The sequence below is a fragment of the Taudactylus pleione genome, unplaced genomic scaffold, assembly GCF_031769625.1.
Source record: "Taudactylus pleione unplaced genomic scaffold, aTauple2 ptg000156l, whole genome shotgun sequence".
Classification (NCBI taxonomy): domain Eukaryota; kingdom Metazoa; phylum Chordata; class Amphibia; order Anura; family Myobatrachidae; genus Taudactylus; species Taudactylus pleione.
The window spans coordinates 17,044,460-17,110,228 of NW_028284558.1; the positions used below are offsets into that span (position 1 = coordinate 17,044,460).

Here is a 65,769-nt window from a genome sequence, read left to right on the forward strand (position 1 = left end):
CTGGCCAGAATTGTCTGTAGTGACAGACAAGCAACACTGGCTCAAATCACATGCACATTCAATGCAGGTACCAGATGCATATCCAGCAGGTCAGTGCAGAGTTCTTTAGCTTCCATGGAATAAGGGAGCAGAAGACACACCAGAGTGCCCCTGTTGACTTTGGACACAGCACCTCACCTGGGCTTGTGACATCGCTGATTGGACCTTAGAGGACTGACAGCATGTGGAGTGTTCCGATGAGTCATGCTTCCAGTTGTTTCGGGCTGGTGGTAGGGTTCAGGTGTGGCACAGACCCCATGAGGCCATACACCCCAGTTGTCAGCAAGACACTGTGCAGGTTGATGGTGGTTCCATAATGGTGTGGGGTGTGTTCACGTGGCATGGGTTGGGTCCGCTGGTCCACCTGAACACTCATTCACCAGTAACCATTATGTTGCACTGCTTGAGGACCATTTGCGGCCTTCATGGACTTCATGTACCCCCACAACGATTGGAATATTCCAGCAAGTAAATGCACCATGTCATTGGTCCCAAGTTGTCCAGAATTGGTTCAAGGAGCATTCTGGAGTGTTCCATTGGATGGTGTAGCCACCACGTTTGCCCAACATGAACCCAATCAAGTATTTATGGGACGTGATGGAGAGATCCATTCGCACCCAAGATCCTGCACCTACAGATATCAGGGAGCTGTGGAAAGCTATCCAGGTGACATGGGTCAACATCTCCAACATTTCACTTGTGGAATCGATAACACAGTTGTTGCACTTTGCTGGGCTAGAGGGGGTCCTACACAATACTAGGCACCTATCCCATGACTTTTGGCACTTTAGTGTATATGGAATATAGAAGAGAGTAAATCTAGGTTTAACTAAGTATGCTACCTGGCTGTGGTTGCTATACTTGAACAACCTTGCACAGATGAGTGCTTATAAGTACTTGATGAATCAGTCCATACACACTAGGATATGTGTTTCTGAAATGGCAGCTAGAAGAACTTGATCAGTCAGCAGAATCTCTGAACACTGGTGGTATGTGGTGAATGAGACTGCATGAAGGAGGCTAGGTATAGCCAGTTGTATCACTAGTAGGTGTGGACGGTGACACCATCTGAGGGGGTAACACCAAAATAGCAGAGCTGCTTTGCTATTTTGGTGTCTTCCCTTCGGATGTTGTCACCGAGCTGCAGCGGTAATGGATGACACGCGCATGTGTCTCATCCACACTGTTCTGTGAAAGACTGGGGTCTTCCCAGCAGCTCCTGGAGCACTGGGCAAGCCCCGAGCGTGACGAGGATGGGGGGGAATATGACATGCAGTGACGCCCCCAAAATGGCACAAATCGGGGCGTGGCCTCACGGGAACAAGGACTTGTCCACTTTTGCGCACGGAGAGCATGTTCTAGGGAATACTAGGGAATACCCCCAGATAATCAGAGAAAAGACAATTATCCAATATATATCCTGGGTGACGGTGTAACATTGTAAATTTAATATATCTAGTCGAACAAACCTGTGGCTCTCCAGCTGTTGTGAAACTACGTCCCAGTATGCCCTGACACAGTTTTGCTATTAGGGAATGCTAAAACTGTGGTAGAGCATGCTGGCATGTGTAGTTTCATAACAGCTGAAGAGCCACTGGTTGGTCAGGCCTGGTGTAGAGTGTCACAGTACTATGCAAATGCACAGCACTTTGCTTCTGATAGTGTTGTGTTACCGCTGTTACCCTGTTGATATAAACCCAGCATCCTGGTTAAGGACTCTGGGCCTAATTCAGACCCGCTCGCGAGTGCTGAGCGCTTGCAAGCGGGTCGATGGTGCCCTAGTGCGTATGCGCACGACTGAGGGAGCTCCGTCGTGCGCATGCGCGAGACCCGAATAGCGACAGACAAGCTGTCGCTATGGGTCTCGCACCAAAGGGGGCGTGCTGTCAATGGTGAGGAAACCCCCCCCTTTTGGTGGACATGCCGGGGGCGTTGCTGCCCAGACGGAGGTGTTCCCATGGGAACGCCTACCGTCTGGGGCCGGCACCACTGACATCACTAGTGATGTCAGTGGGAGTGCTTTTGGCTCTGATAGAGCCAAAAGCACTCCTGGGCTTGCGGCAGCGAGACCCTACCGCAAGGTCTCGTCGCAAGCCCGATGGTCGCGATGGTCTTGACCATCGTGACCATCTTTTTGGCCGCTCGCATAAGCTGTGGGTGGTCACCCACAGCTATGCGAGCGGCCAGGAGGCCGCTCCAATTTTAGGTAGGGGGGCCCTGATTCAGAGCGAGCGCTCTGGTCAGAGCGTCCGGCTCTGAATTAGGCCCTCTCTGTGTGGAATAACAGTAACTTTCACATTCCACCTGACACCTATAGTGACCACCACCCCAATAGGCTATATTACAGGTTGAGTCTCCCATATCCAAATATTCCGAAATACGGAATATTCCGAAATACAGAATTTTTTTGGCATGACTGAAATAATGAAACCTTTAATTGTTGATGGTTCAATGTACACAAACTTTATCTAAGGCACAAATTATTACAAATATTGTATAAAATTGCCTTCAGGCAGTGTGTATAATGTGTATATGAAACATAAATGATTTTAATTTCTGTACACAAACTTTGTTTGAACCACAAAATTATTGAATATATTGTGTAAAATGACCTGCAGGCTGTGTGTATAAGGTGTATATAACACACAAATTCATTCTGTGTGTATATTTGGGTCCCATTCCCATGATATTTCATTATGGTATGCAAATATTCCAAAATACGGAATATTCCGTTATCCAAAATACCCCTGGTCCCAGGCATTTTGGATATGGGAGACTCAACCTGTAATACTATAAATCCCTCAACCGATCCTCTCCCTATCCGCCACATCTCCGAGCTCATCTCCCTCCACACTTTCGTCTGCCCAATTCGCTCCAAAATAGACTGCCACCTTTCCTCTTACCTGATTGCCATCTCCCAGTCCTGTCTCCAAGATTTTGCCCATGCAGCACCTCAACACTGGAACTCTCCCTATCAGACTCTCCACCTCTCATCAAAGCTTCAAACAGACTCTCAAACACACCTTTTTTTATTAAAGCCTTCTAGCTGTCATCCTAACCCACCATTCTGTCTCTCCCCTCTGAGACACCCCTGTCTGCCCTTCCCAATTAGAATGTAAGCAGGGCCTTTTTCCCTCATGTGCTTTTGATTCCCTCATTTATACATCAACTCCTCCTCCCCATTACCTACAGTGGCACCAAACCTTTGGATTTACCCGGTGCTGCATTTGTGGGTATTATGACTGCATGTGCAACAATGGTTATGTACTGTAGCTTGCATCCCGTGTTTTGCAATGTTTCGCATTTTAAGTCTTTTGTACTTTTTTTTAAATATTTGCACTGTTTCTGTTTATGTACATTGTAAGGTGATGCGGACCCTTTGTGGTGCCAGATAAATAAAGGATAATAATAATTTATATACTGTCTGTACTAGTCTGTACTTACTGTATGTATCCTGTACAATGTTATGGAAGCCATGTGGCATCTCATAAATAGAAGATAATAATAAAATACTATTACATGTTTATTTTTGCACTATTGTATTTGGGTATATGTTAAATAAACATTAATCTTTAATATTTACCCCAAAATTTCAAGCTCTCTCTTCTGCACGATTACACTATGCTTTTACTCTTAATATTGGACTATATGGGCCTCCCTGTTTTAAATTCCCCATACAGTTTTAGGACCTCATTCAGTCGGTCGTAAGAGGCCACTTGGTCGTACGCCTAAGAGAATCTGAAAGAAAAACAATCGCACGGCCGGGCGATCGCAACCAAGGTGACACCCATACATGAACAAAGCACCTCGTCTAGCTAGCGAGTGATAGCATTTAGCGATCGAGTCAATCGTTGTCAGTTGCTGTATGTTCATTTTCTTCTTATGGTTGCGGCCGCTTGTGTTGTTTGCAAGTTACACCAAAAATTAAAAAAAAAACCGCATAGAATAAGCCATCCCCATGAAATGTATTTATTCTTATTATTCGCTAATGCTAACGCAACTGAATCAATGACAAGCCAATTAGCAGTGTTATTAGCTTCAACAATAGATTATTAGCTGCTTGCATTGTGTGGCACAAAAATAGAAACATCAAACATAACATCAGTCACATTCGATAGTATCGATTGTACTCTGGGGCTTGAGAGAGCACATACCCAACCTCAAGCTGTACGATCAGCCAGGCCTCGAACCTGCTCGCAGAGTGACGTTTTACTACTTCCGGCCTTCTATGTCGGTCGTAGCAGTAAATTTCTGTACGCCCCTGAAACGCCCTGAAAACGGTGAGGAACGCCTGCGTTTTTAGACAACCACCCCGTCAACACCCACAAACGGCCTTTCATGTCAATCAACTCTCGGAAGCCACTTCCTGCTCATAAGCCGTACTCTCGACAGCATTTTGGATCGCAAGATCTCGTAAGCACATGCGCACAACTAACCGTATGCATGCGTGGTTTGGAAACATCGGATGCATACGACCGAGCGGCCGCTTACGACCGACTCTGAATGAGGTCCTTAATCCATTTCTGTATTCTGGGCAAAATCTTATTAGATTTTATTTTTATATGCTTAACAAAATGGTTTTGGTTCCTCTGTCCTTGAACTCTATAGTCTGTGTTAGCTTCCCATGGTCAATTGTGTTTTCCATTGCTGCCAATGGTCAATTTACTTAGTACTGAGAGGTCATGTAATGCTACTGAAGAATGATAACAATGCAGGGATGGCCATTGGTGGTGTGTCCGTCAATAGTTGCCATCGATGGCTCCAGCGGTGATTGCCATCGGCTGCACAAAAACCATCTGTGGTGAACCATCGATGGTTTGCATCTCTCGATAGCCACCACTGCTGGGGGCACAGCGGGCTGCAGACCAATCAAAAATGGTAGTGGGGCTTAGTAGACACTGGGGGTGGAGCTAAGCTCCGTCCCGTAAAAAAAAGAAATAACCATCAGCTCCCACTTGGCCATCGATGGCAGAGAACCATTAGCTCTCTGCCATCGATGGCAGAACCATTGACCATCAACAGTTATCCACTGATGATTGCTAGCTATCGAACAAAGAGGAATACAAAGGTTCATGCAGTTCTTATAGCATGTTTTAATTTTAAACAAAACAACTTAAGTATGGCAAAACTGCTTTATACAGGGTCTGTAACATTTTACCTCAAGTTTAACATTTCAGTAGCCAAGACATGGAAAGAGAGACAGATAGATAAATGGCTTCATCTGAGAGGACTGCACCAGCTCGGTTTCTGGTCAGTGGTTTGTAGAAGCTCAGAAATGCCACTGTGACAAGGTCACCACACCACAGAAGTGATACAGCCAAATGGAGAAGTGAGAAAAGGTTCCTGGAAAAGGTTGTGCTTTTAAAAAGGTGCCAGCACTTACTCCTGTATATCTTTAGATCATTTCAAGCTCACTGTTGCCTCACGCACAAATGCACACATTTTACATGTTACAGTATAGAAGAGCTGTGCTCACACTCTACAGTTATCATAGCCTTCATTTAAGTCAGGCTCAGACTGGCTTACTGGTGTACTAAGGAAATCCCTGGTAGGCACAAGAGATTAGTATAATTTCCCTGAATTGGTTATAAGGTACAATTATCCCTATGCATGCATTTTCTATAAAGTATTAGTGTATTTCATCAACAAGTAGACTTACTAACTTACTGATTGGGGCTCATTTCCATTTGAGTTTTCCAATTAACTTTAACTTTCCAATTAACTTTCCAATTAAATTTCCAATTAACTTTATGACACACCTCTCAGATGTAGCAGTACACGCCCACTTTACCGTCGCGCTCATATGTGTTGCTTTCACAATCTCCCTGAAATTATTTTTAAAAGTAGGCAAGTATGACCTGCAGCATGGTTGCCTACTCTCCTGGTTCGGCCTGGAACCTCCCGAAAAATCGTGTGGCACTCCCGGCCACTAGCAAGAGAAGGCAACTCTTCTGGATTGGCAGCTTCCCTCCCGCACCTCCCCATAAGCGCACGCAGGGGGGTTTCAGAGTACCCAGAAAACCCCCCCCTGCCTGCTGATCAGTGTCATAGCACCAACGGTTTCAATAAGTGTAGTGTGGACCGCAGTGAGTGCGGCCCACACTACACAGTAACAAACACACCGCCATCTGCGCCATCTGGCGGCAGTGTTTGTTTTAGCAGCCAATGAGAGTCAGACAGACTCTCATTGGCTGCTGCACCCACGGAGGGAGCCAGGCTGGAGCTCACTCATGAGCTCCGCCTTCCGACTCCCTCAGTGGGTGATGGGAGAGACGTCATGACGTCTCTCCCTTAGTGCCGGGGGGGAGGACAGAGGAGCGGACGGTGGCGGGCGCAGGAGCGGGGATTTAGTATATTGTGTGTGTCTTGTTTTATATATGTAAGGGGCACTGCATAGGGTGGGCCGCTACTGGCGCCACTGTATAAGAGGCACTACTGGGAGCACTGCATAGGGGAACCACTACTGGGGGCAATGTATAAGGGGGACCACTACTGGAGGCACTGTATAATGGGCACTACTGGGGGCACTGTATAAGGGGCACTGCCTGCATATGGGGACCACTACTGGGGGCACTGTATAAGGGGCACTACTGGGAGCACTGCATAGAGGGAACCACTACTGGGACACTACTGAGGGCAATGTATAAGGGGCACTACTGGGAGCACTGCATGGGAGGGACCACTACTGGGAGCACTGCATAGGAGGGATCACTACTGGGGCACTGCATAAGGGGCACAACTGAGGGCACTGTATATGGGGCACTACTGGGGACACTGAATATAGGGCACTGCATAAGCGGCTCTACTTGGGGTTCTGTATAAGGGGCACTACTGGGGGCACTGCATAGGAGGGCCACTACTGGGGGCACTATATAAGGGGCACTACTGGGGGGAAGGGGGTCTTTAATAAATCATGCTGGCTGTATTTATTTGCCTGCTGCATTCATGTTTTTTAGTGATAGAGGTGTGTGTATCTGTCTGTGTGTGTGTCTGGGTCAGTCGGTGTGTGTACCTCATCATAGGCTGAGTGGTATATTTTACTGTAGTGGTACTAAATCTTGTGAAAGATCTATCTATCTATCTGTATATATATATATATATATATATATATATATATATTTGTGGCTAGATGTTTTTCATTGGTTCGGTAACCAAGGATTTGGAAACCCCCCCTTTCAAAATCCTGATTTTGGCACTGCCCCTGTCGCACCCACTTATTGTGGGCAGTGGGGTGGATGACGCAATTAGCGCTGAATCGAGTCATCGTTGCTCCGCCCCCTGCATTACAATGCCTTTATTATCGACATTGTAAAGCGGGCACAGGACCGCAATGACGCAGACCGCACACTTACGCCGCCGTCACGCCCCCTGCTGCACCTACCTGGCTGCCAGAAAGTCCGTAAGTATGACCAAAATAAATAAATCTATATCTAAGTCCAAAATAAATCTAAATCTAATCTATAAACCAGATGCAGTGATAGTGGTACTGTATATCCCAACATGCCATGCCAGTGACTATTAGGGTATGCTATAAGATTTGAGTCAAAGATTTTTGTGACACAGACATTTTTACTAGATTTTATTTGTTACTGCCTTACATATACAGGTTGAGTCTCCCATATCCAAATATTCCGAAATACGGAATATTCCGAAATACGGAATATTTTTAGCATGACTGAGAAAGTGAAACCTTTGTTTTCTGATGGTTTAATGTACACAAACTTTGTTTAAAGCACAAATTATTAAAAATAGTGTATAACATAACCTTCAGGCTGTGTTTATAAGGTTTATATGAAACTTAAATGAATTTCATGTATTTACGCACACTTTTTTTGATGCACAAAATTATTAAAAATATAGTATAAAATGACCTTCAGGCTATGTATATAAGATGTATATAACACATAAATGCATTCTGTGTTTAGATGTGGGTCCCATTCCCAAGATATTTCATTATTTTATGCAAATATTCCGTTATCCAAAATACCCCTGGTCCCAAGCATTTTGGATATGGGAGACTCAACCTGTACTGAATATAGTTACTATGAATTGTTTCCACCATGCATCAACATTAATTCTCTAGTATAAAAAAAATATTGTAACAATATCTGTGCCATTATATGGACCCAGCATGACATGACCGGAATATAATCAGATCTTATGATCATCACCTGTCAACAGGTAAATTAATTTAAATTTCAAGCACTATAATATACATTTACATGTAAATAGTATCATAACGTATGTACAGTACATGATATACAAACGAATTGCTCACATATTTATAATACTAATTGTTAAATTATTTAACTTAGGTGCTGATTCAGACAAGTGCAGAAAGGAACTCTGACTTACTGGAAGTGATGTGGTGGTGGCATCACTTACAGAATCGTGGCACAAAATGCCATGCGAATGGCACTCCACGGCGCATGCGCTGGGGTTCACAGTGCAAGGAGGTGAACTTAGTTACCCTCCAAGCAAGTGCAGAGGTCAGCTGCAGCAGGGGGGATTGATCAATGACCCCCCAGACACGTGATCCGCGGATATATCGCAAGCGAATCGGCGGATGTGTGCCCCCGATATGCCTGGCCATTAGCAATATGGATTACAATGCTAATAATGACAGGCACAAAGGCCAGTATACACTTCTAGACTAGGATGTATGTTTACAAAATATTTAAAGTGGCATTAATATTAAGTGCAAATCCCTGTGTCTGTTTGCACTTAGGGCCATATTCAGCACAGAGCGCAAGTCTACAATTGCACGCACACGCTCGCTGCAAAATTATGCAAATGAATGCGATCGCAGCACTATACCAAGACGCCCACTATTGTATAAAGCCGCCCACTTCCCATTACATACTGTATACCCGCAAGTCAGCAAAAACATTGGTAACATCGGACCCATACGTACAGTTGTGGTTGAGCTAACCCTGACTCACAAACTGCAAAACTTCCTGTCGCCATCTAGAGCTTTGGCTGTGTATGCCATCGCAGGGGCTTAATTATGCACGCCCCTGTAACTGCGTTCAAACGCACAGGCACGCCTGCGTTCCTCCGACCACCCCTCCTCTCCCATACATGCCTACTCTCCCGAAATCGGGTGCTGCTTCCGCCCCCCCTTCCTCCCCCGGAAAAGTAGGCAAGCCTCCCGGCCCCTCCAGTCACCCCCACAATTCAACCACAAACACCTGCAGCGGGGGGGGGGGGGGGCTGATGACACTGAGTTGCGTCATCATGACCCCACCCCCTGCTTCACAATGCCGGAAATCTCGGTATTGTGTAGCAGGGGCGGGGCCAAATGCTGCACCCATGTGACCACTCCCCCAGCTCCACCCCTAAATGCAGTGTAATGGCCCCACCCCCTGCTAAGCTGACCTGGCTGCTCCCTCCTGGAGGGAGCAGCCAGTATGTTGGCAAGTATGCCTCTCCACTTCTAAACGGTGCTTCCTGTCAATCACTCTGTGATGGCTCTGCGTAACTGCTGCGTTTGCTTTTGCAGCAGCCGGTTCGCGCACGCACGCTGCATACGTAATGCAAACATCAAGCGGGTGCGTGCGTCCGCAGATCCGCTATCCAAGCTGAATGAAGCTTTTACTACTGCCACTTTAAATACTCTATTTACAGTAATCAAACCCATAGAGAGGCAGTGCTAAGTATGTGACATCTCTGAGTATGGTAAATGTACTTAGATAGGACACAAATCTAATCAGCTTGAGTTTTCACACTCCCCTGAACAATTCAATAAAAAAGAAAAAAAAAAAAAAAGTTTTTGCATTGTACACATCAATGCCTTTGGGACTTGCAGCAGCAGCAGCAGCTCCTAAATAGCTGGAGAGGAGACACACAGCAGCAACAGCAGTCAGGAAGCAAAGCACTAACCACGCATGCGCATGAGATCTCCGCTTTACTCTAGTTCTCCCCTCAGCCCCGGACGCCTGCGCCCGGAAAGCTCGCGAGATCCAGCTCTACTAGTGACGCGAGACTTTTTTTTTTTTTCCCTTCTTCCTCCCGGAGCATGCGTAGTGAGCACAGCGAGTCCCTAAGAGGTGCCGGTACTCAGTTACCGTTGAGTACCGGCAGAATTACTGACAGATTTCTATAAAGTGGCAGAGGAGGCTCCTGGATCCACCATGTGAGAGTATGGGAGGCCCCTGGTGGTGAATCTCTGTCTCCCATGGAACAATGGAGTGACAGCCCCCCTGGCTCTGTTTATAAAAGTGAGAAAAGCCCATATTGACTGTGTTGAGGCTGTTTTTACATAGGGGCCACCATGTCTGGAGGTTCCACGCCGCCCCCCCCTGTAGAGATGTCCTGTGGACCTGTGGCAGAGAGCTGGTGTTATACCCAGGTAAACAAGATCTGTCTTTCCATTCCTAGCACCCCCTCCAGCATCTGTAATGATCATAATGGTGATGGGAGACCTCTACTGTGCATCTTTGCTCTGTCATCCAGGAGTTATGTGCCTGGTGGTGGAACTACAAGTCTCAGCATGCACTGCCAGTCTAGGCGTGTTGGGACTTGTAGTTCAACCATGGGCGAAGAGCTGCGAGTTCACCCAAGCCTGCCCCAAAGTGTATTTTTTTTCTTACTTTATTTATCTATTCATTTGCACAACACTAAAGTTCTGTAAAGTTTGCTGGCCCATTCCTGGAGACCGAATGAGTATTCCCAGCCGTTGCCATTTGGAATTTCCCTTCCGAACTTTAAAGTGCATGAAAAGTTACAGTATTTATATATGATGATGAACTTGTTTTGCGTGTTTAAGATATGTTGCAAACACCTAGAGACACGTGTTGTGTTTCGTGTAAAGTTTGACACTATGCATGGCACACAAAAAAAAAGTGTATATGCCTACGTCCGAATGCAGGTCTGACACGTATGCCAACTTACGCTCGAATAGGCAAAACAATGCACACGGAGTAGAGTATGGTTCTACAATATGATTTGCATTTATAAAAGTAGTATTACATTTATAATTCATATATTTGCTTGTAGTGTTCTACAGTATGTTCCATAAAGAGGATTATGGCCACCCAGCCTGAAGTACAAGGCAACCTATGTTTTGAGGCTTACATTTGGGTTTGGGTGCAATCACATGTCATTACAGTAAGGTATATTACTGACCACAACCCGGGGTAAATGATTGTTTCCTGTGCCAGTGCACCTTTCCTAAAAACACTTTATGGTATGCTCGATACCTTGTGGAATTGTACACATGGGGTAAAACAATCATGTTTAGCCTCTGGTGCTGTTGGCACCATCCACTGTATATTGGACCCATCTATAACGCCTGTCATAAAGATCTATTCTTTTTGTATGTAAAAGTGGTTTGAATACACACTGAAGAACAGGAAGTACCTAAAATAGTACAAGCTGAATTCCAGGTGCATCCTACACTCGGTAAGTCCAGTTAATGTGTTTTCTATACTTGGTAATAGAGTCCTCTGTGTGGACTGAAAGTAAAGAAACCGTTGTGAAAGTGCACAGTGACCTAGGGAGCATTGATTTCTATGGTTACCATGCCTACTATGTTCAGGCTATGGTCCATACCTTACACTATAATGAATTAGGCCTTCTGGTCGTTCTCATAGACAGTATATGCAACAGAGTGAGAGTAACGCAGCATTTATAGGGCCTGATTCAGAGTTGTGCGCTAATGCTCCTGCAGGTGCGACTTATGCAGCTGTGGATGTGCGAAAATATAATGTATTGCAGCGGCCGGGACTTGTACTGAGACGCCCACCTGAGCCATCACAGATGTCCACAACTGCATAAACATGCGCAGCATCGGACGCAGATGAGTTAGTCTATAGTCAATTAGAATGGCTGCCGTACCTGAGTTGCAGGAGCCATGTTTTTTGCGCAAGGGGTTGCAGATGTAGGAAGTGACACCCCAGAAGTGGTCAAGACACGCCTGCATTGTAAAGCTGATGCTCCCTATGAATAAAGACTTGAAGCGCGCGACTACAGTAAAGTACCTTGACTCATGTGCAGTGGCAAAAAATTACTCCAATTGGGAAAAACATCAGTATTGCGTACAACTCTGAATTAGGTCCGTAGTTCCTACAATGTGCAGGCAAACAATGAGCCCTGTGTGTGCTATATACTAAATGACACTATGGGGTGATTCAGTTCAGCAGGAATTGAATAGAGGGAGCTCTCGGAGCGATTCAATTCAGCACGTTGTTTAGTCCGAAACTTCATTTCTTCTCGAGAATCCAACTAAAGTGCCGGCCGCGAGGCTGATTTCTGGCTTAGCGTGGCGCTAACAGCCTCGCGGTCGGCACTTCAGTTGGAGAATGCCGGTTCTCGTGACTTAACAGCCAGGTTAAGTCGCGAGAACCGGCATTCTCCGACTTTACTTCCTAAGCATCGCAGTGAATTGAATATCTTCGGGAGCTCCATAACGGCGCTATCCAACTCTCAGTCTATTGAATCGCCCCCCTATGTTATTTCCTTAAAGCTGCCAAGTAGTTGATTAAAATTAGAATTTTTTTTCTCCCTTTCAAGCTACTTATGGTCCATATACTACTAGCGTTTTTGTTCATTTTATATTTGCGTTTAATGTTCAAAAAAACTGTATAGACTCTAGAAATCATTGTTCCTAATGTTGCCATCCCCATTTGAGTTTTCACATACACTGTGTTGCTGTTGTGATAGTGCCTTCCTGTGAGTTTTCACATACACTGTGTTGCTGTTGTGATAGTGCCTTCCTGTGAGTTTTCACATACACTGTGTTGCTGTTGTGATAGTGCCTTCCTGTGAGTGTTCACATACACTGTGTTGCTGTTGTGATAGTGCCTTCCTGTGAGTTTTTACATACACTGTGTTGCTGTTGTGATAGTGCCTTCCTGTGAGTTTTTACATACACTGTGTTGCTGTTGAGATAGTGCCTTCCTGTGAGTTTTTACATACACTGTGTTGCTGTTATGATAGTGCCTTCCTGTGAGTTTTTACAAATTTCCTTGCATGGAAATCTTACAAATATTAGTAAAACTGCGTATTGTTTTTCAAATGTAGCAGACACATTTTTGCTTTCACATGGGTGTGTTTTGTCCTCTGTTTAAAGCTAAAATAGAAAAAGTCACATACAGTTGTGTCCTCACTCGTCTTTGCTGCAGTCGCATCAAACAGCCCCTCTTGGCGCGCCTGGTCCTGTGAGACTCTGCTAGCTCTGGGCATCATTTTTCTTTTACCAAAAATACGTCTGTCACAATGGGGGGGAACTTAATGCGAATTGAATAGCGCCGGGAGGGAGCTTCCAGAGCTATTGAATTCAGCGCGCTGTTTTGTCGGAGAATGCCGGTTCTCGCGACTTAACATGGGTGTTTAGCCGTGAGAACCGACATTCTCTGACTAAAGTGCTGGGCGCGCGGCTGTTAGCAACGCACTAAGCAGGAAAACAGCTGCGCTTCTGGCACTTTTGTTGGATTTCTCCTCTCATCCCCAGGGTGGTGCGAGAAGAAATCCTTAGTCCACCATAACACTGCGTTGAATTGAATAGATTCGGGAGCTCCCTCTCGCAGCTATTCAACATCCCTTTGATTTGAATTCCCCCCCAATGAGATGCAACTAGCATGCACCAGGAGACTATGCTGATTAATTTGTTATGTGACACTTGTATATATCTGTGTGTAACTGAGTCGCTCTTTTCCACGCCTAATTCCATTTACAGTCTTGGGGTCTATTTACTAAGCTGTGTTAGGAGATAAAGTGAACGGTGATAAGGCACCAGCCAATCAGCTCCTAACTGCCATATCACAGGCTGTGTTTGAAAAATGGCAGTTAGGAGCTGATTGGCTGGTACCTTATCACTGTTCACTTTATCTCCTAACTCAGCTTAGTAAATAGTCACACACAGATTTTTTTGGCAAAAAAAAGATGCCCAATGCTAGTAGAGTTGTGCGGGACCTTACAGCTCACTCACATCAGGCATATAGCGCTGCATGGCGTATTAAGCAGAGATGAAGAAGGACACATCTGTATGCCTGTGAAAAGTCCTTATGATTCAAAGGGCTGTCCAGGTTCAGATGGTTTGTACATGCCATGCTGGAACTATTATTAAACATTTTACTTCAGTACACTGATATTTAAGGGCAGAACAAGCCCAGCATTGAGGCCATTGTTCAGAGGCCTGGGCCTGTGTGGTACGAGGGAAAAGTTGTGATGCCTGCGGGAGCAATGTGCCTTCCAGAAGAGCACATCACGTAGAATTGAATCCCCAACTAAAGATAGGTACACACCGACAGATATATTGCCCGTTCTATTGAACGAGGGATATATCTAAAGTACCCGTCGACCTAGTGTGCACCCAGCTTAAAAAGGCTTATCTGCTTTGGATAGGTTTTTCTTTTTTCTTAAATTTTTGTTTTGTTTTTATTTTTCTGAGGCAAAAGGGTTTAAAACTGGGAACAGCTGAGAATTTGGTCAGGTGAGCACGGGCTAGAGGCATAATGTGGGTGCAATGCAAAGTAATGATCTTCAAAAGACTCAGGAGAGATTGTGGTGATCACTAGTCAGTCAAGAAATGGAACCACAGTAAGTGACTCAAGTGCTCAGTCATTATTCATTGGCCACTTATTACAGTGACATCTTGAGATCCCATAGATTGTCGCTGTAAAATGTCAATTGAACGCATAGCTTGTTGCTACAGATGTGCCCACATACATCTATCCTCCATGCGCTACAAGTCATGCCACACGTAACGCGGGAGCTCAGTGTGACTCAGTAGCGCCGAGCGTATTTTTGTGCATCCTTTTACCTTCAAATGCATCTTACACCGTTGATCATAGAGTTTTAAACACTGAAAAAAGGACAAGAAAATATATCAAATTGGTTGCATTTGTGTGTTTTTAACCAATTTGTCTGAACAACCATTTTTGGCTGTTTTCCAGTGTTTATGAGCAAATGAACGACTGTCATTTGCTCCCATACATTACCAGGTTTTCATTCCAACCAGCCAGATTGGACAGATATCTGACAGAAAATTGTATAGTGGATGCCCAGCTTAAGTCCAAGTGTGCCGTTACTCTCCTAGCAGGCTCCATTTTCTAGTCTGGCAGCACACAAAGTGAGAATTGACAAATTAAGATGACATGAGCTGGAAGATAATTGGTTATTAGTTTGGAGGAAGTGTTTAGAACAATTTTGAACTTCATATTATAAAATGGGAGGATTATTTAATATTGGAGAGTTTGCACATTCATTTCAAGCTTTTTAAATCTATCTGGTGGGCTTAATCAGTCGTCGTTATGAAGGTTAAATATACGGGGCAAATTCAATTTGGAGCTAAAAGTCAGTTGCCGGCCTTTTCGCTGTCATCGGAGGTTTTCCCGTTAAAGTTATCGCGCTCGTCTCCGCTTATCCCCTTATTCAATTCCAAATCGTCGAAAACGGGACCCCGCGAAAAAGAAATTGGCGGAAAGTCCTGTCATTTTTGGGAAATCAGCCTGACACCCCCCAAAAGATGCTCTGATATGGGGGTTCACAATGGGTACCCCCGAATAGCCCTGCAAAAGGTATTTGGGGTCTTTGAATGGTCTTAATAGGTGCTATTTAGCATCTTTGGGACAGTGGTGAAGAATAGTATTTAGCCACTTTTTGGGGTAAAATAAGTAGTCCCATCAAATTTGGGGTACCTGACAATGGGTGCAAGCATATTTTTAAGTGGCTAAAGTGAACTTGTAAAAATCGTGAAATCTCCACCTGCCGCAAGCACCTGCAATCACAAAAACACCTGGAACTTACTTGGGGACCCCCTGAGTCTATTTCGCTAGTTTAAAAGTTTGTCCTCCAACTTTAGTTTTTTCGCCCCCAAAATGAAAGTACCTTTTTTGGGGTATTCTGTGGTACTTTTTAAATTTTTTTTTTTTTTTTGACACAGAATAACTTTGGGTGATTGTCCAAGGGGTGCAGGGTGGTTTTTTGAAGTCTGCATCACAAAACCCCTATTCTGCCCTTTTTTTAAGCCACCTATTCATAGGTGATGCTTTATCGCAGGGTCTGATACATTTACTTTTCGCACCGGCGAAAAGTCGGAAAAATTGAATACGGGGATAAATCAAATCAGCGAAAAAGTTTCGCCTAGAACGGCTTTTCGCTCCAAATTGAATATGGCCCTGAGTGTTTTACATTATTTGGTTTAAAATGAATAATAATGGGTTTGGATTTCAATAGCTTTGAGGGATGTGATATTTAGTGTTCACTCTAGGTCCGGCGGCAAGCAGGGCGCCAGACCTAGAGCGTGGCCAATGAAAAGGGGGCGTGTCTTTATGACTGGTCTCCTTTTTGCCACTATTGGGGGTGTGCCCGGCACTTACGCACATACCGGGCAGCCCCCAAGCGCCGTGCCCGGCATCTGTTCACCGGCGCTGACTGCTGCTCTGCCGTTTTCCCCACCCGTGGGACACTGCAGCCCGTGGGTGGAGGACAGAACCCGCAGGCTGTTTCAGTGGGGCACCCCGCTGAAACAGCCTAGCGGGAACGCTAATATTAATTTGAGGGTGGTTTAATAATTGGAGTGTCCAATATAAATGTATACAGAGAGCAACGTTGTCTGCTATATATTGGAGTGTTATATAAACAACTTTGCCTGATGGTATGACGTCATAGCTGACAAGCACAGAAGAAAGTTAATGTAATCAATAAATGAAAGTTATATGGGGGAGTGAAATGTATACACCAATAAATTAGTCATCTGAAGGTGGAAATCTTTAGTTTACTGAAGAAAATATTGAGAAGCGATTATTTACAAAATGTTGGTTTTACATAACGCAGTTTTTCAGTGGTTTTGGCCACCGATTTTTATATGAAGTGTAATGTCTGTTAAAAAAAAATTGATGCTTTTATATCCCACAGCAAAACTGCATTTAGTAGATAAACCCCTAAGTACCTTTATTGTGTGCAAAGTATTGGGAAACTGGTTGTCATTTAAGGAGCACATTCACTAGGCGACTAGTGAAGGACTGAACAATATCGTTATCGTTCAGTTTATTTAACCTGTGCAGTGCCTTCACTGAACGATATATCGTTTAGTGTAGGCTCCCTCCCTCATCCCTGAACATGGTCAAACTGTCGTTATCGGCAGATCTGCACGACAGATTGATCAGCATGTTCGGGCGATGATTGATGTCGGAAACCACCAGCGGAGGCGCGCATCGCCGGTCGTTTCTGACATTATAGTGCGCGATTAATGAGCGATTGAATAACGATGTCGTAATCGTTCATTAATATCGCCTAGTGGATGTGCCCCTTAACACATTCAAAGCATCTACAGCTCTTACAAAAATTTTTATAAAACTGTATATCTATATGAATCCCTAACATGGGTATGAATTGCATAATTTTCCCAAGTGTTATCTGGTCATTTAACCCAAGTGTTTCATTCTACTGTATTCTCAAGTTAATAGATAATACCATGAAGTTTTAGTGTAAATTTGGAATGAAATAAAATATTAACAGTATATTTTTGTGATCGAATTGCTTATACAAGAATGGCTAAATATATTTTGTTTTTGGCTTGTTTTCTCAGGTCAAAGTAGTGAAATTTTCCTATATGTGGACCATAAATAACTTCAGTTTTTGCCGAGAAGAAATGGGTGAAGTTTTAAAAAGTTCTACTTTTTCATCAGGGCCAAATGATAAAATGAAATGGTAAGTGTCTTTATTTTGTGGCCTGCTACGCTGTTTTCTGATGTTGGTGGAAAGGTAATGTGTCATGCATGCCAAGAAATCTGATTTTATTTATTTATTTATTTTATTGTCCCCTAGGTGCTTGCGAGTTAACCCAAAAGGACTTGACGATGAGAGCAAGGATTATCTATCTTTATATTTACTCCTGGTCAGCTGTCCGAAAAGTGAAGTTCGAGCAAAGTTTAAATTTTCTCTATTAAATGCTAAAAGGGAAGAAACAAAAGCCATGGGTCAGTTATCTATTTTTTTATTATTATTATATTTTACATTATTATATATTTCAAACAAATACTTGGTTTGAACAGAGCCTAAAGGTGCGTAGACATGGTACGATATATATAGGAACGATAACGATATCGTTTAAGCGATAAATTGTTCATTTTTATGTAGCGAACAACCAATGATGCTCCTGCATGGACGTTAACGATATCTACGGTCGTCCGTATATGCAGGCCAGATTTGCCTGTTCAGAGATGTGGCAGGATGACTTTACTCAAAGATGTCTTTCAGTGTGTACACCAAATATCGTTTGTCCTGCACTACAGAAAGTTCAAGGGAAATCGTCCAGCGTTATCGTTCACTGAACAGATCGTACCGTGTGTATACAGCTTTAAGGGTTTAATAGTTTTATTTTTTAACGTTCCCCTCCTCTGGCATTCTCCCAAGGCCCATTGTTTCTAGTGTAGTGGTCCTTGGCTAGAAAGATTCACTGATGTAGGGAGAAGCTGAAAAGATTTTTCACACTAGTAGAAATGACAGCCTCGTCCTGATTGGATGAGTGCTGTGACCTATCAGCTGACTGTTGTTTCTACCAGTTTGTTAATTTTTCTGAGTTCTTTTACGTCTTTTGGGAGAGCCATTAAGCGCCAAAATTTCACTTTCAGATATGAACTCTACAATTTTCAGTGTTAACCTTTAATATTCCATTGCAGATTTACTACCCCACCACACTATTACATGTGACAGGACTCTTCCTGAATAGGAACCCACTAGTGCATTTTTGCACTGCGACTCTGTTTGAGATCACCTCACTACTAACATGACAATCTGGTGTAGAAGGGTGATCGAGGTTGGAGGACGCATTTAATTAGAGAACATGTCACCAGATTCTGTGTTGGCTTTGCTTATTATATAATGCTTTTTGCACTCTGAAGCTAGATTTGGAAAGAACTCCCACGATCCGTCATACAATATATCCTAGGGATCCTGCAGTGTGTACGCCCGATCCTTCTTTCGCTGCGGATTTGTGCAGTGCTTTTATAAATGACTGAAAAATAAAGGGTTATAAATTAGAAAGAAAATGGCGTGGGGTCCCCCCAAAAGCATACCAGCCTTGGAAGCCCGTTCTAGTACTGGAAATTTGGGGGAAAAAACAACGTAGGGTTCCCTTATTTTTCAAGTAACCACTACCGGGCTCAACCAGGGGGTAATGCCATAACCTTGTTCCCCTGCCATCACATTAACCATCTCCAATCTAGTCACTGCAGCCCTGGGATTATTCAGAAAGTGGGGACCTCCCCAAAAAGGGGTCCCCCCTCCCGAGGATATCCCAGGGCCAGGGTTAAACCCCTGGTGGCTGTGGGTGCAGGGTTAATTTGTGATAAATAGTAAAGCAATTGGTCTTATTCATTGCGACTATTGGTACCAGCAAGCCTGCCCTAGCATGGCGGCTCTTGGAGAACCGCAAGTGCTACCATGCCCAAACAGTAATTACCCAGTGGCACCTGTACCCCCACTATAAAGTTGTTGTTTTTTAAAAGACAAGACACACACCAAATATGTTAACCCTTTATTAATCCCTCACTAAACTCACACTACATACATACTATCTCCATGTCGCTGGTTGGTCCCTTTCTCCAAGTCGACATCCTGTGGGCTTGGCAAGAAAAGCAAACTGCAATCCTGATCTTGCTAACGAGAAAGCACTGTATGTACATACTGTACATACAGTGCTTCCCTGAGAATGAGGACCTACGTGTATTCCTGCACATTAGCATTAATTGGCTGAGAGAGGTCTGATTCTTAGTCAGTCAATGTTTGCTGCCATAGAAACCGGCTGCTGATTGGCTACTAGTCAGACCTCTCTCTCAGCCAATCAGCACTAAGGTGCAGGAAACCACATGAGTCCTGTCGTTTTCTGCGAAGCACTGTATGTACAGAATGTACATACGGTGGGTGCTTGCTTGTCCATTGGATCGGGATTGCGGTTTGTTTTCTTGCCAACTCCCCTGGATTTTTACCTGGGAAGGGGACTGACCAGCACCATGGAGTATGTAAGTGTGCATGAGTGGTTAAAAAGCGGTAACCTACTCGGTGTGCGTGTATTGTCTCTTTTAGAATGTTTCCTTTACAGTGGGGGGTACAGGTGCCACCGGCCCTTACTTGTGGTTCTTCAAGTGCCGTCATGCCGGGGCAGGCTTGCTGGGACCTGTAGTCTCACTGTCAAAAAAAAAAAAACCCAAGTTGGTTTTCGCAATACATTCACAACAATTTAATAGTTATCCTGTGCAGAGTCCCCTTGGTATGTATTATGATCTGTGCAGTACTCAGTGGAATCTATTGAGAAGGGGCCAATATGACCAAACTCACACATGATACATGATCAGATTAAATAGACAGGCAAATGCGATTCTTAGTAAATTCGTGATTTTGGTTGCAAAAAACACACGCGAATCCCAGTGATGTCCTTTTATGTTTATTCTCGGCCAAACGCGAATTTACTCCCAGGGGCTGGCTGCACATCTTTTTCCAATTTATTTATTTTATTTTTTTTCTATACGGTTATTTACCATTTAATTCAACAAGAAATATTTTGTTGTGTTTTCTAGTGTTCTTTAACCACTTAACTGACGAATTCTTTTTCCAAAAACCGCTCCAAAATTGTCGGTTTCTTTTATGATTGAATTAGGTCAAGAACATAATTTTAAACTTATCCATCACTATTTTATTTGAAAACCAATATTTTTTTTAAAACCCAGTATACCATAAAAATAGCAATTTTTATGTTATACTGTAGTGATGGCCATTGACAGCTGTACCATCGATGGTTCAACCATCGTTAGAAGCCATCAATTGTTTAGCGATTGGGCAAGATCTGTGTAGACCACAACTGTCGATGTTTCCTAAGCATTGATTGAGGGCTACCATCGATGGTGCAACATTGATGGCCACCAGCAATGGCAAACCACTTGTTTTCAGTCAGGCCATCGATGTTTGCAAACCATCGATGGTCGGTTGCCATCCCTAATCAGAGGCTCTGCGATATTTATCGATATATATCGAGAGAGAGAGATATATGTAGATATAGATATATGTATAGATGTGTGTGTGTATATATATATCTATATCGAACATATATACTGCTCCTGCTTACACACACGTGTGTATATGTATACATATGCATATATATGTGTGTGTATATAATATATATATGTGTGTGTGTGTGTGTATATATTTGGAAAGAACGTATATAATGTATACACATATTTTATAACTATTTTATATTTTGCCCGATCACTGTGGCCAGCAGTGATCGGGACACATGGGGACTTGGGGAGGTGGAGCTGAGGCCGGAAAGGAGTGGGTGGGGCTGCCGGGGTACATAGCAGCAGCGGCGGCTCCCAGAGCCGCTGCTGCTGATTACACAGTGATCTCGAGCCGCACCGGGAGGGTGTCCCGCTAGCGGCCCGGCTACATAGCAGCAGCAGTGGCTACCAGAGCCGCTGCTGCTGCTGACTACACAGTGATCTCATTGATCACTGTGATCCGGTGCCGCAGCGGGAGGGTGTCCCGCTAGCGGCCCGGCTACATAGCAGCAGCGGCGGCGGCTACCAGAGCCGCCGCTGCTGCTTCTCTCACACAGTGATCTCACTGATCACTGTGATCCGGAGCCGCAGCAGGAGGGTGTCCCGCTAGCGGCTCCGCTACATAGCAGCAGTGGCGGCTACCAGAGCCCCCGCTACTGCCTATTATTGAAATGGCTGCCCGATCACTGCTGGCCACTGCTCCTTCTAGGGGGGTGCCGCCGGGGCCCGATCACTGTGGCCAGCAGTGATCGGGACACAAAGGAGGAGGAGCCGTAGGTGTAGAGGGACCGGCAGGTCCCTCTGAGATGGGCGGCTGCTGGAAGTTAACTTCCAGCAAGCCGCCCACTGTGTTTCTCTGACTGGTCGTATCAGATACGACCATGTCGGGAAAGCCCAGTCTGGCATGGTCGTATCTGATACGACTGTGCCAGGCAAGTGGTTAATATATATTTTTAATTCAAAGATCATTTTTGGTATAGTCTCTCTTGTGGGAGAACTGTTGCTGCCTTGCTGTTGTTTATGGGTATTGAGTATGTACTTAAAAACCCAGGATCTTTGTTTGATTTTCACTGGTGTCATATAATATTTGGAGTGTATCCAAAGAAAATTCTATTAGTATTGTTCCCTCTTTACATACAGTGCTCACTGTTTGCAGATCAGAGCTAGAGTTACCTCCAGTAAATGTTAAACACTGGCTAAGCAGTAAGAGGAGTGGCCATGCTATTTTGTGTCAGGCCTCATTAGTTTAGCTGCAAATACTGTAGTTTGGTCTATTTAAGTTAATTGCAAAGAATATTTTAGGTCTGATGTAGAATTGAATGCAAGTCCATTTGCTGAGAGTATCATAGGTGTTTTTAGGCTGCAACTACGTTACAGATGTGTCCTCATATGACTAGCCTCAATTCACCATGCAGTGCAAGACGCCTGGCGCCACTGAGCTGGCAGAACCCATTCAATTTGGCTTGCACTGTGCATCTTTTCCATCCGAGAGTGCATCATAGTCACAATCGGATGTGAAAAACAGCTTCACGAGACAGCACTAACACTCTACCCTCTTGTGCTTCTCCCTACTTTACTTTCATCTACTTCTTACTCCCCACTAGGGCACCTAACACTTGGTTGCTTAAGCTCTGCTGCTTATGTGAGTGTTATGGTCGCTAATGTGGCAATGTATATTATCCTTGTCCTGTATTGTATTGTACTGTAAGTCTTTGGTCACCATTTCTTTTACATACATTGTAAGGTGCTGCGGAACACTTGTGGCGTCATATAAATGATGATGATAATACGTAACACTTGTATATCTGTGTACTTCTGAGTCCGTGTGCAAAGCACAACCGAACTTGCCGCGGCATCATAGCACTTCGTGTTGCATACCATATTAATCAATGCAGTCTTGTGACGCTGTTTGCGGCTAACGCGCATTTTCAGGCGAAACACATGCGAAAATTACGTACAGAACTTTTGGGCTATGCAGAGTTTTGTACAGTAAACACGCCAGTTTTCAGCCTGATCTTTGGCTCGAAGGATAGGATTTGTTAAAGTGTTCACTGTTGATGATGATGGCTATAAAATCAAACATATGGGTAAGAAAGATCCAGCCGCAGAGATGCGTCACGTATGCACTTCAATAAACACTGCTTCACCTTTACAAATGCGGTCTCGCTGCTTTGAGAAGTTGTTTCCTTTTGTAAATCATGCGCAAGTTGTAAAATGACTTACTGACTGTTTATTTGGTTAATCCATCGCGAAACAAGCAAATTAATTTACTTTTGCTTATTTAGTTTTTTAATCAATAATTGTCAGAATTTATAATGTCAAAGTAGCCATCTAGCATGTCTAACAGACTACAAACACTGTCTACCTTTACTATTAGTTTTCATTATTGGAACTTATAGGGCTGGTGGGACCTTTCCAGGCAGCACAGCGTTTGGAAGTTCATTTACCGGAAAAAAAAAAAACCTGTAGGTGGGAAACAGTGAATGCAGTATTCCCACTGTTTGTTCGTAAATCAGCTACTGAACGTTTGCCTGCATTTGCTGTACAAATTAATATTTAATCGGTAATGATTTGTGACAATTTTGTAAGCACCCTAATTATGGCAGATTGGACTCATGAGCTGCTGACGACACAAATTGAAATAGTTATTTGTGACGATACAATGCATTTTACATTCTTCTACTACAGCTCTGTTAAAAACGGAGTGTAAATAAGAGCTCACCTTCCTCCCTATCCCGAACCCCGGCATGCTCCCCTCTAGCTGCCCTATGGGCATGTGGGTAGATGTAAAGGACTCGTGTGGTGGGTCTGATGGGCATATGGTCAGATGCGAGGGGCATGTGATTAGGTCTAAATACATGTGAGGGACCTGATGGGCTAATGCTTCACCGCGGGTGACTTTCAATATTATCAGTGTTCTCCCCAGGCTGTTTTTTGCGGGTGAACCACCCAGCAAGAAACATCCTACAACTCGGTACTTTGGGAGCCTGCAAGTGGGGACAGCATCTGTTAGCTGTATAAAAAGGACCAGATCCTACAGACTTTGCAGCTTTTTCATAATCAGATAATCAGACGACTGGGCCTCTAATAAGAAGAGGAGAATATATACAATGTTATTTCAAGTTTAAATCATTATAAGGTCAAAGTTTAAAACATTTTATTTCTATTATTAAGGCCCCCACCTGGCTACTTCTTGATGCCACCCGGCTGGAAAAATTTTCTGGGGAGAACACTTATTATACTGCAAATTTCCAATATGTTTAAATACTAATAATGATCTACTCCTTTTTGGGTAAAAATACTCAAAAATGTGAGGAGTTTAACTTTGCCGAAATAAACGCTCCATTCGGACGCCTAAAACTGCGGGGGGGCAACATATTTCTTCTTGCAGCCTCCTGAGGTGCGTGAAGAAATGTGTCCAAAGCCCGGTTTAAAGTAGTGGTTAGGGTGCCCTAATCAACGTCAGGGCGCCCTAACCACTACTTTAGACTGGTTTAGCCGCTATGTTGTATACTGGCTTGCTTTTGTACTGGCGATTTCACCTTATGGGGCTCATAAATCGCAAAAAAAAGATTCACCATTTTTGGATTGCCCTCCCTAAAATTTAACATTGGCTATATTTTACAGTGATATGCAGATCTTTTTTATCCAAAGACCGGATCTGCAAATCATGAAAGTGCCGATACATCATCTCAAAGGGTCGTCATTTTACTAGAACAATTTTTTTTTTTTTTTTTACTATCGGCGAAATGGTCTGCAAAACGGCTGATCGATACCATACACTGGCAATCTACCGCCCTGATTGGTAGGCGGAGAACCTGATACACCAATTCAGATCACTTTTTGGATGGTGAATCCCATGTATTGTCTATTTTTTTTTTTTATTTATTTACTCATTTGTGTGCAAAACGCAGAGTTGGCCCAATTCATTGTTAATTTATGAGCCCCATTAGTTATGAGTATTTGAAAGTCTAGTCATGTGAGCTCTGTTTCTCCCCACCTTACCTGATCAGTCACTGTAACAACCTGAAAGACGTTCAATGCTGCTGTTATATATGCATTTTTTTACTCTGTTGAAATTATGTTGCTGCAATTTCTCTCTGCCGCCTACTCTTCCCTTTCCAGCTTGTCTGGCTGGTATAATCAATCATCAGCTGAATCTGACAGGCCTCTGGATATGTACTTCAGTATGAACAGAATCCTAAAACTTTACTGATTTGCTTTTATAGTATTAATATGAATTTTAAAAGTAGGACAAAAGTGCTGTTAAATATATTATGTTCCCTCATACATCACACGTCTTTAGCATGATTCACCAAATTTGCCATGCATTAATGCCAGAATGGGGAAACCTCAGGCCCAGGGGACGTATAAGGCCCCCACAATCATTTGGTGTAGCCCTCTGAGCTTTTTTTCTGCTAGCCTCATCTGGCTAGCACGGTGCCTAGAATGGTACCCTGCAGCCAAAACCTATGCGGCGATTGTGGTCTCGCCCCCGTGTGACATCACATGGAGGGGGCGTGGCCTGCACTCAGCCCGCGATTAATAAAGTTATATATATTAAAATGGCCCACGGATGAAAAAAGGTTCCCCACCCCTGTTTTAATGTGTGCTGCTAGTAGATTACATGGGATTGGCAAAGAGCAATGCGTATAGAAAATCTTAAAATGTGTTCATTTTCATGCGTTTATATATCCATTTTACAAACACCTATCTTCTGTTTTATAGAGGAATGGTTTAATTACATTATTGTTGTCACAATTGTGTTCTAAAATGTTAATGCTGTGTTAAAATTTTCAGCATGTGTCATAACCTATTGCTCATGCTCTAATCTATTGAATGCTAAGGATGAGTTCCATTCATCCTAAGCAGGTACAACAAACATGCTAATAGCCAGTCCCACCTGTCCTCAGCACTGCATTGCTGTTTGTAACTATTAAATATATTCTTATCTTTCATTTGTAATGTGCCACATGGTGTATGCAGCACTGTACTAGAGGTAACCTAAACACCAATATAGTACGCTATATATATATATATATATATATATATATATATATATATTTTATATTTATTTAGTATTAAAGTGAACAGTCCAAAGCATAAATACAAGTATTGCAATAAAACCGCAGACAAGGAGTGGCAAGTACAGGGGAAAAGATAGGGCAATTGACTGAAGCTAGAATTAGTAGGCAATGGTGAACTGTAGTGGAAAGTACAACATCTCTGAATGATCCTGTACCCATTGTATGGGTGAATAGACTGTCGCTGGCAAGGATATTAAAGGAACAAGAGGGAAGAGGCCTCTGCCCAAGAGTTTACATTCTGAAGTGGGTGGGATAATATACTTACCATGCCCCCAACAGTTGTAATTAATTAGCAGGGGAGTAGGCCGCACTATACTGACATCATTGTGGTAGCCCACGATTACACCTCAGAAAAAAATATTACTTGCAGAGGGTTGGGGGACTGAAAGTCCAGGGATAGTGAATGAACTCCCACATTCTTGCTTTAATAAACTCTGGTACATACACATTTGAGTAAGGGAAATCTTCTCTTTGTCTAGTAATCTCTACTGCACGTCATTATCCTATCAGTGTACCCTATCTTCCCCATCCTGGCACCTGCTCAGTCGGGGGTAAATTTGTTTGAAAGAAGGTGATCCCCTTTCTTAAACAATGGGCCTAATTCAGAGATGTACGCTGTGCCGATGTTTTCACAGATGAGCGATTATCGAGACTGCGCATGCACTAAGATACATTACCGTAGTCGCTAGCAGCGAGTATTTATTTACAGTGTGACTGACAGTCAGGAATTGTTTGGGGGGTGGTAACGGGGAGTGTTGGCAGCATTTTGCATATGTTTGCACAGCAGCGGCATACGAGATTGCAGCTGCAGTGGCATTAGCGTACATCTCTGAATCAGGCCCAATGTGACTACTTTGTCGTTATTATCTGGTGAATAACAGACAATAACAGTCAACGCTGCACAAAACATCAAGAGATGGGATCGGATCTAAAGCCCAAGTCTCCCCCATTCAGGGTCATATAAAAACTGAGATCCCCTAATTTGATGCTGTAGATTTTCTCCCTTTCAAAATAGGAATGCCTTGTCAAACTAACATATATTATTCCTTAAATTTAATGTGTTTAATTTAAGACAGCAAGAAATAGGAAGTTAAAACAAAATGCTCTGTTCAGATTTTAATTGGAAACCCTTCTCTGGAAAGGTGGCTTAATAGTGATGTAAGAACCAAAAAGTATTTTAGTAGTGTCAGAAACCTGGCGCCGGCATCCCGGCGGTAAGTACTGGGGTTAGGCACTACTGGGGAAAGGTTAGGGTTAGGCACTGGGGGGGAAGGTTAGGGTTGGGCACTAGGGGGGGGGGAAGGTTAGGGTTAGGCACTAGGGGGAGGTTTAGGCACGGGGAGGGTTAGGATACTTACGAATGATTTCTAAAAAGTACAAGTTTATATTGTGCGAGTACTGTATAAAATGGTGATATTGATGTTGGAATGTGACCCACTCAAAAAGTGCCAAAATAGCCTTGGCATAATGGTGAGAAAGTAACTCAAGACGCCATTAGTATATTTAAGATATTTTATATCAATGTATAATCGAACATATAATATAACAAATGCACATATGTATATAAAAACACAATAAAAACCAATAAAATGTTTACAAACATCAATTACATATATTTATAAATGCTGATCCAAATTGTGTTGACACAGGTAGGTATAGAAAATCAGAATACCCTGAAAAATGATACGTCCCAGAGGTTAATGAATTTCTTTTATAAAATAAAGCCATCCTTGTTGTGTTCATTTATTTATGGATAAGAGTCCTTTAGTATTATTGGACTTGCAACAAAGTATATTGTGATCTTTGCCACACACGATGTAAGGTGATATGAGCTTTAGGGGCACCTTTAGTATCCCAAAGAGCTCTTTCAGACCAAGTATACTCACGATCCTCGCAGGTAAGAATAGCCCAGATCTCCTAATTGCTCGTGAGGCCAGTTATCCAGGTTCAGCGGCACCGTGGAGTCTTGGCTAGATGTTGCCGTAATATCCTGCCTCTACAAGCCGGTATTAAATGTGTTGTCAAGTCCCGACTGCAATTGGCGTCTCCAGAATATAGCGTATCAATACATACCAGTCAGACTTTGATAAAGCTTCTAATCGGAGCAAAACGCGTCAGGGTCTACCTGGTTTAATTTGTGACTAGTATGCTAATGTCGACTTATTGATACGCTATATTCCGGAGACGCCACTTTCAGTCGGAGCCTAGAGGGGATTTGTGGAAATAAGAGATTAATTTTATATTATGTTTACTGCTGTTCTGTTAAAGTCCAGTAGTTTATTTTTTGCTGTAGTAGAGTAATTAATAAGACAGTTGCCATTTCACCTAACTATTGCAGCCATGCAGAGAAATGATGTGAAAATAAACCGTTTGAAGGTGGAGAAGCATTTTAAATAGTAACAGTCCATTATTAACAGAGACATTAAAAGAGGTATAAAAATACCCTCATACTACAGATGTGTCCTTGCTCATCTAGCCTCAATACGCCATGCAGCGCTATATTCCTGGTGTGAGTGAGTCTCCAGGTCCCATGCAACTCTTTTGGCGACTGGCGTCTGTTTCCTGTAAATGTGTCTAAGTTGCAATGTGATGAGGACACACCAGCAGCCTGTGCTGATCAGTTTGATATGTGACACTTGTATATCTGTGTGCGACTGAGTCTCTAAACTGAACTTGGAGTGGAAAGAAGCTGTGGCCGCTGCATGGTAGCACTTGGCATAGAAGTGACGCCAGCAAGTGCATGCGCATACTGATCACCAGACATTAACTCTCTGCACTACAGAGAAATAATGTAGTCCACGCATGGAGGAAGATCTCCCACAGCCTTGCTACAAATAATTAAGGGGCACCCATTTTTGAAAGAGGGGGGTCCTCTCTTTCAAATGTTGGGGCCTCTTAGTATGTATTGCCTGGTGATCACCAGGCAATTTTACTCTGGGTGGGAGGGCAGTACATGCTAGATTACCCCACATAAAAAGTGGGCACCCATATTTAAAAGCAGAGAGTCTCCACTTTCAAATTGTGGCCCACTAGTAGCTATTGTCTGGTGATCACCCAACCATGGTGCCCTGCGCTACAAATAACTCTCATTTCCACTATATGGGTGAGACAACCATAATTACTTGTGTAAATGTGGGATCACCCACGTATGATCACTAGACAATAACTAAACACAAAAAAATAACATTTTCCACATATGGAGAGATCTAAAGCCCATACCGAACATTCCCTATATCGGGTCAAATAAATAAAGTAACCCTTCATTTAATGCTTAGGTTTTATAGATTTTAAAATGGTAGGACTTGTTGGACTACCATTTTTTTCCTACATGTGATAAAATGAAAATGCAATTTTTTTAAAATAATTTTAAGTGCAGATATGTTTTTGACAAAACCTACACATAGAATTCTGCTTTTTACTATTTTTAAAGGTGGATTATTGGCAAAACAAAAAACCCCAAAGTAGTTATTTGTGGTGTTTATAAGATGGAAAATAAATGACTGTTTTTGTTTCAGTTTCTTCAAATGAAAAAAAAAACTGTTTTGTCCATTTGGGTTAATTGTTGGAATGAGTAAAGAGATTAATGGTATTTTCTGAAAATAAACACATTTAAGAGTAAATTTACTAATGTGATAGTTTTTAGCAGTGGAGATGTTGCCCATAGCAAACAGATAGTACTTAACATTTAACTAGCACCTTCTAGAAGATAATAGCTAGAATCTGATTGGTTGCTATGGGCAACAACTCCACTTCTAAAAACTCCCACTTTAGTAAATTTACCCCTTATTGTATAAAATAATTTGCTCAGACAGTTGTCAAATGCACCCTAAAAAACAAACTCTCCAGCTGAGTCTGACTACCATGGAGACTGGGAATTTTACAATGTTATTTTGGCCACAAAAAAAATCTTAACATGCAACAGTGCGTGGTTGGACTTGCTGGGGTTTGTAGCGTAACCCTAAGCTTCACCCATAAATAATCAAAACTTTTCTTGCCTGTAACAGCGTCAGTTTATATAGCATTAGAAAATCTCCATAAGCAGTGTTACCAAGAGCATGCATACATATATAAAGTGTATTTTATTGATAATTATTTAAAGAATTTTGTTTTAGATTTTATTTAAAGTGAATGTGTTCAGCCTAAGCCATTTAAATATGTTTCACTGCATTTTAAAATTTGAATATATACATGTTATTATACATCACTAAGTACCTCTTTGTATTTTTTTTTTATGTTTTTCTTTATTTTAAACAGAAAGTCAAAGAGCTTACCGGTTTGTGCAAGGCAAAGACTGGGGCTTTAAGAAGTTTATCCGACGTGATTTTTTACTTGACGAAGCAAATGGTCTTTTACCAGATGATAAACTTACGCTGTTCTGTGAGGTGGGTGGAATTATGTTTTACCGCTCTGCTGTTAAATGATCTGCAGTTTAGCTTTTTATGATATTACTGTTTTTTGGTTTAAATGTAAACTATGAGCTTCCCTTGTAACTGTTCAATGTCATTATAATGAAAAATGTTTGATTTTGTTATTCCCAAGTATTAAGCATAATTATTATTTCAATAGTTGATGTACCTTCATGACAATTTTTTTAATTTAACGTTAAGGTTGAAATTCATTAGCCCCAATAATTTATCTGGGATGAAGAAGGGAGGTAGCATCAGGCTTTATCTACCGAGGCTATTCAATTAGGCTCCCTTTTTCACCCAATAGCAGTGTTAACGCCCGTTAACCAATGTTAACATCCGTTAACACATAGAATCCGTGTAAAGTACGGGATACAGTCAGGAAGCAGACGGTCGAAATGCTGAACGCCGGCTTTTCGACTGTCTAATCCTTGGCAGGGGTCTAATGATATGCGTCGAAATCCTGACGCCTATCATTATCCCTATTCCGGGTGCCCGGCATACCGAACGAAGGTAAGGCGGGCGCGGACAGCGGCGTGGGGGGTTGGGTTAGGTTTGGAGCTCCGGGGGGGGGACTTCGGGTTAGGCACCCCCCTGGGAGGGCTGGCTAGGGTAAGGGGGGTCAGGGCCTCCCTGGGGGGATGTTAGGGTTAGGCACCCCCCAGGAGACTTAGGTTTAGGCTGCGGGGAAGAGGGGGGTAGGTTTAGGCACTTACAGGGGGGGTTAGGCACTTGGGGTGGGGGGGAGGTTAGGGTTAGGCACCCCTAAGGAGGGGTAGGGTTAGTAATAGTAAAAATACTTACCTGTCGGGATCTTCTATTGCCGGTCTTCTGGCGTCGGGATTTGAACCGCCGGACGCATTAACTGTTTCATACCGATCCCTAAAGTACATGGATTCAGCACAGCATGTTGGGCATGGCTGCACCCATTGTGGGTGGGTCTAGCATGTGAGAAGTACCCATTCACAGGAGCATGGCATAGCACACAGCAGCTGGGGCTAAAGTATTCACTACTGTATTAGGATGGCGGGACAGTCCCATAATAGCTGCATTGTTATCAGGATGTATTTTGATGCCAAAATATAGCACACAAAAATGTAAGTGCTACAACTTTATTTTGTACATCTCTCAAGTAAATTCCACATAAACAAAATCTATTTTCTGTCATAGGGGGCAATTCAATTCAACGCGAATTGAAAGCTATTCAATTCAATGCGCTGTGTGGTCGGAGAATTGCCGGTTAACACGCCTATTGTGCCTTAACAAGGGTGTTAGGGCGCGTTAACCGGCATTTTCTGACCAAAGTGCCAGGCGCACAGCCACGCTAAGTAGAAAAAGAGCTGCGCGCCTGGCACTTTGGTCGGATTTCTCCTCGCATCCCCAGGGGGGTGCAATAAGGAATCCTTAGCGCGGTGTATTGAATAGCTTCGGGAGTCCCTCCCGTTGCTATTCAATAGCGCGTTGAATTGAATTCCCCCCATAGAGATAGATGAATGAAGGACTTAATTTTGACATAACATCAGGTCATCTTAAACGCACATTCCGCAGCACATATCCTAACCCGCTGCTCCATGCTCCTTCCTCCCTATCTACCCCATCTGTGTCACTCCTGTCCTTCTGCCCTTCCCCTTTAGAATGTAAGCTCTCACGAGCAGGGCCCTCGTCCCTCACGTGCTTCTCCCCCTACTTATAGTATAATTTACTCCTAACTCCCCTATTGGCGCCTAACACTTGGTTGCTGAGGCCCTGCTGCTTGTGTTATGCAGCTATGTTTATAAACCATGTCCTTGTCCTGCATTGTTTTGTGCTGTTAATAACTGTTTTTCTTGTGTGCTCATTTATGTACTGTGTAAGGCGCTGCGGAACCTTTTTGGCGCCATATAAATAAAGGATAATAATAAACTATCTGTTATCACCTGCTAACTGCAGGGTTAACACAGATTTCTTTTCAGAGACCCAAAAAGAAATCCCCGGTTTGCGCCGACGTTCAGTTTGCACCCATTAACTTAAAGGGGCTAATTGAATTCCCCCCTCAGGGTCATTCCATGCCAAATCATCACAGCTTCCAACCCGACCGTCTCAGATTTTCATGAGATTTGGCAGGATGGTAGACGGCATAAAGGGACTTTCATATGTGCAATTTTAGCCCTCAATGATACACGGTGTTCATGTTGTAGGGTTGCAAACATGACAAAAAAATTTAAAATGTACGCTTGCATGGTCAAATAAAACAAATTATAACTTTGCTTCAAATTGTGGTAGAACTTTCATGTTGGTCTTGTTTTGAAGCTAAGGGACCAGAGATTTTTAATAAAAAAAATAGTTTTATTTTTAAATATTGACTTTTACATTTCAAAAAGTGTTTAATTTTTTGTACATAAACTATTTATACACTTAAATACAATCTCTCTTTCGTTTAAGCTTCATTTTGGGAAGCCTTTGGTAACAGGAGTAAAAAAAAAATATTAAGTACGGTAGTTGAACCATTCTTGCACTAACCATGCAACTGGCAAGTTCAGACTTGTCTTGTAGTGCACAAACAAAATTTTGGGCGGTCCAATAGTAGGTGCTACAAGGAACCCACCACCACTGTGGACTTACCCTTTCATCTATTTCCATGGACTGACAAAGCCAACTTCATTCCAGGTGAGGTTGAAACTACTCAATTGGAACATCTAGGTGGTTGGTGGGCATTCTATGAGAGGGCAGAACTTCTCCTTTTTTTATCTTGTTGGGAAATACATTTTTAAACTTCTATTGGCCTACGAATAAATGTTTATTGGAAAATACTCTACTCCAGTGATATTTTTTGGGTCCCCCCTTGAGATCATCCTGTGTACATCTGAATCGGCATAAAAGAAACCTTTTGGGGAATGCTAACATCTGTTCCCAGGTGAGTTTATACCCAGAAGGGTACATACAGTGGATTGTGACTGATTGTTAAGTGATAAGAAGATTTTACTAAAGAAACCTTTATGTGCATGCATCTCACTGTTTTGGGGTGAGTTGCCTTGATGATACCACCATCAGTTTTTGCAGAAATTTATTTTATTTAAATAATATTTCTTGTCATATTTCTGTTTTCCCTGATTGAGGATATCATATCTTCAAACACGACGGAAGGGAGACACACATACCTTGATTTGTGGACAGCGCTACTTTTGGACCGCCCATAAATTTGTTTGTATAATCTGGGGATTTGGTGCTCCTGGGCGTGGACTGAGCTCCAGTCCCGAGGCGCAGGTGGTTTAATCTATTGTTGATATATTTACCAATTGCCTTGTAGTGTCTCTCTCTGTGTTCTAGGGATGGCCATCGATGGCACCATCAGTGATAACCATCAATGGTACAAGAACAATCTATGGTGAGCCGTCGATAGTTTGCATCACTCGATGGCCACTGCTGCCAGGTGTCTGGCAAGCCACGGGCTAATCAAACAGCAGGGGACGGGGCATAGGTGGCGGGGCTTAGCGGACAGCCAGGGAGCAGAAAAAAACCCCATAGAGTTCCACTTTGCCATCGATGGCAAGACCATCGGTAGTAAACCATACTATTGATGGTCGATTGCCATCCCTACTGTGTTCTTCTCAGTCTGGCTGCAGCTTCTGCATTGAGAACTAGTGATAGAAGGGACTAAGGGCTCGATTCTGCAAGGAACGCAGTTGCTTATACTCATGCAATCGGCCGATTGTTGCATTAATCACCGTGCACGTGTGTGAACTAGCCACTGCCATCGGGACTGCGATTGAGACCTTAAAATGTAAAACGACAGACCGATGATCCTGGCGCTTATCAAAAGTATATTTAATTAGGTGAATGCAAAGATATATCTAATTAATATAAAGCAGCAATTGTTAAACACTGGGATTTGTGAATACCCATAAACAAACAATACTAAATCTCAGACTGCGCTAATAATGCTCTTATTGTGAGACAGCAGAATCCACACATGTATATAAAACAGTCATGGCTCCAAAAACTATAACATTTTACAAAATTCTTTATTATATAAATAATATATCAGATTTAATGAAGACAATTATCTCACAATTAATGATAAAATACCTCTTTGTATTGAAACAATGTTACCCTAATATACATTAGTATCTATGTTGATAAATTACTTATGTGCTTGACACATTGGAATATCATGGACAGTTTAAATCAAATAAATCATTGACACCCAGTACTGAATAACATTCCAGTTAGAGTTCTGAATTGGTGTCCAAACAAAAATGTCACGTGCAAATTATCTGGCCAGATATATGTACCGCTGTATGAATTGTACCTGTCCTTAGCCATGAAGAACTGGACAGCGCTGTAGTGACTTAATGAAGTCGGCTTCCCAGGTATGGTGAGCAGCTGCCAGAGTTGGGCTATCCGTAGCCGTATGAAGCTGTAGGCGCTGAGGTGTCTTATTGATGTCGGCTTCCCAGGTATGGTGAGCGGCTGCCAGAGCTGGGCTGACGTTATATCAGCAATAACTCTGTCTCCCTTGGACGTCCGCTAACCCGCTGTGAACACTGGGCTACAGCCTGTAATTATCCACCTACGTGTGATGCGGTCGGCTTGCAGTTGTTGGGGATAATACATCCAAAGTGAACTGTCCATATGCCAATGATGCCGTGCAATTTGGGGGAACCCTGTAGCATGAACACTGTATCACTGAGGGCTAAAATTGTACATATGAAATTTAGTTTATGCCGTCTACCAGCCTACTAAATTTCATGAAAATCTGAGATGGTCGGGTTGAAAAGTTACTTTTTTTTGTGATGATTTGGCACGGAATGACCCCTCAATAGGTAAATCAATTCAATGCGATGGATGCAGCGTGCCGTTCCAGAATGCATCCATCCACAGCAAATGTTTTGCCTCACACGCCATAGAGGCTTTCAACAAAACTTGTGATGTGAGTTTTGACGCACCTGGCTGATATGTGCGCTTCTGAGCATTGCGGTGATGCTCCACAGCGCAGTGTCCATAATTAAATTGCCTCCTAAAATTTTTTACTTACTCTAGAAATTTAAATAAGAGCATAATAGGTTTTGATGTTTTAGGCCACTTATTTATGTGTATTATACACAATAATTTGCCCGTTGCCATTAATATACACTATCCTGATGCCACTACTCGTCCCCACTGGTCAGGTTGTCACTCTGTGCCATCAGCGGGCTGGCAGGAGAACTAATTAACTATGATTCATTTTACTGTTTAAATAACTTGAATAATAGACTCTGAGTGATCCATTATGTCCAGATAAGTATTTAGACCAGGTTTCTGTCTACTTTAGGGATGTCCACTTACAAGTGGCCTATGTTTATCAGGTTGTATGTGTACTGGCTACTTGTTTATAATGTAACTATACTCGGCAATGTTTGCATTATCAACTCATTAAAAGGGAAGAACTATATATCAAAGAGGCTCTTTGTGTAAAATAGAAAATGAGCTCTGTAGTCTCTGGGTGGTACGTAGCGAATTATTAATACACGCCAACTCCTGACCTCCCTAGTCCGGTAACATTACAGTAACTCTATTATTCCTGGAGGCTTTCTCTCGTTGCAGGTGATATGCAGAATAGGGCACAGCTACAGATGTATTCTCATACACCTATTCATTTTGTACAATATGGCGCAAGATGCCTGACGCAATTCCAATGCTGTGCACTTTCCTCAATTTTGCATATGATGTACTTAGGAGTAGTTTTTGTTGTTGTTGCAGTGGAAGTAGTATAAAGTCACAGATGAAGCATAATGATGCATGCCGCAGGTCACTCATTGGATTGGTCTTTTGCTTTTTTACATGGACTGCATCATTTTTCCTCAGTTTTTCTTTTTCCCTAATTTTGTATCTTAAGCTGGGTAGACACTTACCGATGTGTGTACCCAGCGATGTGACGGCCGACGGGCCAACATATCGTGCGGCCAGTACACATTACACGATCCGGTACTCGACCGCCTGATATGTTGGCCACCGGCTCCATTCACCTGCCTGGTGTCGTTCATTACATTGACAGATTGAGCAGTATGTACGACAGATCTGACAATGCGCTGAACGACTCTGCTGGAATGCGCATGTGTGGGCGACATCGTCTAATGTGTGTACACCTTTACTTTAGTTATAATGTACTATATACTAAGGATTAGTGTTTTTGTAGCAGAGGAATTGTTTTACAGCTGTACAGGTGTGTCCTCATGCATCTAGCCGCCTTGTGCATTTAGCAACCTTTCTGGTCGCGCCATGCTGTGGGCATAACGTAGCATTTCGCATGGAGATGCACCTGCAGTCACACACAGAATCTAGGCATGCCGCATATCATTTTAATCAGCTGAAGCTGCCTGTGCATCCTATTCGGATCACTGCACGAAAAGATGCTCAGGGCTACCGAGTCACAGTGCTCCTACGCTTTATGAGTAATGCGACTTATAGCGCACGGAGAATAGATGTATTTGGTCGCATCTGTAGATTAAGTATTCTGATACATGGCGCGAGTCACTTGTATAATCTGTCTTTTGCTTTTTTTTAAAACTATTTTGTGTATGTATTCCTCTGTTTTGCTACTTTTTCCTCCTTGCTTCTTAGCTTGCTTATAGTGTACTAGGTAATTAAGACTGGTGTTTTTTGGCTTGGCGCACTAAAGGGACTATTTGGTGTGATTTGAGGATATGTCTAGGATGACACCCCTCTAGCTGCAGCTTGATCCACAATTTGATCCCTCCTGTCTGTTTGAAACATAAATTGTATTTTACATACAGAAAAGCAGGACCTGAAACAAGTACATTCATTGCAGTGTGTATCGCTGTTTTTGTATTGCTATTTTGGAAATTTTGTACAGAACACAATATAAAATAGCTAGAAGCATCATTCATTTGGAAGGGAAACTGCTTTATTGTCCTTTTCTCTGCACTGACAAAGGAACGTTTACAAACCAAATACATAAAGCATATGCAATTTCTGTGTTTTAGTAAGTAATGCCCTTTAACCAAGGTTCACCAGGTAGTGTAGACTGGCGGCCACCACAAATGACTGTAGAAGTTAATAAGACTCATTCAGAAGCTGGTGTTTATACATTTGAGTACATCGCTCATACCCAGAACTATTAGGCATCGTGACTTCTCATCTGTGGGGAGACATCAAACACTAGGAGCTACTAATAAAAACCTTTTTCCTTGCTATCTATTAACATGGTTATGGCCGAAAGACTTTGTCTTGTCTTAATACAGCATGTTATGTGATTGTAATTGCCTAGTTGTGTTCCCTGAGTAAAGGTCTGCGAGGACACAGTTCTGCCCGTTGTTAGCAAAGCAATTTGAGTTTCGTAAACCAGTCATGTGCAGAAGGTCACAGCCCGAGATCGGCTGCTAAACACATCTTCACACCTTATCATCACTAGCATAGTCTGATTAGTAGCTCTCGTAGTATGTGAATGTGTTAACTGCTAATATACTTCCTTTTGATCTGTGTCTCCTGGAAACGTGTAAAATTGGCAAGATTGCAACTTAATTATATGATATTATTGTGTGCAAGGGAATAATTGATATGCGGCCCCTGAGACCACATGGCGCAAATATAGCACATCCTATTTCCATTTAGACAAGTTAAATGAGCTGTTCCATGATTTGTTATGAATACAATTATGTGGCTGACAAAGAGGATGAAGCAACTGTCTGGTCTCGGAATGATCACAACCTGAGCTGACTGCTCAGCTTCCACTTAATGGCCTAACCAACTGGTAATTTGGGTAATCTGTAGGATGTCATTAAAAGATATACTTAAAAAAACAGATGTTTGTAAATTTTTGTATAGTGTATTATTCCATGTGTAAATATTGTAATACATATCTGTATTAGATTCCTGTATATTCTTAGAAATTGTAGTTGGTGTCAGAAATCATTAGTGTTTGTATTGTGCAGGAAAGTAATTGTGAACATATATGCCACCCTCGCCCAATTTGTATTGTTTTTCAGATACCGTCTGGCTCTTGACAATGCTTTTCTTTATCTTGGCAGCTTAACTTTTTCTAGTCTTAGCAGGTTGTACGTTATATACAGCATGTGGCAGTGGTATTTAGAAAATAACGTCATTACTTTATACTTCCTCATTCTATTCTACACCCATTATCCCCAGATAGGACTTTGTAAAGGACTTTGTAGAGGCCTTTGCGGCTACTGGATGAAAAGAGGACTGGAGAATGTGGAAGGTTTTGAGAAATGTTGAAGACCTTGAAGCACACTTACAATGTTCAGTAGTCTGTGAATAGTTGCCCTTCCTTAGCAACATTTGTAACCATGGAAACAAACTGGGACTGCACTGATTGTTTCCATGATTATAAATGTTGGGTTCAGCTATTCATAAGCTATTTAATACGGCTGAGATGTGTGTTTTTTGAGATTTCAACAGATAATTTCAGGCAGCCGTCCTTTTACGATCAAGAGCAAATTATAGTATATGGCAGAGTAATCTTAATTGGGAAAATATTTTTTGAGTGGTGTTAATTCCTTTGAATGGTTCTACATAAGCTTACACATATATGATTTACTGTGAGCATTTTTTTAATTTCTGTTTTACTAGGTGAGTGTGGTTCAAGATTCTGTGAACATATCAGGTCAGTCCAATACAAACAATTTGAAAGTCCCAGAATGCCGCCTGGCAGAAGACTTGGGTTATCTCTGGGAAACCACAAGGTTTACAGACTGCAGCTTATATGTAGGCGGTCAGGAATTTAAAGCTCATAAATCTATTCTTGCAGGTAATGTTCTCAATAATTACTCCCATCTTTGCTTTGGTCTCCCTGACAAGAGTACATTCCTGACCATGCTTTTCCTCTCTTGCAGCTCGTTCCCCAGTGTTCAGTGCAATGTTTGAACATGAAATGGAAGAAAGTAAAAAGGTATTAATGTTTACAGCTGCGTACCAGGGAGATAAATCTCTGCTAACAGCATGCTACTGTTTGGGCTTTGTTCTCTAATATTTCACTTGTAAACCCTTTCCAGATGGTCCGTATTCTGTGTTGTTTACAGCTCTGCTTGTGCTTTAATTTTTACTGCGCTTTCTAGATTGTGCCAGACATTTTCTGTTGTTTCTATAAAATAATTGTCTATTATTGCCTTCTAGTGATGTATGGATGATCTGATGGCAGAAGTATATATACTGTGCCATATTAATGAGGCTCACTGACCATTGTCACATTATTTGGAATTAATGACAAAGAAGTATATAATATGTTCTGTATGCAGAATACTTTTCACAACCATGGGTGTCAATATCAGGAACTTGTCAAACTGAATTAATTTTGATACGGCTCAGATTTATGGGGGCATATGTTTTTCTGTGCCCAAATTTCATGTCTCGTCGACTACTTCATGTGTACCTACTAGTCCACATTTATCTAATTATTCAAGAGGACTTCCATCTTAAATGGGTTTGAAGACTTGGAATATCATTGTAGTATGATTCAAAGAGCTGACGGATTGCTGACTCCTGACTGCACAGCTGTCCATTGTTTTAGCCCAATGTGTCACATTCCTATTTCACCAGCTTAGCTAAGGTTCTCTTCCAACTTCTGGTAGTTTAAACCGGCACTCCCATTTACATGGAAGTTAAGGGATGGAACAGTAGAAAGCCACATTAACAATGAAAGGCGTTCAGCATAGTATAGTCTGAAAATATATTCCTAAGGACATGATACAAATAAGCCTGTACTGTTGAGAAGTCTAGGCTTTCTTAAGAGTTATAATGTAGCCCTTTTTTTTTTTTTGAAAGCTCCCTTTAGTATCCCACAAAGCACAGGCAAGGTCTTTTGTTTTAACTCCCACCTGATCAGACTCAAAACTAAATATTTAATTTAGGGAGGAATAGTCTTTTACATCAGGGCTCGACAAAACCCGGGTGCCAGGTCGCCATGGCGACCAGATTTTCAGCAACCCCCGGGCCCTGTAGTCAGTGGTGGGCTGGGCAGGGTGCCATGTGCTCCTCGGGCCGCTGGCCGCAGGCAGTCTGTGTCTCTGTGACACAGACTGCACCGCGCGTGTAGCGCTGACCGGATGGAGTTCGGTCAGCGCTACACAGTGACTGACAAACACACAGCCGCCGGCGCCGGCAGCTGTGTGTTTGTTTTGAGTGGCAGCCAATGAGAGTCTTTTAGACTCTCACTGACTGCCGCTGAACCCACTGCAGGAGCCGCTCCATCTTCCGGCTCCTGCAGTGGGTAATGGGAGAGACGTCATGACGTCTCTCCCATAATGCAGAGTGGCCCGGCCTGGGAAGACGAACGGAGGAGCGGATGGCGGGAGCGGGGATTCAGGTGTTTTTTTTTTTTTATTACGTGTGGCACTACAAGGGGGAAAGCACTACTGGGGGGCTCTACAAGGGGGAAAGCACTACTGGGGGGCTCTACAAGGGGGAGAGCACTACTGGGGGGCTCTACAAGGGGGAGAGCACTACTGGGGGCACTAAAAGGGGAAGAGCACTTCTGGGGGCACTAAAAGGCGGATCTACTGGGGGTACTACAAGTGGGAATTACTACTGGGGGCACTACAAGGGGGGATTACTACTGGGGGCACTGCAAGGGGGGGAATACTACTGGGCACCGCAAGGGGGGGCGGGGACTACTACTGGACACTACAAGGGGGGGGACTACTACTGGGGGCAATGCATAGGGGCTACCACTTCTGGGGGCACTGATTAAAGGGGCACTACATAGGGGGACCACTACTGGAGGCACTGCATAGGGGGTGTGGCCGTTACTGGGGCACTGTATAAGGGGGGATGTTACTAGGGCACTGTATAGGGAGGTGCTACTAAGGACAATGCATAGTGGGGACTACTACTGGGGGCACTGCATAGGGGTGCCCAAAGCATATTCTTGCATCTGGGCCCACCACTCTCTAGTTCGCCCACTGCCGGCGGTGGCTTTGCTTGCCCGGGGTTTTTGACTGTGGAGGGGTGGTCTTTCTGGGGGTTGGTTGCCTGGAGAGGCAGGTTAGCTGCTCAATAATGTGGCTGTGGGTGGGTGGTTTACCTGGGGTACCCCGTTAGTGGTGTGGCCATGGGGGTTGGTTGCCTGGGGCGTAGGTGCTTAGTAATGCTGCCCTGGGGGAAGGGGGGGTCTGGCTCCTACACTTTCATCCTGGCTCCTAGGTTTTAGAAAAATTTGTCAAGCCCTGTTTTACATAGATAGCTGGACACAGAACCTATAGCTAAACAAATGCTACATTCATTGGGAATCAGTATGAAATACCGACAGTCGGGATCCCGGCGGTCAGAATCCCGACACTTGGATCTTGACAGGGTTAACATACCGACACACTTGTTGGTCGGTATGCTAACTCTACCCTAACCCTCCCTGCCTGGTGCCTGAACCTAACCTTCCCCCTTCCCCCGTGTGCCTAAGCCTAACCTCCCCCTCCCCGCACCCTAAACCTAACCCTCTACTCCTTACCTTAGTGCCTAACCCTTAAACTTAACCCTCCCCCCAACCGCGGTACTTATTTTCGGCACTCGGGATGCCGGCGCCGGGATTCTGACCGGCGTCTGTATTCTGGCGCCGGTAATGTAAGCGTCAGCATCCAGACTGCCGGGATGCCGAACGCATACCATTCATTGGGCAGCACGGATGGTGTAATAGATAGCATTACTGCCTCACAGCACTGAGGTCTTGGGTTCAATTCCCACCACGGCCCTATCTGGGTAACTGTTGATGCACATATTGAAGCAATGTGGGGATGATTACACTTAAGTGGCTGTTGAATAAGAAACATAAAATTGAGTTGGTACGACTGTACGACATTGGAAGCTATTTTAGGTTCTTATTTCTTACTTGTTTCTAATCTTATCTTTCTTTGTTCTTGCACAGAATAGAGTAGACATTCACGATGTGGACCCCGAAGTATTTAAAGAAATGATGAGATTTATATATACAGGAAAAGCCCCTAATCTTGACAAGATGGCTGATAACTTGTTGGCAGCAGCGGATAAAGTAAGTCTTTTGCCAATTAAATGTGTGTATATTTTTTCACACTGACTTTGAGTGTCTTTATACAGTTTTATTTACAAGTTAATACTAAATTTGTGTGATTTCTTAAAGGGCAAGTTTATTTCATTTAGTTATATGTCCTGTTACATATTAACAGGATTATATCTCCATTTCCATGATCCACCTGCTCCCCTCAATATATTTAGTTCTTCTGATCTACTTCTTCACTACCTATGTCAGGTTTTCAAATTGGGCTTTTCCATTTTGGAAATGGGGAGATGGGGTTTTAGTATGGGAATTTCACTAGTCTTATGTAGGACATTTAAAAAGCTGGAGGGGATATGATATTGCCCTCTAGTCAGAAATTGCCATTGACGAATAAATTATTTTTTACCACATTTGTGCAGGTAAATTTCTATTATACAGTGGTAAATAATATATAGAAGTGTTGCCCATTGAATATACGAGGGTGGTTCAATAAATAAGGTGGTTCAATAAATAAGGTAACAAGACGTCTCATTTCATAAATGCATTCAACTCGTACATATACGTTTAATCGATAAATAGTATGGCCTTGTTACAGAATATTTTTCCACATAGTCCCCATATCGATCTACGCATTTGTTCCAACGGTACACCAAGGCATCTATCCTGGCATAGAAGATATCATTGTCAAGCGCCTGCAGCCAGGACATGATGGCTTGCTGAACTTCACCGTCTGTTACGAATTGCCTTCCACCCAGGTGCTTCTTCAATTGTCTAAAGAGCTGGAAATCACTGTGTGTCAGGGCTGTAAGGAGGATGGTCCAGTACCTTCCAATGGTAGCACCGTAACAACTCATGCGTTCAGTTCGCTGAGTGTGGCCTGGCGTTATGGTGCATCAATACGACACCTGTTCACAGCAACCCAGGTCGTTTTCGACTAATTGCTCTCTGCAACCGGCTCAATGTGTAGCAGACCTCATTCACAGTATCTCTCCATGGTGAGGAAATAAACAAGAAGCACGCCCTTCTGGTACCAAAGCAGGGTTGCAATGCCCTTCTTTGCTGATGGAGTTGTTTTGAATTTCTTTGAAAGTGGGGACAATGCTTACTTCCATGTCATGGATGCTTGCTTCGTCTCTGGTGTCACATGATGCACCCACTTTTCATCGCCTGTAACAATACGCTGCAATAACTACGCTCTCTCCTCATAGTACTGCGTCAAGTACACTAGAGGCAATCTCATCCAAATTGGTTTTGTGAAATTCTGGGAGTTGCTTCGGTACCCATCCTGAACACTTTTTCCTGTATCCCAGTTGCTCATGAACAATGTTGTGCACAGTACCCAATGAGGTGTTCAGTTTGCCAGCAATATCTCTAACTCGAATGCATCTGTCCTTCTGAATCCGACCTCAATGTGGCACAAATTTGTCGTCTGCGGTGGACGTACTCGGCCAGCTGGATCTCTGCTCATCTTAAACGTCGGTCCTGCCGTTATCAAAGGCAGTTCACCAAACCCAAACCTGTTTCCGTGACACATATCACCGTACACCTTGACATGTTGGTGATGAATTTCAGCTGCTGATGTGCCCTTTAGAAACAGAGATCTGATCACACTACCTACCTCAATGTTTGACCATGTTTCCGCCAGCACCGCTATCTTACAACTAATGTTGGGACAGTATGACTGATATGAGGCACAGTCGAATGGCTGTGAGGGGAAGCAGAAGTCTACCTGCTCTGGCCTGGCTGGAAATTAGAATGAAATGGAGAACATTACACACGAGTGGTCATGTTACAGTACCTTACTTATTGAACCACCCTTGTATATCATACACAGATTCAATTAGCCTGAACTGACTAATTACCCTTGATGCAGTTTTCAATTACAGCTCATGGAAGCCACTTAACGCGGATTTCTGTTCACCTCCTGAGGATCGAACAGAAATCAGTGTTAAATAAGGTTTTCTGCCTTTATCATGGCAGTCGCAGACATGTTGACCCATAGCTTTGGCTACTTATACCGGAATCTTTTCACTAACGCATGTTAGCAGCAGATTTACCACACAAGGAAAAGGGATTTTAGTTGAATAGCCTGTAAAAGTCGAAGACTATTTCCCCGAGCGGTAAATTAACGAGGCTAAAAAAGGGGGGAATGCCTGGTGAAATTTTGAGGACATAAAGGTTTCACTTTTAAATGTAATTTTGTTTGTCTGAGGCATAATGCTCCAAATTATACAGCTTTTGCACCAAAATCCTGGGTCCAGCCCGGGACACTGAAAGTGGGTTTCATGCTGTGTAACAGTAGCTTGAACCCCGTATACACTGCAGGCTGGACCTGGGATATTGACGGGGCTTACCTCTGCCAGCGCACCATGAAATGCGGCTCTCCCTATGCTGTAAACGGGACCTAGGTCGAATGACCCAGGATACCCGTTATCGCTGAGCCTTTTCCGGGTCTTACCTGTATGAAACCCTACTCGAGACCCTTGAAGGAATGCCGGGTCAGTCGACCCGGGTTTTTTTCCTTGGAGCCTTTTCCAATGAGCTGCCACCCGGGTTGACACGGCAATAACGTGGGTTTTGACGGCGGTGGAACAGGGATAGAAAAACTATCAAGAAAATCCTAAATCCCAAGAATTGTAGAAAATCAATCTTGTACCTGTATTTACATACTTTTCAATCTAGAGGACTTACTCCAATGTTTATTAACGTTTTCCTCCCTTTGCCAGTATGCTTTGGAACGGCTCAAAGTCCTGTGCGAAGAGGCTTTGTGTAGTAACCTGTCAGTGGAAAATGTTGCAGATGTCCTTATCCTCGCAGATTTGCACAGTGCAGAGCAGTTGAAAGCACAAGCAATAGACTTTATTAACAGGCAAGTGAAATGTGTTAATGTGTCTCAATGGGATGTGTGTTGGTGTTTGTCTCACTGTGACCGGAACCAAAACAATTAGCATTTATTTACATTTTGAACTGAAAAATAAAATGGCAAAACCTAAATTTTGCACTGGACTGCTGGGCTGGAAAAAGTGCTTTAATTGGAGGTGGGGTAAGTGTTCCACTAACCCCCAAATTTGAAATTTTTATTGATGATGATGATTTTTATTTATTTAGCTCTTTTTTTCCAATAAGACTCGAAAGTGCTTTACAGATAGATAGTATGAATATAATGCAGAGGTCTAGATTTGCATAAAATACAGAAAACATAAATATACTTTAATACAAAGATGCGGCAGCCATTATGGGTCATCATTGCCAAAAATTATCCAAAAATTTGAGTGCTATATATAAACAAGGCTCCACAATATGAGAGCTATTATGGGAGAGCTAACACGAGAAAGAGGGTTAGGCAGTAGTTCAGTAGGGGCACCTTTCTAAATGTCTCCCAAATGTAGGTTGTGTCCCTTACTTGTGTGAAGCAGAATTAATCTGAGAGTTTGAACTCCCATCAGGTCGTAGATCTAGTCACATGGTAACGAGCACTTACAGGTAGAAACCAGAGGCTGTTGCAGAGGCAGATGAGCAACTAGCCCCTTGGAGGTCAGAGCAGGAAGCCATCCAGACTGCTTCATAGGAGAGGCAGTACCTGACAGATGTGGCTTCCAGTCAGAGTCATTAGTCCCGTATCACTGGAGAGCAGTTGTGCTTTACACAGTCCCAACAAGTAAAAAACTGTAAACTCTCACCACCAAACAAGACCACCTGCATTCACACAGCTACTAGAGCCTTTGATTATTGCCCAGGAAATGACTGCAGACAGGATGCGGTCACTGGAGACGCAGCAATAACAGTAGAAGGCTACAATGGAGGCAGTCTCTCAGGACTCGCACAGACAGCCTCTCTCCTCAGATTTGTTTTACTGTTTCCACTTCCCTCCATCATATTGATGCTGAAGCCATATCCACATCTTTTTTTGTGCTTTTGTGTTACTGGTTGAGGGGGAAAAAAGTAAAATACTAAAACAATTCATGTGAATTATGCTTGCTGTAACGGTCACTGACATTGCCCGTGATTACATCCACCAGTCTTTTCTGTACAAAGCATTTCTTTTACCTAGAAGACTCCTTCGCTAATTTGATATGATCTGTCATTTCACGATCGAGAAGCACCACTCAATTAAGAAGTCGTTTTTTTTATTTTTATTATGTTTGGGAGGACTTTAAAAGAGTTAGTTAAACTTCACCCTCACATTGGTTACAGTTATATGTATAGTGCAGATCCATTGTAAATAATGGTAGTAGTATTACTCTAATGTGTGTACAATAGATATCTCTCAAGGTAAGTGTGTATTTTAGAGAGTGTGTATTATTCAGCTGAATAATATACATGAAATAATTGAAATGTTTATACTTTGCTAAATATGACTAACATGACTATTATTTCAGTCCAGTCTTTGTCCGCATTACGATTATGCAACGTGCAGAAAAAACATGATCTGTGTGGGCACCTGTAGCGCAGGTTTCTGTTTCCTTTGCACCCCACACTCTGCTGTCTCTCCTCTGCATCTATCTCCTCCCCCTCTCTTTCCACCTCTCTCCCACCTTGTCTCTATAACCCCCCGCCCTCTTATGCCATCTCTCCTGCTTCCCTCTGCGCTCTCTCTCTCTCTCTCTCTCACTCTCTCTTCCCCCCCCCCCCCCCCCCCTTCTTTCTGGTCTCTTCCTCCTATGTTCTCTCTCGCACTCCTCAGCAGCAGGTCGCCGTCGGAGTATGATGGGGCTACTATAACATAGCAGACTCAGAGTGACTGACCGCTTGGCTTTGCAGAAATGCACAGTGTGGATTATTTGTTTCATACAAAAGGGTAGAATTTAGTGATCTTGTACTTGCTTAGATAATAATTCTCAAATCTTTGACCTATATCATATCCATTTATGACACTGTCCTAAATATGTAGGAGGAGTTTTAGTGAACTGTAATGGAGTGAGGTATTGAATACATTATTTAATGGAGAATACAGTGTAAAGCCAAGTTACCACACAACAATGTATATTACCTTATTGATTTATGTCTGGAATGTAAAGTTTTTGAGGTTCAGTAAGTGTGTATAAGAACCAGAGACTATAAGGGATCCAATTCAATGGAACAGATAATTGGCCACAACACTCAATCAGCAGGTGGCTGTCTGTTCTACAGAATATTTTGACTTGCCTTAATATCTGAAAACTGTAATTGTGAGTTTGGTTATTTGGCTCTTTAAATGTAAATGCATAAACTTACCACATTTATATTATTCAGCTGTGTATTTGACAATGCTTTAAGAGAGATATGCAGTGGTGCGTGAAACTTTGTGAATCCTTCAGAATTTTCTATATTTCTGCTGAAATTTGGCCTAAAACTACCTCAGATTTTCACACAAGTCCTAAAAGTAGATAAGGAAAACCACATCAAACAAATGAGACCATAAAATTAGACATGCTCATTTTTTATTTTTTTTTAAAGTATAATGATCCAGTATCACATATCTGTAAGTGGCAAAAGTATGTGAACCTTTAGACTTTGCAGATATTTTAAAGGAGTCAACTGAACAACAATGGTGTGCATGGCAGGATTGCAAGGAGAAAGCCACTGCTCTACAAAAAGAACATTGCTGCCCGTCTGCAGTTTGCTGAAGATCACCTGGACAAGCCAAAAGATATTGGAACAATGTTTTGTGGACAGATGAGTCCAAAATAGAGTTTTTTTGGTTTAAATGAGAAGCGTTATGTTTGGAGAAAGAACACTGCATGCCAGCATAAAACCCTCATGCCATCTGTGAAACACGGTGGTGGTGGTATCTTGGTTTGGTCCTGTTTTGCTGCATCTGGCCCAGGGCAACTTGCCATCATTGATGGGAAAATTAATTCTGAATAGAACCAGAATATTCTATTGGAAAAAGTCAGTACCTCCTTGAGAAAGCCGCTAGGCGAAACGAGCGTCGGGCCACGTCATCAACAGGGGTCCCTGTGCGCACGGGGACGCCTCTCACCACGAACTATAGCAAACAAGCTGGCGTTCTCTCCTTGCTCCCCGCTGACAGGTATCTTCTCTCTTTATCCTTTCACTAGACTCTCATCAGCTGCCGCCTTTGTAGTTTCACCCTGCAATGCTGATGTAACAGGGTGACTACTTTGCCCGTGCTGACAGCAGAGAAAGTACTGCTCTCTTTTTTCACTGTGCCGCAGAAAAGGGACTCTCATTACCAGGCCTATGCATTAGTAAGACTGGTGATAGCAGATCTCTGGACTTATCAGTACACAGGTACTATTATTTCTACCTGTAATTATCTGTATAAGGGGGATGACAATTCAATTATCTATATACTGAGGGATGCCTCAGAAGCTTGTTTCCCAATATAGGGACAGATTAATAGAGTACGTGGTTATTACTGTATCTGGGTGATTACAACATTGATACAGTGACTTATACATGATTTATTATATATATACATTAAGAAATCTTTTCAATATATGTGATAAATTTTGCCATTTATAATTGGCTTGAGGTCTTACATCAATATAGGAGATTAATTATTAGATCTGTTATATTACATCACAGATCATGAATTTTGAATTGTTGCTTTTTGAATATTTAGCAATTTTTTCTTATTTATGAATTTGCTGATACATTTATTTATTGTGTTTAATTTCTTCTTGTTGGTGTAATAATTTATTATCGATCACATTTTGCACTTGCACATGTCACTTTATGGACATTTGTCATATTTATCATGGGCAGTGGTAAATGGTTGTTGAATGTGTTATAGAGCTGCCTTGCATCATTGTGAACTTGATAGGCGGAAGTTATAAGCATTACAATGGCAAGATATCTATCACTCTATGTTAAAGATTGTGCAAAAAATTCAGACCTTTTTTGCACAGTGCACTTTAATAGATTAACTATTTAGATACCCTGGAGTATTAATCAGTTGTTATACACAGGTGATTTTTGAACTAATTTACTGTCATTTTTTGTCATGTCAGCTGTTTTTCTGTTGCCTATTGAATGTTAATAATTTTAATTATTTTTGAATAAAAGTAAATTTTTAATTTTATTAAATTTTCATTTTTGACATAGTGTGCCCCACGTATGAGAGTTTTCTTTCCCCTCTTTCCACCTTTCTTTGGAAAAAGTCAGGACATCTGTCCATGAGCTGCATCTCAAGAGTACGTGGGTCATGCAGCAAGACGACAACCCAAAGCGCACAATTCATGCAACCAAAGAATGGTTAAAGAAGAATAAATGTAAAGTTTTGGAACGGCCATGTGAAAGTCCTGACCTTAATCCAATCAAAATGTTGTGGAATGACCTGAAGCGAACAGTTCATGGCAGGAAACCCTCCAATATAACATAGTTGAAGCTGTTTTGTACGGAGGAATGGGGTAAAATTCCTCCAAGTTGATGTTCAGGACTAATTAACAATTACCGGAAACGTTTAAAAGCAGTTATTGCTGCACAAGGGGGTCATACCAGTTACTGAAAGCAGGGTTCACATACTTTTGCAACTCAATAGTGACATTGGATCATTTTACTCAATAACAAACTGAGCACGTCTAAATTGTTTTGTCTCATTTGTTTGATTTGGTTCTCTTTGTCTACTTTTAGGAAGCTGAGGTAGTTTTAGGCCAAATTTCAGCAGGAATATAGAAAATTCTGAAGGGTTCACAAGCTTTCAAGCACCACTGTATCTACAGTGCCTTGCAGAACTATTCACCCCCCCCCCCGTTGCATTTTTCATGTTTTGTTGCCTCACAACCTGGAATTAAAATGGATTGTTTGAAGGTGTGCATCATTTAATTCACAGAACATGCCTACAACTGTGAAGTTGAGTTTTTTTTAATATTGTGAATCAAACAACATTTAGGACAACATAACAGAAAACTTCAGCGTGCTTAACTATTCACTCCCCTAAAGTCAGTACTTTGTCGAGCCACCTTTTGCGGCAATTACAGCTGCAAGTCGCTTTGGATAAGTCTCTATGAGCTTGCCACATCTTGCCCCTAGGATTTTTGCCCATTCCTCAAGGCAAAACTGCTCCAGCTCCTTCATGTTGGATGGTTTCCGCTTGTGAACAGCAATCTTCAAGTCTGACCACAGATTCTCAATTGGATAGAGATCTGGGCTTTGACTAGGCCATTCCAACACATTTAAATGTTTCCCCTTAAACCACTTGAGTGTTGCTTTAACAGTATGCTTCGTGTCATTGTCCTGCTGGAAGGTGAACCTCTGTCCCAGTCTCAAATCACAGGCAGACTGAAACAGGTTTTGCTCAAGAATATCCCTGTATTCATCATCCATCTTTCCGTTGACTCAAATCAGTTTCCCAGTCCCTACTGCTGAAAAACATCCCCACCGCATGATGCTGCCACCACCATGTTTCACTGTGGGGGTGGTGTTCTTGGGGTGATGGGATGTGTTGGGTTTGCGCAAGACATAGCGTTTTCCTTGGAGGCTGAAAAGTTTGATTTTAGTCTCATCTGGCCAGAGCACCTTCCTCCATACATTTGGGGAGTGGCCCATGTTCCTTTTGGCAAACTCAAATTGTGTCTTCTTAATTTTTATCACTAAGTAATGGCTTTTTTATGGCCACTTTTCCATAAAGCCCAGCTCTATGGAGTGTACGGCTTATTGTGGTCACATGCACAGATACACCAGTCTCTGTTGTGGAACTCTGCTGCTCCTTCAGGGTTACCTTTGGTCTCTGTGCTGCCTCTCTGATTAATGCCCTCCTTGCCCGGTCTGTGAGTTTTGGTGGGCGGCCCTCTCTTGGCAGGTTTGTTGTGGTACCATGTTCTTTCCATTTGATGATGATAGATTTGATGGTGCTTCGGGGATCATCTAAGATTTGGGTATTTTTTTATAACCCAACCCAGAATTGTACTTCTCAACAACTTTGTCCCTGACTTGTTTGGAGAGCTCCTTTTGGTCTTCATGGTACGATGCCTCTTGCTTAGTGGTGTTGCAGCCTCTGGGGCCTTTCAGAAAAGGTGTGTTTATACTGACAAATCATGTGACACTTAGATTTCACACAGGTGGACTTCATGTCACTAATTATGTGACGTCAGAAGGTAATTGGTTGCACCAGAACTTGAGGGACTTCGTAGCAAAGGGGGTCATTACATATGGACATGCCAATTTTCAGAATTTTATTTATGAAGATTCATATATACATATATATATATATATATATATATATATAAAAAATGTTATTTTTTTTTCTCATTTCACTTCACCAAAGTAAACTATTTTGTGCAGATCCATCACATAAAATTCCGATTTACAAAATAAAATAAATTACAGGTTGTAATGTAACAAAAAATGTAAAAAGCCAAGGGGGGGTGAACACTTTTGCAAGGCACTGTAGTGGAATTACTGATTCTTCAAAGACTGGAATTTATTATACTCATCGGGCAAAATTTACTAAGCGGCGGGTTCTAAACCCCGGGGGTTTGACGGCGGGTTCTTAACCCCCGTGGGTTTCTTGGCGGTTTTACAGCGGTTTCTAAATGACAGCCCTGTTCTATTCTATACTAAAATGTGTTTTGACAGTGTTTTTGCAGCGGTTTTTGCCGGGGTTTATAACCCACCACTTAGCAAATTTTGCCCATTGTCTCTTATGCAATGTTACTTTAATAGATTCAAGGGGTTTACAAGTGCCCTACCAAAAATGAAGGGTGAAAATATGAATTTGCATTATTATTTGTTTTTGTCTTTGTTTTTTCACTGTCCTCTCTTATTGTTTCCGGTTTTCTATTTTCAGATGTAGTGTTCTTAGGCAACTGGGTTGCAAGGATGGGAAAAACTGGAATAGCAAGTAAGTGTGCATGTTTTCCTTTTTTTTGTATTTTATATATTATGAGATGACTGTACAAATGGTGGTATTGCACTGTACTTCTGTTCAGTGACTTTAATTATGAGTGGAGTTTTCTTTAAGTGGTAAACTATAGTCATATGCTTTACTGACCAGGTAAAGGTAATATAATCTTGGTAAGGAATACCTAAAGGCAGCCATTTTGTAATCTTAACCAGTATTCTTGAGAATGCTTTTACTGGGGTCCGTGACTGATGTGACTCCTCCTTAGTTATGTCACTGGTTCCTAGTGAATTAATATTATTAATAAACTTTATTTACTGTATAGTGTGCCACACACAGTCCACAGCGCCGTACAGAGGGCAAAACAGTAAGACCATACAGGGTAAAACTACAGTACAATACAGAGGATAAGTAACAGCACTGCAAATTTAATGTAATGGTGCAATGGAAATATTCAGCATAAGTTGTAGGAGGGGACTCCAGGGGCAGGAGCCCTAGGAGGAGGTGTAGAGTGTAGATGGTGTGCAAGAGAAGTAGCTAATGAGAACAGGAGGGAGGAGGGCCCTGCTCATGGAGCTTACAGTCTATTGGGATGGGGGAGACAAATGGAAGTCATAAGGAGTGATCCAGTGTAAGGGGAGCTAAGGTTAGGAGCAGGGGTGAAAGAATTGGAGAGTGCAAGAGCATAGATTAGACTACGTGATGACATGGGTAAGTGGTGGACTGATATGCTTTTGTGAACAGGTGGGTTTTCAGTACCCACATGAAGCAAGTCAGGCTGGGGGATAGTCTGATGGAACAACAGAGATTGTTCCATTTGTAGGGGCAGCATGGGAGAAATCTTTGATTCTTGAGTGAGATGTGGTAACCAGAGCAGAGGTTCTATTCTAATGATAACTACTGCTTGCAAAGTGGATACTTCTATTGTGCATAGCAATAGGTTTACATTAAAGTTACACCACTCATCACCCCATTAAAGTACTTAAAACATTTGAATAATTATTGCCTATGTAACTTCATGTTAAAACAGTAATAGTCTATATTCACCTCCGCAAGGCTACAGTATCTGGTGCTGCATTTTCACTACTGAAATATGTCTGCAGGTGAAAAAAACAACTTGAAGAAAACGGATTTATTGCTTTGTACATGCCCTCATGTAACTTTTTTACTAAATGCATTCTACACTGAGGCCTTTACATCCTGCATGCATGTGTTTGTTTTTGTTGCCCATGGATACAACACTGCTCTTTTTTATACCCTAGATACAATTATATAGATTGTTTACATTGGCAGCAAAAGTACATATACAGTCAGGTGCATAAATATTGGGACATTGACAGAATTTTCATATTTTGGCCTCTATTCACCACCACAATGGCTTTGAAACGAAACAAACAAGATGTGCTTTAACTGCAGACTTTAAGATTTAATTTGAGGGTAATTACATCCAAATCAGGTGAACGGTGTAGGAATTACAACGGTTTCTATATGTGCCTCCCACTTTTTAAGGTGCCAAAAGTAATGGGACTATCAACTCAAAAGCTATTTCATGGACAGGTGTGGGCTATTCCCTCGTTATTTATCAATTAAGCAGGTAAAAGGTCTGGAGTTGATTCTAGGTGTGACATTTGCATTTGGAATCAGTTGCTGTCGACTTTCAATATGAGATCCAAAGAGCTGTCACTATCAGTGAAGCAAGCCATCATTAGGCTGAAAAATCAAAACAAACCCATCAGAGAGATAGCAAAAACATTACGTGTGGCCAAATCAACTCTTTGGAACATTCTTAAAAAGAAAGAACGCATCGGAGAGCTCAGCAACACCAAAAGACCCAGAAGACCACGGAAAACAACTGTGGTGGATGACAGAAGAATTATTTCCCTGGTGAAGAAAAACCCCTTCACAACAACAGTTGGCCAAATCAGGAACACTCTCCAGGAGGTAGGTGTATATGTGTCAAAGTCAACAATCAAGAGAAGACTTCACAAGAGTGAATATAGATGGTTCACCACAATATGTAAACCATTGGTGAGCCTCAAAAACAGGAAGACCAGATTAGAGTTTGCCAAACAACATCTAAAAAAGCCATTACAGTTCTGGAACAACATCCTATGGACAGATGAGACAAAAATCAACTTGTACCAGAGTGATGGGAAGAGAAGAGTATGGAGAAGGAAAGGAACCTCATCAGTGAAGCATGATGGTGGTAGTGTCATGGCGTGGGCATGTATGGCTGCCAATGGAACTGGTTCCCTTGTATTTATTGATGATGTGACTGCTGACAAAAGCAGCTGAATTAATTCTGAAGTGTTTCGGGCAATATTATATGCTCATATTCAGTCAAATGCTTCAGAACTCATTGGACGGCGCTTCACAGTGCAGATGGACAATGATTTGGAACATACTTCAAAAGTAACCAAAGAGTTTTTTAAGGCTAAAAAGGGGAACGTTATGCAATGGCCAAGTCAATCCCCTGACCTGAATCCGATTGAGCATGCATTTCACTTGATGAAGACAAAACTGAAGGGAAAATGCCCCAAGAACAAGCAGGAACTGAAGATATTTGCAGTAGAGGCCTGGCAGAGCATCACCAGGGATGAAACCCCAGCGTCTGGTGATGTCTATGCGTTCCAGACTTCAGGCTGTAATTGCCTGCAATGGATTTACAACAAAGTATTAAAAAGTGAAAGTTAGATTTAGGATTGGTTAGTTTGTCCCATTACTTTTGGCCCCTTAAAAAGTTGGAGGCACATATAGAAACCGTTGTAACTTCTACACCGTTCACCTGATTTAGATGTAATTACCCTCAAATTAAATCTGAAAGTCTGCAGTTAAAGCACATCTTGTTTGTTTTTCATTTCAAAGCCATTGTGGTGGTGAATTCTGTCAATGTCCCAATATTTATGCACCTGACTGTATCTGCTTGGTTGGATTAAAGTCCTTGTTGAAAGATATAGAGGGAAGCTTGAAAGTTAAGACTGTATGTGTAATAAAGCTTCCCTTTATATATTTGAGCAAGGCCTTTAAATCAGCCAAGCAGATATATGTACTTTTGCTGCCAATGTAAACAGTGAATAGAATTCTTTTGATAGTTGCAAGGGGGTGTATAAAGACCAATACATTTTTTGGTAGAGTGTTACCACAACATTTTGCTTCCTGCTTTATAATATTTTTGTGTATTTCATTTTCAGTCAAGCAACAGACATAATGGAGACAGCTGGCTGGAAATCCATGATCCAATCGCATCCACACTTAGTAGCAGAGGCCTTCCGAGCACTCGCGTCAGCACAGTGTCCGCCTTTAGGAATTCCAAGAAAGCGGCTAAAACAGTCCTGAATTCACCTGTGAACTTCCCCCACCTCCAACACCTATAAAGGACTTTACACTCAGTGTTGAGAACTGTTTTACCACACAAGCTGAAGCATTTGTTCTTCTCCTCTTCGGTTGTGCGTGACTGAGGACATTTCTAGCGTTTCTTTGGCAGATGGATAGCTTGATCTAATCCACAGCTTTAATTTGGACTGGTTGTTCTCTGATTCACTGAATGGCCTTAAATTATCTTCAGCAGATCCGGTCTACATTATCATGTATGCCATTTAACGTCTTTTGTTTTTTGTTTGTTTGTTTTTTAACAAACTGTGCCTTGTCATTTGACCAGGCTATGCAGGATTGCACTAACCCATAATGCGGTAATAATAACGCAATTATATGTTTTTGGAAGGATAATCTTTGGGTTTATTTTTTATTTGTATTTTTTTTTTAAGTTTTATTTAATCTTTTTATTATTATACCCATAACAGTTGCTTGGCTTCTTCCATTTTCACAGTAAGATGACTTGTTTCTGTCCAAGCTGTTGGCTCCCAGTGCATGCTATGACTTGCAGTTTCACCACAGTTTACTTGAGCCTGTGCTAAATAGATTTCTTAGGTGAGGCTGTAAGAAGAAAGAGCACTTGAATCCATTTGTCTATGAAGTAAAAGTGTGTGCAGGTGCTGCTAAGAGGCTGGTGTGACACATACAGCTATTTTGAGTTGCCAAAAGTGCAATGAATAGGCCTAATATCCCCTCAACATTCACAATATAATGTATTGTGTATACATTCTCCTATAGAATTATGAAAAGAAACACAATTAAGGGTATGCGTGTGTTTCTTTGTTTACAATCTGATCTTCACTTTTTACATTTAATATATGTATCCCATCTGACATTGCAACCCATTAACTGAAACAAATGCCCTTGGGCCGATCAACTTTAGAGATGCACTTTAAAGAAAAAAAAAAGTTGATGAGAATTTAACTGATGGAGAAGATATGTGAAAATACTTACTGTGTGCAATATGATTTTAAACCTGCTGTTTGGGCTTAAAAGAGCAGCCCTTTGTTTAGTCTAGTAATTGCAGAGACATATTATATTTTAGTTACGCATATGGCATTGTGGAAGGTATTGAAATTATGCAGAAGGTTGATTTGGTTGTTTGAATTGTTTTTAGTTGATTTGAAGTCATCTCTCAGTTCTTTAATAGGATGACCATGAGTTATATGTTACTGCTTTGTTTACTATATGCGACATTTAACATTAGTGCACAATGGAGGTTGATGATCTTGTTGCCTGGCAGATGATTGGCGTGTTATATGGCCTAGCAGGCTTTCACTTTCCCATATTTGTTCATGGAAGATGACCTTTAAATAACACCTGCCTTCTGTATGCAGATGAGGCATGCATTTAGAAGGTTGAACCAATTCTTAGCAATTCACCAGGTAACTGTGATAACACTAAGACACTTGTTACTTAGTAGGGTTAAAAGAGGACATGGGCACGTTCAGTTAAACGTTTTGTAAATTCTAATGGCGTTAGTTGCTAGAGAGTTGTTAGGCCCAGTTCTTAGTGCTGTCACTGGTTCCTAGTTAATCGATAGACTGCATTGTTACAGATAATGTTTTAGCCCATAAAATGACTACATAGCTGTGTTTATCCACCATATTTACTTCAACAAAGACCCCCATAGTTTCACATCCAGTGTACGTGTTGTTCTAGGCATTGATGGTAAACTGTGCCCTCTTTTTAATAAATGTATTTTGATAAATTGATAAATTATCAAATGAGGTCATTATTTTGCTTTACTGTACTTGTGAGATGAGATTTCCATTTTTAATGTAGTTCTGTCCAGCTAAAAGCCAATTAGTTGAACTTTTTTAATACCCTGTGTAGTTCAACAATTAGATTTTTATAGAATTTATTGTATATTATCTGCATGTCCATTGGACAGGGGCACTTTTGATCATTTTCTTTCAAAAAGCAGTTTAAACCCGCCATACCTGTAAAGTTGGGGGCCCTCTCCTGGGAACCCTTTTTTTCCTGAGGATTTTTCATTAGTAAGCCTCAAAGGAAGACCCGGTCTGTAGACCTGCCAACAACATAGCATACTTCTAGGCTCATCCCACAAAAGGTCATCCAACCACTGTTTGTCATTTCATAGTTTCAATTCAGTTGGAAAGTTGCAATGCCAATATTACCATTTTTGAACTTTCAAAATTGATATCTTCAATGACAAGATAAGGTTGTTTGGTGTAAGCCCAACAGTATGGACCCCTTTGGCCAAAGCTGTATTTCAGATCTTTTTGAGGATAATGGATTTTTTCAGCATTATGTCTAAAATAAGACAGGGGGGGCCTCCCAATAGAGGTACAGCGAGCAGTCTCTGCATTTTGAAAGGCTGAAAGTGGAATCAGCCTTTGAAAATAAACCATATATTACCCGTTATTTCTTAGAAACATTTTCAGCAGCCTACACGGACATAAGTCATTTTGAACAAAGAACCTAATTTGTCTTCATATTTACTTTGGCTGAGATAAATCGATACAGCTCACATATAGCACAAAGGACCAGAGGCCCTAGCAAGGAAATAACTATACCTTGGGGAATGGTAGGCTTTAAAGTATAAAGGTTTCCTACCCAAGGTGCTTTATTCTACAAAATGGCTGCCTACATTGTGTGGGTGCTCTTTAAGCAGTGCTAAATACTATTTAATCATAGCATCTCTTGGAATTACCCATTGTAAATGGCCACCATTTACATTTTTTCAACAAGCATTGTTGGGTATAAGTAATTTTGTAATTAATAGTCATGGTAACAAGTTTGCAGACATGTGAAATGTTTGGCTTCATTCATCATTAAACCTTAAGTGCGTATTCCCTTTAAGATTTAGGAATAATCTGCACTTTAAAGATATATTAGCTTGCAAAAAATATATATTTAAAAACATGTTCTTCCTCCTATGTGATATGTTTTAAATGTAATTGTATTTAAATTATACTGACAACCTTTAACTTTCTTATCAGGCCGCTGCTACCTTATCAAAGACATACCTGTAATATTCACAAATATATTTGCTACATTTGTTTTAGGCTCTTATTAAAACTAAAGATTTGAGTGAAGTCATTGCTTCACCTAGATGTATTTTCTGTAAGCCCTTTTTGTTTTACTATAGATCAGTGATGAGCAAACTGATATACTTTGGGGGCCACATGGTCAGTCCTCCGACCTATTAAATGGTCACACATTGCCTTTTATCTCAGTAATAAGTAAAAACAATAAATTTTAATAAAGAAAGAGACATATAATCGCAGCAGTCAGGTGCTGAGGGTGCAGACTTGTGGGGCCTAATACGGCTCCAGGTTGCCTGGCTGGAACCCATCACTGCTCTATGGAGAAGGAGGCAGTTCCAACCTCACATTACTGATGGTAATAAATTACACTGTGCTGTATACATTGACATGTAGCCTTGTTTTTGATGTTTTACAGATATATTTTTGAATATTACAAGTCTTTTACGTATTAGATTGACTACTGTAGTATGTCTAGTAACCCTTTAAATTGCATGTGCTGACTATGACTATTTGTTTGGAAGTAAATTCAATTTCTAGTACTTGCTGTGTGCTGTAGCAGCATGTGGATGTTTCCCACTTTGCGACAACCTCCTTTTAAGATCGTACTCTCATCCCTTCCCCCATGTAGCAATTTGGTGAAAGGTTAGATGTGTTCCCCTGCGGTCCTCACAATGGCCTAATTACTGGTACATGACTGAACAATTTGTATGCCTGGACAGGAAATGTGTTTCTATATTTTGGGTTATTCAAACCTGGTAAAAACGTGCATGTGAATTGAATAAGGCTTTTGACTGGATAGACATGCATTCTGTGCAATCGGGCATCATATGTCAGTCCATAGCTCTATGAATTACATAGGATGCCTCCAATTCACCTGCCAAGAATCTTATGTCCAGGATTCAAGCAGTGCAGTCCAGCATCAGTCGTTGGTTGGGTGGTTTGTTTGCCGACAATATTACATTTCCATCAATAGATGGAGAAAAAGAAAGACAACGCAATTTTAGGCATTGTTTTGTGGACGTTACACAGCTGTCTGCCTTTCGCAGGGTAGATGTATCTAGGATCTCATTTCCCTATCATATACTATGTCCTTACCCATTGGCATTCCGTGGAATGTCTCATATTGTTGCATACGTAATTGTTCCATTTACTCCATGTAAAGAAAGAAATGTGCGCTATTACAGCTTATTCATTGTTACTTATTTATTTAAATTGAGCAGTTTCTTCATATTTACTAATGCTTCTCTAAGTTTATCAATGCTGTCTGGCTTCCTGAGTTATGTATGTGCTGGTACATGTAAGTGTTAAGTTACGAATACTAAAAGCTACAGTACTTAGGAAATCTACCAAATCCGTTCTATTGAAGGAAATTGTTAATGTATCTAATTTATAGTGCATACAAGGGATTTTTGTTTATGCTACATTAACATTTGCTTCAGATTTTTTTTTCTTTTTTTGGGGTGGGGGGGAAGGTTTGGGGAAGGGTGTTATTTGGTCTTGACCAAATTGTGTTGGAAAATACCTTGTTCTAAAGGTAATTTGAAATCTCCCTAGTATAGGATCGCACAGAGCCTTGTGTTATTAAATGCATTGAGAAAAAATCTATTTCAGGTTGCTTTGAAATACTTGAAATAAGGTTAAAAAGTTTATATTTTCATCGTCTGTTGTTTTCAACTTTAAAAACACATTTTGTACCAAAAATGTCAAACACTGTGCTGTATGTATATGTATAATTATAGAGGTCAGCTGCATTTACAAGATGCTTGTGACTTAAAATATTATTGAATTGTAAAATAACATTTTAAGTCTTCTGTTGGCTGTTTGAAAAATGTAAAATCATTATTGTCCTTTGACCTGTGTGTGCAGTCTTTCTTTCTTTAACTGTGTTATTTTTTTTTATCATATCCATTTATGAAAGCTGTAATTAAGACTGTATATCTTAGTGCTCGTTGCTTTGTAAGGCTGATAGTTTAGGATTAAATCTCCTTTATTTTACATTGTGCTCCAGAAGTGGTAAACGTATATCTTATATCTGGATAAATATCTATTAGCCAGAAACGTCCAAAAACCACTTAGGAAAACATATATAATTGCTGCTCTGTAATAATTGGGTAGATAGAAGAAAAGATCCATGCCAAATGAAAAAGTTCACCAAAGGTTAGGAGTGTGCAGCTATGAACTGAGGAACGTCAACCATTAAAATTCCATAAAGTAAATATATGTAGAAAGATTGGTTGTTTCAGCACTTCTCCAACCGTTAAGTAGTAATGTGTTTTGTGGGTAGCGAGAAAGGAAACTGCACTGTGTAATAAAAGTGAAACAATCATCCAAGTAGTGGTATACTCACCATTTGATGTAAAGAATTGTGCCTTGGGTAAAATGTTTGCAACGTTGTCTCCTGGAATTCCAGTTGTTGTAGTCCTCAATGGGTATATGGAAAACAATGGGAGAAAAATATTGTAATCTCTGTTGTAAATGTTGTACCTGCCAGATAAGGATGTATTGGTCTATACTCTTCCTTGGTCAGACACCTGTTTTGCTTTCAACATTAATTTGGACCCCCGATGTCCTTCAGTGTCAACGTTGCAAAATGCTACCACCGGTGGGTATTTATTCACTTTTACCCATACCATACATGCAGACATGTTCACTAAGCTCCAACACCTGCAGTCATAGAGGAATGTCATGTTCACAGAGTAGTTTCTTTCAAGTGGTCCACACTGCAAAATCACTGTCATAGGTGGCCCAGTTAGACCAAATCTGGTTGTCCAGTGTTTACTCCATGTGGCCGCTTCATATGCTCTGACTGCATTTTCCAACAAGTCCCTATATCTCTCATATCAATTTTGTAAAAGGTAGAGCATAATGATCACTTTGTTTGTGCATGCTGCTATGTTGGGCTTGTTGTCCAATATTACTTGCTGACTTAAACCATATGTGGCCAGCATAAGCCACATTGCAGTGCAAAGTAATGCGGTATCCATACATAAATAAATACATATGATGACTGTCTGATATTTCTACAGTCAATGTGATCATAACCAAGGTAATGAGAGCTATGGCAGGTAGCACGGGGAGAGAAGGGGCAAATTGTAAATCCGTTTCAGAAGAGTTTAATGGTTAGGTTTTATTTTAGCCCACCCACTACTTTAATATGTTGAAATCGGTTAGAAATCAAAACCAAAACGCCAAAGCTAGATTTAATACAAGAACATAACTCCATCCATTTTATACAGGAGGTTAAAAAGTGTACATTAAGTATTTCTCTGTTATGTACAAATCCTTGCTCCTCTTAGGGCCTGTTTAAATTATATACAGTAGGTGGAGCCCTGACGCATCAGATTTTTCAAAGCTGAGCCAGCTGAAGCCTCAGAAAAAGGCATCTAATGCAGACCTCGTTGCTGGTCTAATAAAAACAATTTATAAAGTCTTGGGCGTAGGCGATGTCCCAGAGAAACAACCATAACAAGATTAATTCTCCCTAGGGTCTAAGAAAGAAAAAAAAAAGTTAATATTTTCCGTAAAAATTAATGACAATAAAATTGAGGGGATGTAGTCAGCATCCCAGCATGCAGTATCCAGGCGGTCAGAATGCCGACAGGTCTGAATGCTGACTACTTGTAACTAAGTATGAGAGTAAGGGTTAGGCTGAAGGCGGGGGGTTTGGGTTAGGCTGTGGGAGGGGAGGGTTAGGCTGTATTGTGTGTAGGGGGGTTATGGTGAGGCTGAGGATGGGTTAGTTTAAAAATACTGAACAAAATTCTCCAACATTTTCACTGTTGGGATCCCGCTGCCGCCATTCTGACCACCGGGATTCTGAATGCTGGTATGCCATACCCAAACCTTTATTGAGGAATGTTCAATAACATTTAACAGGTGTTTTCAAATATAAATGTATGTTTAGGGCGAACAAGATACATTGTACACAACACCTTTGTGGCAGATAAAACTAAAGTCTTCAATCCATCTCCTAGATGGATAGTCTAGCTTATAGCTGCATCTAAGAGAGCTACTATCCCATTAAAATTACTTAGAGATGTTATGTACTGCATTTGAATTTAGCGGCAGCATTAAAACCCACTGTAATGATGGGAGTAGCTTTCCAGAGATTTATGTGTTTGAGGAAATTATCTTAAAAATCGTACAAGAATCAAGAGGAGTGAGCTACTTAAAATAGTATACACAGATAGTGTTTTGTGTGAGGCAACAGTGGCTTCAATAAGGGTTATGGCTTCTTTGGTGCCAATTAGGCAAGCTGTATGGATATGCCTCAAGATGGCTAATGCTCAATCCAAAAGCTTCTTTTTCTACTTCAGGGTCCATAGGGTTCCACAGGATACCTTGGGGTATAGGTGATGACGTCAGGCACGGACACCACAGTTACATTTTCAGCCTCCCAGGATGCACCGGGGTCCCTCTCCTATACCCCGCCCCCAAGCCAAGGCAATTCAGTTTTCGTGGGTGTCCGTCCAGAGGTCGGATCACATTCACAGAGGGGGCTGTAATAGCCCCAGAAGATTTCTTCAGAGTGCAGCTGTGGCTGCACAAAGATGAGCCTTACAGCATGGACAGTCAGTACTGACGTCCATGCTGTCGCTCCTACACCCTGCCGGTACCAGAACGCCGGTACCGATCTGGGGATGCTGGTAGGTAGCTGGGGTCACAGCTAGCGGTGACCCCGGCTACCTGGACTGTGGCCGGATGTACGGGGGACAAGGTCGCTGCGGGGTCCCGCGGTGGGCACCCGCCGGTAACAGTCCTTTTGGTCCCCAGGCAGGGGGCTCCCTGGGGACCGGCTGCATGTGGGGCCAGGTACTGATCTGCGCATTCCACTAGGCCACCAGGGACAGCGGACCGCAGCATGTGCGGTACAGCGCGGCGTTCCAGGGGTTTATAGCATGCCAGGGGAGAGCGCCTTTCCTGTCTCACAGCCGGCGTCTCCCCCGCTGCACAGTGCCATTCCACAGCGGTCTGAGCGAGCTGTGTCAGCGCTCCTCCCCTGGGCCCGCTTCCTCTCTGCTCCTCGGCGGCCATTTTCTCTATGCATGTGTGGGGATGGCAAACGCTGCTGGAAGCTGATACAGGTGCCATTGCGGTCTGGGTCCCCCGCATACCTCTCCTTCAATTAAGGTCAGTGTATGCAGCACTGTTTCTTACCAGGCTCTGGTCTGTGTAGTTGATCGCAGTGCTTGTAATGCAGGATATTATCTTTGCATTGTATGTGACTTAAATGCTAGCACTGTTTGCCTGTACTTTTATTTGACGGTCAGCCATTTTTCTATCCCTGTTCTTTTGCTACAGCCCTTGCGGTGCAGTGTTGCAGGGTGTTTATTACCTCACAGTAAACGTGGTTTTTCTGTGTGGGAAGTCACATAAGCTCCGTTCACACTCCTCATGTCGGAAAGTGAACGAGGATATCCTCTTCCAGCTATAATGTACTAATATGTGCAGTTAGCGGAGGGATATGTAGACGCTGAGGGTTTATGGAGGGCATGTTGTATTATATATCACGCCCCATTTCTGTCACTGTGCCTGCACAAAACAGGGACCGCCGTCGGCTGGCTAAGATGCTTACAGCCCTTGTGGGCAACGCCCCCTGCGTTTCCCCATAGGGGTTATCGCAGCGAGTGGTGGTCTCATCACATGCAGGGGTCCCTGGGCAGTTGATGGTACCCCAGTGTATCCTGTTTTTCGCCCCCCCCAGGTCTCGCAGGAGCCTGTGTGGGTGACTTTATTGTCCAAATGGTATAGCACCTGATGGACGTTTTACAGGGGGAGTCACCATCAGGACGTCTGATGACGGAGACATTACTGACTTTTTCAGACGCGAGCCCCTTAGTGCAAAGGAGGCGTAGTCTGGGTCTAAAGTCTATATACCTGGCCTTATATGGGCAGTCCGTGCAGCTTTGGTAATTACGTATCCCCCGTGGCTAAATCCAAATATGCCTTCTTTAAGGATAAGGGTGTTGCCACTGTAATTCCTTTATCTGGTCAGGTGGATCATTTAGAGGAGGCGTGGAATATCCGAGTAAGCGGTTCCGGCCTCAAAAACGGTTGACCTTTTGCATACCCCTTTGCGGATAATTACTTTTCCGAATGGGAGATACCTTTACGGGTAGATTCTCATGTTACACGCCTAGTGTGGAGTGCTACGTTGCCCATGCCCTCCAGGTCCTCCTTGAAGGAGGTTACAGATTGCAAGGTGCAAATATATCTAAGATCAATTATTACCTTGCTGGAGGGGCTTCTGGGCCGGCTATGGCCGTGTGCTGGGGGGACCAGAGCCATGGAGCACTGGGTAGGTAACTGGATCTCTGCACACTGACTCTCCAGCAGAGCAGGTGAATAGTGGCAAATTCTCAGAGACTTAGCCACGTTCATAATGAGACAGTCTTGCATATAGCCTACTCCTATCCAGAATCTCCTCGGCAGCAGTAGCGGCTCGGCAGCAGCAGCGGCTCGCCGCTCCCTGTGGTTGCGCTCTTGGAAAGCGGACGCAGATTCCATTTGGAATGCTTTGCCTTTTAAGGGACAGGTCCTGTTTGGCCCTCATCTGGACACAATTGTGGCCCCGCAGGCAGCAGCTACGTCTGCGTGTCTGCCATCGGCTACAGTCCCATCGGGGTATGGGCTTCGTCTTTTCGGCCCTGTGGGGCCAGGGGAAGTCTAAAATACAGCTTTTACAGCTTTCCTAGACAGTCAGTAGCCAGGAAATCTGCTCAGCCATAAGAACAGGCTTTGAGTACTAGACGTCCTACTCCCAAGTTGGACTATAAGCCTTCAGCCTCACGGGACGGGCCTCCTCTCGGGGGACCCCAGAGTTGGAGGCCGGCTTCTCCAGTTCGCCGAGTGCTGGTGTCTGACCACTACGGACAGAGAAGAATTTTCTTGAAGGTATGTACTCTCCTCCCGGTAAAGGCCTCCCAGATGTTTTTTCTTTACAGGTCTTCTGTCAATTCACGACAAGACCCTGTAATTTTTTAGGGTGTTGCACTCTATGCTCCAGGCAGGAGTTCTAGTGCCTATTCCGTTGCCCCAAAGGGGAACGAGGTATTACTCCATCCTCTTTCTGGTACAGAAATCCAGTGGGTCTTACCAGGCCATCC

General features: G+C 42.3%; 1 protein-coding gene across 1 annotated transcript; it reads left to right on the top strand.

Moving 5' to 3' along the window:
• The first annotated feature begins 10,064 nt into the window (after nucleotides 1-10,064).
• Nucleotides 10,065-60,125, top strand: SPOPL (speckle type BTB/POZ protein like). The gene is made up of 10 exons (XM_088474864.1): nucleotides 10,065-10,390; nucleotides 17,573-17,694; nucleotides 17,812-17,963; nucleotides 30,380-30,507; nucleotides 39,100-39,277; nucleotides 39,363-39,418; nucleotides 42,383-42,505; nucleotides 45,217-45,359; nucleotides 52,224-52,277; nucleotides 55,469-60,125. Exons 1-10 carry the CDS (start codon nucleotides 10,313-10,315, stop codon nucleotides 55,611-55,613), a joined length of 1,179 nt encoding a protein of 392 aa, XP_088330990.1. The 5' UTR covers nucleotides 10,065-10,312; the 3' UTR covers nucleotides 55,614-60,125.
• The last annotated feature ends 5,644 nt before the right edge of the window (nucleotides 60,126-65,769 follow it).

What these genes read in the sequence shown, in the direction of transcription:
- SPOPL (XM_088474864.1), top strand. Translation starts at nt 10,313, where the DNA reads ATGTCTGGAGGTTCCACGCCGCCCCCCCCTGTAGAGATGTCCTGTGGA. An exon ending in CCAAATGATAAAATGAAATG is followed by an intron (nt 17,695 to 17,811) that starts GTAAGTGTCTTT and finishes ATTGTCCCCTAG; the next exon opens with GTGCTTGCGAGTTAACCCAA. An exon ending in AAATGGAAGAAAGTAAAAAG is followed by an intron (nt 39,419 to 42,382) that starts GTATTAATGTTT and finishes GTTCTTGCACAG; the next exon opens with AATAGAGTAGACATTCACGA.